This window comes from Amyelois transitella, chromosome 4 (genome assembly GCF_032362555.1).
Source record: "Amyelois transitella isolate CPQ chromosome 4, ilAmyTran1.1, whole genome shotgun sequence".
NCBI classification, from domain to species: domain Eukaryota; kingdom Metazoa; phylum Arthropoda; class Insecta; order Lepidoptera; family Pyralidae; genus Amyelois; species Amyelois transitella.
In genome coordinates, this window is record NC_083507.1 from 4395569 (window position 1) to 4467657 (window position 72089).

Below are 72089 nucleotides of genomic sequence, written 5' to 3' on the forward strand. Positions count from 1 at the left end.
CATAACTCTCTTCAAGCAAGCTCGGCGGTTTCGGGTACTCTTGAACTGGCCTTTTGTCAGGACGTCCAGAATTTTAACAAGATACGTTTGTCTAGGCCTTCCCACTCCGACCTTTCCCTCCACCCTCTCCTTGTATATCAGCTTAGTCAACCTGCTTTCATTCATCCTCTCCACAGGACCAAACCATCTTAACATACCCTTTTCTATTCCTGTAACTACATCTTCTTTCACATCACATTCCCTTGTCATATGTATACGCTGCTTCTTGACGAGTATAGAAAATTGTGTATTAAAGCGAAAAATAAATAATGAAGCACAATTATATCTATTTCATCTATTATATAAATGATATGACCTTTAGGTGTCTACCATCCTTTTCTATTACGCTTGCGCATTGAGAACCTTCAAGCATATTGATGAACGAAAAATCAGTAAGCGAAGTTCTGCGGAGAAGTTCATAATACGAGGAGTGTCTGAGATAACCGGCAGCCATGTCGGGCAATATAGGAATGGAACAGTTGATTCCAATTGTGAATAAGCTTCAAGATGCTTTTACACAATTGGGCGTACATATGCAGCTGGATTTACCCCAAATTGCTGTTGTAGGTGGTCAATCTGCTGGTAAAAGTTCTGTGTTGGAAAATTTTGTGGGCAGGTACGTATGTAGCTCCTATATATCATATTGGATTTCTTATCCCTACCCCTTTTCCTGTATTTATCTATGTAGTTTTTAACGTATTTAAGAAATACACCCGTATCGCATTTATTTACAGTAAATATTTGAAATTTTGATAAGGCAATTAATTATTTTTTGTGTTTCACAATTGTTTTCAAAACTAATCTTAACAATTCTAGGAGTCTTTTCTCATATTTTAATGAAGAAATTCATGACTAAGCAGTTTACACGTTAAGTAGTTTTTGGAATGTAGATGTGTACGTATAAAAACAGGGGAATTTACCTACTATATCATATTTAAAATTTTTTGAAGATAAAATGCCATTATTATTTTCATGGCCTACATTTGGTGCGCATGTCAAACATTATTGATTGGGACCGCCAGATTTGTGGTAGCTATCATACTATTTATATGTTTAGTTTAAAATTAGGATAAATCACAATATGTATTTTAAAGATAGCAGATTTAACAAAGAAATATCACTTCGGAAGCGCAAGGGTTAACATTCACTACGATGTCATATTGCCCATGCGTAACTATTGCTATATGTATAACCTCTTTACGAATCGTTTATCTCACTCTATCGCTCTGGTTGCCTTTTACACACAAAAGAGACAGAAAGTTTCCAAGATCTGTCAGATTTTGACATAACGACGTAACCATCCCACCACCATATTGAAAAATAAATTAGTTTATCGATGATGAATTGATGATGAGCAAGTGTCTTTAGTGTTTTTAAAGTGTTAGAAACTTAATGTATAATAGAAAAAATGGCTGGAAATTTCGGAATGCAGCAGTTAATTCCTATTGTAAACAAGTTGCAAGATGCATTTGTACAGATGGGCGTGCACATGTCTTTAGATCTTCCGCAAATTGCAGTTGTGGGTGGTCAGTCCGCTGGAAAAAGTTCGGTGTTAGAAAATTTTGTGGGCAGGTGAGGCACATATACGGTGTAAAATCCCAGTTAGGTACTAATGCTTCAAATAGTTGTTCAATGATAAGGTGAAAACTATCGGTAGACGATTCTTGGTACATACTACATGATGGATCAACCTGATATTTTGATTTTGGCAGTTCAATGATTCACCTAAACTTGATGTTTTAAGTCAAGGACCGATAAAAACAGATTTTGTTCCAAACAGAACCCATATTATTGTATTAATAAGGACACTGTAGTATAGAAGTTTGCAACCTTTGTATTTAGTTGTGAAAGTAATGCTCAAATAAAAAAAATGTATGTAGGTATAAACAAACAGACCTCTCAAAAATTGAGCTAGCCCCAAAGTAAGAGAATTGTGCACCAAAATTTTTTAAAGATTGGTGTAGTGTGAATATGTTACTTTCAAATAATAATATTATTAGCAAAGATTATATTGAAGAATAGATGGATACATCGATAAATATCTGAGACCTAGGCCAACCAGGATAAATTCTTTTTCTTTTTGCATGACCTGACTGGGGATAGGACCACAAAAATATTTGGTTGAGAGGCGAGAATCCAATCAAAGCAATAATCGATTTTAATCATCTAAATATGTTTGGAAACTCCATGTTAGTTGTATTTCCAACATCTGTATTTTTGACATGTGGTGCATTTTCACTCCCATTAGATAGCCCTGATTTATGGGTGGCAATACAAAGACTTGTATTGGCATATCAGCTTCCGACTTAGTTATCTCATGATAACATCATTTTTACTGAAGTATATTAGATTATTCAATAAACATTTATTGAAAAATTAAGGATTCCTTGTGACTATTGGCTCTCCATTCTATTTGTATAGTTTAAAAATAGAAATAACAGAAATAAGGTTGTAACTAAACTTAAACTAGATAAAATTAGACCAATGGAATAAAAGCAATGTGAATGGGATTATTGGAATGGAAAGACATAAACAAAAACAAAGTAGGTTACTTTGATTTAATCAAAGATATCTTGGCAAAAGGTCAGGCCTAGAGTTCCTTAAACAAATAGCTTGCATGAAGGAGTGATAACTATGCATAAAATAAAGGAAGTATGCCACTAGGATTTTGGCAAGTGGAAAGAATGTTAATATAATAATCTCTCTACGGCCTCTGTGGAGCAGCGGTAGTACGCTTGTCTGTGACACCGGAGGTCCCGGGTTCGAATCCTGGCCAGGGAAATGAGGAGAAAAGAACTTTTTCAGATTGGCCTGGGTCTTGGATGTTTATCTATATAAGTATTTATTATAAAATATAGTATCGTTGAGTATCTCGTAACACAAGTTTCGAACTTACTTTGAGGCTAACTCAATATGTGTAATTTGTCCCGTATATATTTATATTTATTTTATTTATTTAATCTGGCTACACCTCAAGCTAAGAGGTGTGATTTAAGTCTGAAAATAGCCTGTCTGGCAAGGTAACTTCAATGATTTGTGATATTACATTTACTTTGTTGTTATATTTATGTACATCAAGGAAAAAATACAACTAGAACCACTAATTTCTAAATAAATTTCTTCCAGTAGGCCTTATATTATTATTTATTCTGTTTTATGATGATAATGATTGCCTTATAAACAACATTCTTGATATGACTCATTACAGTTACCATCATGGTCTCTGTGTAATTTGTCTGACATCAACAGGCTTAAGTACAAGGTTTTAAGTGTTTATATTTTTGAGACTGTATTCTCTGTATATGCCTTAAGGGAAGAAGACACTAATAATATATACATATAAATATTTGGGTGCATACTGCCCAATGGCCATGGGACAATAAATGTGGTCATGAATTTAAAAGGTGACTTATTTAAACTTCTTATTATTCAAAAATTGTACATTTACATTTTTGAATAATTAAAAGCATTTATTTATTTATTTACTAATTTATGTTCACAAAAACATCAAGAATGATAAACACAAGAAACAAAATAATATATGTTCTGATTATTTTAAAAGAAATCTCTTCCAGCAGACACAAGATTACTGACATTACTGGCGTTTTTCATCACTCCTCAACCAATGGGGAATTATTTATTTAGCATGGAATCTCACATTTAATGTGTGCTTATTCTCTTAGTCGCCTCTTACGACATACACGAGAATGTGATGTTCTATTCTTATAATTATGCTCTGAACCACTAAGCAAGATAAAAGCTTATAAAAAAATTTATGCTTATGATTCCCATATTTTTTACATACATACATTATATAGTGACATCTATATAACTTGTGGGATAGACACAGCCAATAGTCTCGAAAACTGAAAACTACATTCAGCTGTTTTTTAAGTAATAATGTTCTAATAGCTTTCCCCTGCTATTCCATGTTAAACCAAAGTTCCCCTTTTTCCTGTTTTGGTAAGAATAACAATAAAGTAGCCATAAATAATATAAAATAAATAAATAGTAAGTAGTATCTTCATTTAGTCCTTTCGGGAAAGGATTTCATGTTTATCTGTCCTTTCCCCAAGGTATTGACTAAATTTGTACCAAGTTTTATGAAAATCGAATCTCTGTGAAGAGGTAACAAACAAAATAACTATTGCTTATATGTATATTAGCATATAATATAAGTTGGGATGGGATTAGGATTCATGATTATTTTTCTTATATTTACTTATCTATATAAATGTCTATGGCATTATGTAATTAAAAACAACTGTTTGTTTCTTAAGTAATGATAGAAGATGAAAAATATAATATACCAAATCAATTAGATACTGAATTCTTTTTTCCATAATATGACTGTATGTTATATTATTCTTTGGTTCAAGTACTAATGTCATATATATTTCCTTTTAGAGACTTCCTGCCTCGAGGGTCTGGAATAGTAACTCGTCGTCCTTTGATCTTGCAGCTCATAAATGGAAATACAGGTGAGTGCTTCTAAATCGCAAAGGAATATAATATTGTTTTTTTTCATCATCTACATCAGTTTTGTGATGTACTAACCTGTTGGTGTAATCTCATCATAATGTATGAGTAAATGTTGTAGTAAGCGAACACGACATAGGTACCATAATCATGCTTCAGTGTGGTCTAATTAAATATGTGTTTGTTAGGCAGTCTGAAGTCATCATCATTGTTTCTTCATCATTGATAGGTATTATTGAAAAAATTATCTTTGTTCCTTGGTTTATAAATTTGGGCTTTAAACATAGACGTAATATAAACAAATGTGTATGTATTTGAAGGCTTTAAACTTAATTTATTGATATCTCGTTACGTTACGAACTTACAATGTAAATGGACTGTTATAATATATTTTTTTTTAAATAGTACCTACATTGATGTACGTAACAAATGTACCGCACAACTCCGAATCTGTTTAAATGAACAAGAAATATTTGTATACCTTGTCGTTTTTGCATGTGTATTTGCAAAACCTGGTGTTTAACCGCTTCTTACGGAATTTTGATTACCTTTATGTTCTCTTACAATCTTCAAGGAATATCTTGTCAACTTTCTATGAGTAGTAATTATTGTACGATGTATGTCAGTCTGCAACGAAGATTATATTAGTATTGATTGTTAAATTTACAAGTTTCAGTATGTGTACAAACATCAGTCATTAACCTTCAGCTGCTCTTGAATGGTTAAATGACTAATTAGCAGCTCACCACCATTATAACAAAACTCTGTTATTTGGTGTAATTATATGATGAATAGACATAATTATATAAGTAAAACATACTACCCAATGTACATACATACATACATACAAACAATACGTGTATAATCACGTCTATATCCCTTGTGGGGTAGACAGACCCAGCAGTCTTGAAAAGACTGATATGCCACGGTCAGCTGTTTGGCTTAACGATAGAATTGAGATTCAAATAGTGACAGGTTGCTAGTCTAAAAGAAGACTTCCAAAGTTTATGAGCCTATCCCTTAGTCGTTTAGACCCAATGTATTTAGGTGAATAACGGAGCTACTTTACTATTTTGTTCCGCCAGTTAACTTCGTATGCCTTAAGCGTTCATCTTTTCTGATTCAAAAAAAGAAATTTACTTACATTATTAGGAAAATACTGACAGAAAATGAACTTTTTTAATCAGAATTCGCGGAGTTCCTGCACTGCAAGGGCAAAAAGTTCGTGGATTTCAATGAAGTGCGCGCAGAGATCGAGTCGGAAACAGACCGCATTACCGGCTCCAATAAAGGCATCTCGCCGGTTCCGATTAATTTGCGCGTTTACTCTCCAAATGGTAAGTGATTTAGTTACAATCACTAAATATTGTCATCATGTTTGAGTGACATGTGGAGTTACATTTAATTATATGAGACGAGAGAGCACCGGCAGACGAATTTCGGCAAATTGTCTCTTTATGCACCACTAAACTTCAGGAGATCGTCTGTGTTACACTTTACGTGGGTTAGACCCGGCGTCCGCTTGTGACCACAAACAGGAGAAGGAAAGTTAGCGTTAACATTTAACCTAACTCAGATTGAAGCCATTCATAAATTTAAAATTTGATGTTTCTCCATTGTTACAATGTGATGTTTTGATTCAGCAAGTTTGTCAGTCAAATGAGTAATCTCAACCCAATTACATGAGTCACATTGAATAACTTGACAAAAAGTTATGATGATTCTTTTTGTCAAGTTAAAAGGTTTAAATTTCGTCGGCTAAAAATAATAACTTGAGTTCTTAGATAAATATGGTAATAATGATCTGAATGGTATATTTATTATTCGGTCAATTCACTCATAGGTATACTTCAACAGCAAATATAAGTAGAGCAATAATCACCGGCTTATAAATTTTATTAGTATCCTAAGGTCAGGTTGTTTCTAAAATGATGATGTTGATAAAGATTACGAAATTATCTGTAGTGCGTTTATAGCACCATGACTGGATTACCGGACGTAAGATGAGAGATTGAGCCAAGGTTAGATTTGTATCATTATATATGGTGTTAAGATGCAAAATGAATACAAATTAAACATTTTCCTATAAAAAAATAAAATTTGTTTAAAGTATAAAACATTTGTATGTATGTCTGTCTGCCTATCCTTACGTCCTATAATATGCTTGCCATAATGTACATAATCCGAAATTTCTATGTACAAGCTCATTTTACATTGTATTCTCTCACCAAAAGTTGCATTGGCTATATCACCCGGTGAAATAATTTAAAGCAATCGAAGCCTTTGCCATTATGGAGTTTTTCACTCATGACAACCAAGGTGACGTGTTTTATTTCATCTTGTAGACTTTTATCGGCATCATAGTTACTTACTTGCTACAAGAATGACTATCCACCGCTCTCTCCAGTCAACTATAATGAATGATATAAGAAGTTATAATAAAAATGGACAAGTGCTAATTTTATTCCCGGACACCATTGTCTCATACTTTTACTAATTATTTGATTTTGGTGAATTAACAATAATTATTTTTAAAACCTGTTATGTTTTTGCGTTTATCTGACGACTTTGCATTATAATACTAAACTCCCTAAATAGCTATATAATTTTAATAATATTATTTACCTCAAAACTGAAAGTTTTTGTATTTCCTCCAATACGCAAACAATCGATATTGTATACAATGCGCAGTTCCTGTTCGCAAGAAACTCTATCTTAACATTCCAATATCTCGAGCGACAATCAATAGTCTATATTTAGGCGCCATTCACGAGATGTACTGACTGAATTCACCTTTGACAACGAGTCCTTTGGCCTTAATTAGATACTTTACCTATGCCTGCTCCATACGTATACATATGTAAATAATGTTTTTTAGCTGTATTTGTGTCAACTTTTGACCGCCCTGATTTGCCACATTACAGAAATGTAAAACGCATACTACCTACCTACCTAAGCTAGTACACAATCGCTCGCTTTTTTGTAAAGGTCGACGTAGGGTAAAAATTTAATAGCATTATATAACTAGTTTTATTTATAAAATTTATTTAAAAGATGTAATCGAGTTTATATTTTTTTTGTATCATTTGTATGAGATTAGATTCCATTGATATTGTAGAGTGCCACGCATGCGCACGAAACGCTTCGCATAAGAGGAAAGTCCAGTTTTATCTTATCAGACAGTGATTCACACACTGGGACACTTCCCGGTGATGCTCGCAATAAAGTTTCATGTTTAATGTTTTATTCGTTCTGTTACAGAGCATGTAAGGAGTTCAAGGCCACTTTAATGGTTCAATTATTGGCAAAAGTCATGGGTCATTTCGAATATACATACATATGATCACGTCTTTATCCCTTACCGGGTAAACTGAGCCAATAGTCTTGAAAATAATTTAAGGCCACGTTCCACTGTATTGCTTAATGGTGGAATTGTGATTCAAATAGTGATAGTTTCTAGGCCATCGCCTAAAAGAAGAATTCCATGTTTATTAACATAACCCTCAGTCGCCTTTTACGACATCCATGAAAAAGAGTTGGAGTTGTTCTATTCTTAGGTGCTGGAAACTACACGCATTTCGAAAATAAGCACAATTGTTGTGTAACAACTTCTACCGACTCTTGCTTCGCTGGAGCAAACAATTAATTTTAATTACGAATAAATAACTTACTTCTGAAAGCGTATTTCCATCGCACGGGCGATTTAAATAGCAGTAGGCTGTTCAAAGTGTTGTTTAGTCATGTGACTGTGATAATATTAAAAAGTAATATAAAAAAAACTACATATGTAGATACATTTGCGAATACCTTTTGCTATTAAAATGTAAACAACGTGTGGAATATTATTACTCACAAGTTTCGCAATTAATTTCAGCAAGATAACGAATACTTGAGATTAAAATTTTGATTCAGCTATCTTTTCAGTCCAGTATGGTATGCGCGCAATGTGTAATGTTGTACATGTTACAATCGGAGTGACACATTTCATATATTATCAATTAATTATAATAGATATAGTATATAATGGTGTTATGTTCCACTTCCGTTAATGCACTACTTATGTTTGTTTTATTTTTGCCTAATCTATCTACTATTTTGATATACAATGGATTGATGATGATGGATATCTATCATACAGGCAGTTATTGTATTAGTTTTAGCCATACGCAATAAATAACAATAGCTTTATTTGTTTTGCTTCAAGAGTAGACGAATCACGTCATTGCTCTATTTATTTTGCCATGTTATCTTTATCGTTATGTGGAATAAGTAGATTCAACGACGGAGTGTTTCTATATTATCTTTAATGATTATAAAAAATTTACATTACGAATATCTTTTCATCTTGATGAGTAAATATCTACTCATAGTTTTTCTTTGTTTAGTATTCTAAAAAATACCTATACTGTCCTAGTTTGTATGTCATACCTGTAATATGAATGGTTCCTTATGTAATCAATTATTTTGAGAACTAGATGACAACCGCGACTCCGTCGACGTAAAGCGAGAAATCCCGTTTATTTGCTTTCTAGCGCGAATTTCGGGAAATCCTCTTTAAGTGCATCGTAGACTACACGAGGAAACTTCATACCAAATTTCTAGTCTCTAGACCCAGCCATTAGGGTTGTGCGTTGCCTGTCACCCAGTCAGTCACTCAGTATCGGAAGTTTCATATTATTCACTCAGTAACATAAGGTTTATACTAAGTATTAAAATCATGATAGTGAATGAAATGAGCGGCTAAATCGTTATCTGGGAAATATCGCAGTATATACATATTACTCTTTTTTTATCAGAATGGTTGGATTTCTGCAAAGAACCTAGGATATCTATTCATCTTTTATCAATTCTCTTCAGTAGCAGCTGGAAATCACAACGTTTTCCTTTTACATGTTGATAACATACGAGTATCAATTAAATCTCGCTAGCCTTAGCCTAGCCTTGATACTTAATTGTTTACCACTTTTAATTGCTAAAACCTTTTTGTTATTTCATACAGTTCTTAACTTGACACTGATCGATCTGCCGGGGCTGACTAAGGTGCCGATAGGAGACCAGCCCGTGGACATAGAGCAGCAGATCAAAGCCATGATCTTCCAGTTCATTAGGCGAGAGTCCTGCCTCATCCTCGCCGTCACCCCGGCCAATACGGACTTGGCAAACAGTGACGCCTTAAAACTTGCCAAAGAAGTTGATCCCCAAGGTTAGTTACAGGGTTATACATACACGCATACATTGGTAGTGTGATGTGCAAAACGTGTTTTCTTTGTAATGTATGAAAGCTTATGAAGAAATTTTGTCGAAAACTTTTTTTACATGTCGTAAGATTAAACACATGTCAATCGATCAACAATCAATCGCATCTCGATTTGGAGAGGAGTTTAGATATCGTGTAATCCTAATGTTTGTGGGAAATTATTTTTCGGAAGTCAAAAGTTTAAAATATTCTTGTGTGATTTTAAAATATTATTGTTTGGTGTTCCAATAGGTCTTCGTACCATCGGCGTGATCACCAAGTTGGATCTCATGGACGAGGGGACTGACGCCCGCGATGTGCTGGAGAATAAACTTCTACCGCTGCGACGAGGCTACATCGGCGTTGTCAACCGATCGCAGAAGGATATTGACGGTAGAAAGGACATCTCTGCCGCCCTTGCGGCTGAAAGGAAATTCTTCCTGAGGTAAGGCTCATTAGAAAACAAATGAGTGTTTGTGTGAAGAGGCTTATCGATAAAGTCAAACGAGCGTAGAAGGACATCGACGGCAGGAATGACACTTCTACTGCTCTTGCCGCTGGTAAGGAAATTCTAAGGTAAGTTTAAAAGGAAATGTTCAACCGACCATAGAGGAACGTCGATAGAAGAAAAGATTTATCTGCTGCTCTTATCGCCGGAAAGAAAACTCTTGATAAGGGAAAATGACGATTAGAAAAAGAAATTAATGTTGGTGCTAGGTTTGAGATGACTTACCGCGCGGTATATTTGTTTAATGATCGGGCAGAATTTAGTTTTGCCTGAAAGGAGAGAGCATTAGGTTTGCTTTAAAAAAAACCATAATTTAAGATGTTTCACTAGTTTAGTGCTGGATCAGATTCAAAAATTTATTTTCTTTTTTCTAAATTTTGCTTCATTATGACTAATAAACCAATGATCATCTTAACTTCACAGTCACCCATCATACCGACACATCGCCGACCGTCTCGGAACCCCATACCTCCAGCGGGTGCTGAACCAACAGCTCACGAACCACATCCGAGACACGCTGCCCGGACTACGGGACAAACTGCAGAAACAACTGCTCGCGCTGGAGAAAGATGTCGACCAATACAAACACTTTCGGCCAGATGACCCGTCGATCAAGACCAAGGCTATGTTGCAGTGAGTGCTTGCTATTGTATGAGTTGCATTGTATATAGCAGTTAAAAAAAGAATAAGTACTAGATAATTATAAGCCGTGATTGGTCCTGTGTAACCCAAAGGAAGATCTTATGGGTTATGTTATTTAGTTTGATAATTAATAATTAAAATACATAATTTAATTCTTCTATACATCATTTTTGAGTAAATATTCCCAATATTTATTAAAAGAATGATATATAGAATTATGTATTTTTTTAAGACACTAAAATTTCTCTACATTATAATAAAATATTTTTCTCAGAATGATCCAACAACTGCAAACGGATTTCGAACGTACCATCGAGGGGTCTGGATCTGCCCAGATCAACACCAACGAGCTATCGGGCGGTGCCAAAATCAACCGGCTGTTCCACGAGCGGTTCCCGTTCGAGATCGTCAAGATGGAGTTCGACGAGAAGGAGCTTCGTAGAGAGATCGCGTTCGCTATCAGGAATATTCACGGTATTAGGGTACGTTTTATAAAAATTCCAACCCTTTATAAGTTAAATTGAGCATATACAATAGAGCGAAAAATTGGTACATTTGAAGTTTAAACGAGTACAAGATTTTATTTTGTCTTGCTTGATGTCTTTTTCTCCCTAAATGCAATGATATTTAGCGAGAAATAGACAGAGAATCTTGCTGATGCTCAATTAGTAGTATAAAAATACATGTATATTTTTGAGTTTATATATTTCATACATTTTAATATAAATATATAATCCTTATTGCGCATATAATACAGCGAAAATATATTTCAAGTTCATACGAGGCAAGAAGATTCTCTGTCCCCTGTCTATTTTTCACTAAATGTCTTGTGTTTCTTAGTTGGCCATCTCATTGGCATCTTTACTATCCCAAAACCAAGACATAATTGATTCGAATTGTTTGACAGGTTGGTTTGTTCACTCCGGACATGGCGTTCGAGGCTATAGTAAAGAAGCAGATCGGCCGGCTAAAGGAGCCATGCATTAAGTGTGTCGATTTAGTAGTGCAGGAGTTGTCAAATGTGGTCCGCATTTGCACTGAAAGGGTAAGTTGCGAATACAATATTATAATTTTGTCTAAATACTGTGCAAGTAAAAGATTTTATTATATTTGCCTGCAACATCATTCAACAGTTACAAAACACAAATAAACAAAGACAACACTTCCGGGTTTATCCACAAATGTTGGTAAGGCATACGAGTATGCTTTGTCTTTTTCTCTTTCTTACTTGCGCTAAACCGCAAAAGGCAGAGAGAGCAGGTAAGAATATGCCTTGTCCAACGTTCTTGAAACGCTGTTTATATTTTAAGAAGCAACGCGCGCTGGATTTCGTACCAATAGTCTTAAGTTAGGCGTATTAGCGAGCAAAGGTGTTAAACGATTATATTTGTATTACAGATGTCACGGTACCCCCGCCTTCGTGAAGAAACTGAGCGTATCATAATGTCGCACGTTCGTTCCCGCGAACAAAAGTGCAAGGACCAGTTGGTTCTACTCATTGACTGCGAACTTGCCTACATGAACACCAACCACGAGGATTTCATCGGATTCGCTAAGTAAATATACTTCCACGTTACATTTTGTGTAAAAATGCATGAGAAACGTGACGTGTAGAATTAATAATAACTGTGTTTTTATTTCATTCCGATGCACGCACTTGTGATACAAACGTAACGAAGACAACTCGAGCCACCGAGATCAACATGGCCAGTACCTATTGATATGAATTAACTGCCATGTTCCTTTAAAACTGCTGCAACGATAGGCTCATATTTTATTTCTATTACAGCGCTCAAAATCAGTCGGAGAACTCGGCGAAATCAGGACATCGGGCCCTTGGAAACCAAGTCATTAGGAAAGGATACATGTGCATACACAATTTGGGCATAATGAAAGGTAATTTATTAATTATTGACGTTGAAGAAAATGCTGCTGTGCAGTTTGTTGCCGCTTCTGCATTGACGTTTTGGAAGCGGCAGTAAACTTAGTTTTAAGTAATTTATTTGACGTTAACCAATGTTGTGAAACCTAAAGATATGACAATTTAAGTGATATGAAGTATCCCATAATAATGAATTAACTATGTTTACTGCGTTTCTAAGCTATTGTATACACTATCGATGATGGCAGTTTACTCTGAACATATCAGAGAGCTATAACTACGAATTCTTATATACAGTTTTAGCTAACTCAAGAGGTTAGAATCCAAAAATTAACGCAATCGGGATCTTTAATTGTAATCTCTCATTGTCATAGTCCTGGAGTTTCAGTTCTGTGGTAGGTCCTTAATACAATATAACTTAATGCTCAGGTGGATCCCGTGATTACTGGTTTGTGCTGACATCGGAGAGCATCTCGTGGTTCAAGGATGAGGAGGAGCGCGAGAAGAAATACATGTTGCCGCTGGACGGATTGAAGTTGCGCGACCTCGAGCAAGGATTCATGTCGCGGCGACACATGTTCGCGTTGTTCAACCCTGAGGGCAGGAATGTGTACAAGGTATAAATGCTCAATTTAAATCTCACATTGCATAGAGTGTTTGAAAGCAACCCCTATTACATCCGTTCGTAGGGCGTATATAGTTGTGCGTCGGGGAAAGATTCATGTCGCGGTGGCGCTGTTTAATGGATAAAGGTAGAAGTCACCATTTTAAGTACTTTTGCTGCGGATTGGGTGGAAATTGCGTGACCTCAAGCAAGGGTTTTACCATGAGGACAGATACAAAGTAAATACTCTAACATTGTAAGTATATTTTGCCGCTGGACGGGCTAAAGCAAGAAAACTCGAAGACCTTTTAAAGAACCTTGCAAACGATCCCTATTATCATAATAATTAAACAATTTGGCACTGTTATAAATTTGGTAATAAATTGTGCCTATCATCCAATCACTAGGAAGTTTTTTTCAACAAATTGTAAGCAATACCTCCTACATTATTATTGAACAAAATATTTTTCTTATTTATTGTAGGACTACAAGCAGCTAGAGCTGTCGTGTGAGACACAAGACGACGTTGACTCGTGGAAGGCATCGTTCCTCCGGGCCGGTGTGTACCCTGAGAAGACTTCGGAAGCGGCCAATGGGGATGAGGTTCATATAATTTTTATTAATTTTACTCTGTCTCTTTTACATCTTTTTACTGTTACTATAACCCTCCCCTTCCTAGTGTATCTAATAAATATTCCGCTTAATACTTACATTATATTGCTTTATAATAATTTTTATGAAATGCTATTGTATTAATGTTTCCGTATACTTAATATTACAGTGTATATGTCAGTTTTATAAGATCTGTTGTTTTGCCATGCTATACAGAGTGAAGGATCTGAGGTTTGTCATGTTCAGAAATACCTTGAACACACATCACACTAACCAGCCTTCTTCAAAAAGTGACAAATATTCTACCATTACCCTCTTTTATTTATTTAGTTTTTTACTCGTATTATATTACCCATATTTTATATGGCGATGTACCAGTGTTATCTTGAAATGCATCATAAATAAACAGCACAATATACACTGCCTGTGTGTGTGTTCATTTTAGAAATGTGATTGTTTGTGTCGGAACGTTAATCATAATAACGCTAGTTTCATATCATGTATTTCGTTTTTGTTTATATTAACATACTATTAGTTATTAATTTTTTTTTAAATTGTTATCTTATTTCTGTTATAGAAGGGAATATTGGAATATATCATTTGCAAATAAGAATGATATTGGAATTATCAGTTGATTTCCTATAAATTACATAGTATAAAAAATTTTGAGTTAAACTCAGAACACAGTTAATTGGTGAAAGAATGACGGAAAGGTATTATACCTACTTGAAGAAAACATAGAGTTTTTTTTTCAAAAAAATATTTTTCTTAATATTTTATTTGTTTTAGCATGTTTTTATGTTTTCATTTTAGTTATTTCTGCCTTTCCGGGGGTGGGCTGAAAATAGGAGAAGTGTAAGTGATTCGTAATTTGCGCCCTTAGTCGCTGGATTGGGCTTTATACGACGCGACGGTGATGTGCTTTATTTAAGCATGATGAGGTTCTAGACAATGCATGCTTAAATGCGAGTAGTTTATTTTGTTTTTAAGTTCATCATCTTTTTTTTGGTCTCATATTTTGTAGGTGTAATAGCACGGTTTTGTGTTTAATGATTTTGGTTTACTGTTTGAACGAGAACTTTGTACGAGACAACTAACAGTGTTATTTTGTATTTATTTTTTCTTTTATGACACAATTTTATTTTATCACTATCATGAATACCAATTGTAAAAAAATAGTAAAGCAGGAGTAATAAATCAGGTAATTTATTAATGCGTTTGCATGTTGAGATCTTGTTAAATGTAAGTGACATTAAAACAAATTGCAGTGCGATCTTGTATATTTTTATAAAAGTAAATAAATAAATAAAATTATATTAATTTATAAAACTAGGACGCGTAAGGTTTTAAGGACAGCTTTTCTAGTATTTTGAAGTAAAAATTCTCAGCTTACCCCTAAACGCTTAGTAAATTAATAATTTTATGAAAAACATTTTCTCATTAAACTACTTAAAACATTTAAAACTAACTCTTGTGTTCAGTTTAAGGGCAGTTTAGTAATATTTTAACATTTATTACTCAAGTTTTTTCTGGCAAATAGAAGTCCAGCATCATGTATGTCACTGAAAAGAATTTAATAAGTGTTTCACTTTCGTTAATTCTTTATCTTTTTATATGTTTCAAATTATTACTGTAACTGTTATTTACATAGAGAGGCAATAGTAACTCATTACCATAATTTTTTTCCAGAGTTCAGATAGCGCTGGTACCAGCAGCATGGACCCTCAGCTCGAGAGACAGGTGGAGACGATCAGAAACCTGGTGGACTCGTACATGCGCATTGTGACCAAGACCACGAGAGACCTCGTGCCCAAGACCATCATGATGCTGATCATAAACAACGCCAAAGACTTTATCAATGGGGAGCTGTTAGCGCATCTGTATGCTTCTGGTGATCAGGTAAGTGTATCAAAAAATGCAAGTATTGCTCGTCTTCAGTTCGATATTCGTATTCGTCAAATGTTGGGATATATTATCTTTTAAATCCACATTTAAAATGTAAGATAACGTGGTGTTAAAATCTTGCAACAGGCGACAGTGATTCAAGTTTATTTTTTGAAACAAAAACAGTTAGTAGAGTGGTCTTTTGCAGCCTTCACCTGTGCACGAAAGTTAAGGTATTTTAGTGCAATTAATCAACCTGCAATCTTCTAATGGTTGATTAAATGCTATGGCATTTAAATTGATTGATATAAAATTTTTCTTTGCAGTCACAAATGATGGAAGAGTCGCCGGAGGAGGCGCAGAAACGCGAGGAGATGCTGCGCATGTACCACGCTTGCAAGGAGGCGTTGCATATAATCGGCGACGTGTCTATGGCGACCGTGAGCACGCCCGTGCCGCCGCCCGTGAAGAACGACTGGCTGGAGAGCCGCCTCGACTCCAACCCGAGGCTGTCGCCGCCCTCGCCCGGCGGCCCGCGCCGAGCGGCGCCTCAGCAACAAGGTGACTGCTGGTATTGTTACTCCACCGTGTGAAGATGAACTGTGGGGATCAATGGAAACCATAAACTCAAATATTCTTTACCAATTTTGATGATATTTTGCATAGTGATAAAACTTTCAGGAGTAACGCCAGCTACTTTAAAAAAAAACTGAATGGGAACTGTGGACGATGGGGTCAAAGGACATGTTGTTTCTGCCTACCTTCCCGTTGGCTACGTTGCGTCCACACTATTAATAAAGAAAAAGATTGCATTTTTTGTATGTTTGTAATGAATAAAAAACTACCAGACAAATTTTTACGAAATTTGGCACAGATATAAAATAGACCTTCGGGACTGACATAGGATACGGGAGCGAAGCTAGTTTTATATATATGTTACGGAAACTTAGCCCAACGCAGAAGTTTGTTTAAAACTAATGTATTGTCAATTCAGGTTCGATGGGCCAACGCGGAGCCCCGCCGCCCCCGGGCGCGGGCACGGGGCGGCCCGCGCCCCCGCTGCCGTCGCGGCCGGGCGGCGCCGCGCCCCCGCCCCCCGCCGGCCGCCCGCAGCCCGGCGGCGGCCTGCCCGCGCCCCTCATACCCACGTGAGTACCACTACTATATACCAATGACCATTGGACCTGTTCCCACGTGTACTGTCAGCCCCCTTGGCACAGGGGGTTATGAATTTTATACTCTTCAAAACATAAGATCTCTGTGTCAAATGAATACCCTTTATTGCACATTACAACATAATATGTTATCCTATATTTATGCTAAGATGATGCATAAAAGGCGGCTTTATCGCATTACGTAGTCTCTTCCTACTAGTAATACTAGTACTACATACTAATACATAACTTTTATGGTCTATCTTTTTCGCACTTACGTCATATAAATCCTTCCAACCTGCTGTCAAAGAGATCAAGCAATATTTTATTAACTATAGATACAACGGACTTACATACAAACATACAGCCTAAGGCTTTGCGTTCATATATCAGTCTATGGACGTCACTGGTCACGAGTCCTGTTTTTTATTTCTGCTGAAAACACCAATATTCTTAAAGTATATAGTTCGGGTGACGTTGTTCATATTAGGGAGGGCAAAAAATTGTGAGAGAAAGCATAATTTTGCACAATAACTGCTAACTAGCCACTTTAATTTATTGAGATACTTATTAAAAATTTTGTATTTTAATGTATATCGGAAGTGTAGCTAGTACATTCAATATACAAAACATATTTTAAGATATATTGAAGAAGGAATTGCCCAATTCTAGGCTATTTAAGGACCCATTTATGTGCTTTCCATTGTCGTTTTTAATCAGAGGTTAAGACTTTCTTTCGCTGAGTAATCTTCTCGTGATCGTGAAAAATACTTCTGAGAGATGCATGTTCTTTACATAATATGACTGTATAGGAATACTTGAAACGTATTTTTTCTGAAAAAACGTTATACTTTATTTTGTTCATAATATGTGAAGCTTTGCTTATTATATCTTACAAGGCATTTGTTTTGGGTGATGTAACAGCCATAATAATGCGTAATAAATTTATTAGCTTCTAATTGTGTATTTATGAAACTATTAAGTATATATTATATGTATTTATCAAATTACTTAGAAAAAAATGCCTCCGTTTGTGCTATCATGAATCCGATATCAGGAAAGAGTTGGGTTTAAACAAGGATCACTTTTGTTGTTCCTTATTTGACAAGTATCGTGAAAATTAGGGTCACCTGTTTATCCCAAAATTTAGAGTATATTAATGTAATTTCTTTTATTGTTTGCTAGCTAGCCATCTATCTTCTCTTCTATCTTTAAAAAGGTTTCTTAAATATAAATAGTCAAACCATGCCTTCTAAATAAAAACTAAATTAAATATATAAAAAATAGCACAAACGGTGTAAGTATTGAGCTGTGTGGTTGTTTTCGCAGGCGGCGCTAAGCGTGCGGCCCGGCGCGTGCCGACTAACTAACTAACATAAGTTACGTACGAACTAAGGTACTAACACTGATCAACTTGTTAACTTAGTACACTTAACACAGTCGACGGCTATCGAACATAACACCTTCATATCGGGATTAACATTAACCGTTATCACTACAATATTGTAGTAAGTTAACAAATGCATCGGGCGGTTTATAAATAAATTATACATATGTTATATACAATATTAGACATGTAAATGATCAATACTTATGATACGTTTAAAAAAAATTGCTTCCATGAAATTAATAACTTTATAGTAATAAAATACATTACATCTATTTAGAACACAGTAATTTGTATCTCCTGCAGGCAGCCGTTCACAAAATGATCTGTGGCAAAACAACTGTTTCATAATATTAATATAGGTACTTATACATACATTTTTGATTGCTTTCATATTTACAAAAAGGTTGTGGTATCATCGAAATATTGGCTGCCCGTGGTGAGATCGCTATTCAATAGTCCAAATAGATGTCTATTAAAATTTATGAAATTTGTCTCTTAACGGGTGTGATAGTCGACATGACAGGACTGTGAACATACGCAAAAAATTCGGCAATAAAGCAAAGCTTTGTTCTTTTTGATAATGATGTCGATAGTAGTATTCAAAAAGTCCAAATGTGGACACTTATACACATTGCTGTTACTTTAGATATCATAGTTGGTTATGTTAATAAGTATTTTAAATAACAAAATTATTGTTTAAGTGCACTGCATGTATACTTGTTTTCACTTGGAGTGTGTGATCTTCATTACTTCGTTTTTATTTTGTTTGTAAACTTGTTTAACCAATGTGACTGATTTACATGACAATAAACGCAACTTTTATCTAGTAACATTGTCAATAACTTGTTTTCACATATTTGAGATATTTTAATTTGCAAAATGTTTGTATAATGGGTGTGAAATATAGAAAGTGTTTTCACAGTTGCCCTGTAAGAATATTTTTATATATATTTTTGTATTTACTTTATATCTATGTACAGATTATGGCAGTTACATTACTCATAAATGTCTTACAGAGAAGCTGTGGGATAGATTTCATTGCACATGATTTTCAAATCCATATATTATTAAGCATAATGTTCTATAGCGAATCAGTAAATGATTTCTAATGTCAACTATAATATGAATTTTATCGAAAATAAAAAAGAACAGCTTATTCATAAAGCTGTGTTTCCACATCACATTTTATATGTTGAGGTGTATAGTAATGACTGGTCAATCAAATAGAATGTCAAATCGTGACAAACGTTAAAACGTTGATATCATAGATAACCAAACATGGAAAAACAAGTAAAAAAATCAGGGTGAAAAAATTACCTCGACTTACCTATTTCTCAATTAAATTAGGGCAAGGAGAAAGAGGACGAGGAGATTTTTTTCTGTTCCACTTCGTCACTATTTTAAGCCGAAAAAGACAGTGAGGCATAAAAAAATATTAAGGGCTTTTTTACCGGTCTTACACTTGCTTAGGTCACCGTTTTTCCATGGTTGATCATACTTCCATGCTTGACATATTGAATACCACATCAGGCGCCCTGGCGGTGGGAGCGCAGTGGGAGCGGCGGCGAGCGCGATGAACCAGCTGCCCCCGCACATGCGGCAGCAAGTCAACCAGGCCGTGGGCCAGGCCGTCACCAACGCCGCCATCAACGAACTCAGCTCGGCATTCGCCCGATTCAAGTAAATCCCCGACTGCTAATTTGCACTCGCTAATATCTAACAGCCCAGCCGCGTTTTACACTAACACTACGTGTTAATTGAATTAACTGTGTTAGACTCGAAAAATGTTTGTTTTGTAACAAATTATGGATTAATTCCGTTTGCTCGAATACGATTAAAGTATTATTGATTTGGTGTCAAAAAAGTTAAACAAAAATGTTTTTTTTAATAATTTTTACAGGTGCTTATGTTGGGTGTGCTTTACGCACATGTTTTTGTGAATACATGTATGTTAATATCATATACTTACAAAATGCTTTTGTAAAAATGTTCCAATGTGCTGAACTGAAACATTTTCCCGCCAAACATTCGGAAAAGCAATGTACTGTAATCGCAAATATTTTGAAGGTTTGTAGACTCTAAATAAGTTTTTTTTACTGCTGAGTTTAACAAAGAAAATTCACCAACTATTTTTGTACTTTGTTATATTAATTTGAACAGATTTTTTACTATATTTTATAAAAACAATCTTTTCTATATTTTGTCTATAAATGTTATTAAAATTAATAACATTTCATCATTTTTCATATTAATGGAGTTCATAAACCTTTGAAACTTCCATTACAAGGATATTAAGTAACTGCATACAATGTTAAAATGTGCTTATTTTAACCGCGTATAGATTTTATAAGCGCAATAAATTTAACATTACTTGTGATACATGATGTTACCAATTTAAATATCTCTTAATAAAATTTTAATATAAGGTAACAATTATGCAATAATTTTGCTCAACACGAAACTTCAATACTATTTCGAAGTTGTGAAGATCACAGAAACCAAATGAACGTTTAACGATTGTGTTACATTCTTAATTGAATGACAAAACTACAAGGTATGTTCAGTATTACCTTCAAATGAAATTATTGTTGATATTGCTATGATGTATCAAGCTATATCCCATTTACACGGATTGCATATGTAGCTTAATTATAAATACAGTTATGTAATTAAATTTATGTTATATTATTAATTGTAAATGTTATATTCAGTGGCTTAAGATAGGTGTATATCGAATTATGTAGTTTATTTAGCACTCGGAGGGTATCACATGCAGGCCTGATTTAGTGGCCTCGGGGAATCCAAACAAGCATATCATTGTTTTATATATGCTAGATGAAGTATACCGCGGTTCATTTGTTGATGTTTGCGCACGCGCCACCTTTTGCGTAGAGCTATAGCTGCTTAGAACTGCCACGAGTTGTCACATCTGTGTGTAGGTAGCTGTTCAGTAGCCACGGCGGCGTGTCTACCGTCTCTAGTAGTGACCAAAAGTATATAAATCTTTATGCATTTACTCGAAGCATATTCCGCAGCTTGATTGTTATTGTATATTTACAAATATAAAGTGTAAAAAATTATTAAAGAGTCAAATATGACAAACACTTATGAACATTCCAATATTTCAATAAAAATGTATGTAATATTGTACTTATAAAGGTTAAGACCAAAGCATTTGTCCCTATATTGTTGCTGTTAGCAATACCTTTGGTCAATTATTAGAATGTTTTATTGATGGTAATAATTATTCGTTATTAAATATGATAATAATAACGGACATTTTAATCTCTAAAATAATCATCCATCGTCATACTCATGGCAGATTCAATTCATGTTCATTCGTTGATTGCGATTTCGATTCGCTCGTGTCCAAAGATTAGGCATTTTGAACCCTTATGAAATAAGTAATACTACTCGGAGATTAGAACGCGAGGCAGCAAATTTGAACTTACATTTTTACAGCGGATGTTTTTGACGCAAATCTTGTCACAATGTGCGCCACGCTGTATGTTCATGTAGCTATTCGCGTCAACTAGAGTTCAGATCAAGGGTGGCAGTAAACTAACCAGGACCAGCAGTAGCTTGAGAGTACTGTCGCTGGACGGCAGACGGCGACCGAGTTCCTACTCACATTGAAATGTTAGCGCTGTAGCTATCTCATTGCTCTATCGATATTAGCAGAATATTATACGAAAATATCAAATCATCTAACGTTTTACTCTCTCTTGTTAATAGCGTTAGTACCATCGAAAAGGTATAGGCAGTGATTGTTGGATTTGATATAGTTTATGAATATTGTTAATCTTATGCTGTATAAATAGAGTAATTAAATGCTATATGTGTACTAAAGAAGTTTGATTTATTCCAGTAGTTTATCGCATAATTATTGGCTTCATATTAACATTAATTTGGATTGTATACGATAAAGGACATTAATTAGGTAAGCTCAAAATATATAACTGTAGAGTAATATTTCAATAAGGATATTATGATTGTCTCATATAAATCTCTAGAGTTTATAATTTTATCATTTCGGTACCAAAATTATTATAAGTCTTTATTATTATACTTATTGAAATATTTTTATATAGTAAAGCGCTAAATTATCCATTAATACCTTGCGTAATAGTGCATGGGATTGGCATTACTGGTAACTGCTGTTTGTAATAAAATAATTGCAACGATTTAATTGCTGGGTTAAGGCTCGTAGACAATTGAAATACATATAAATAGAGCATGAAATTATTAGTACGTACACAAAAAAATAGGAGGTTATAGGCATTTATTTTTTATAATTTGTTCAACTATATTCGCGATTATTTTACTATCACTATCAGTTTATACTGCATGGCTACTTAAGAAATATCACGTAAAAATAACCGGTTTCCCACATGGGGCTTGTGTAGCTATTTGTCTATGCTTTATGTTATTTTGTTCTGTTCTTAATAAATAATCATTTTAATATTTTTATTTTACAAATAGTTTAGCATTGTTGGATTGTATATACAAGTTTCTATTTCAAGCATCATTACTGCATATTTGATTAATATTCCAATTCTGTTTAATAGCCGACCGATGCCGAACGTGCCACCGAAGCTGCCCGAACGACCACAGAATGGGCGGCCATTTTGAACGCTCCCATACCGCCGCCATTTTAAGGTTATTTGCAGTGTAAATATCTCTCCTAATACAAAGTGTATTGCTCTGTCTAGGTATGAGATGCTTAGCATTTAAGCAATAACGACTAGGAGTTTTATTTTTGACACCACTTTTACGTCGAACTATAAAAGCAACGTGTACGTTTTAAAACTTGTTCTAATCTGGCCAAGACGTGGGATATTTGTTTAATAAATAATTAAAAACCTACAAAAAGAGGCTCGTTTTTAATATGAATGCAATCACATCGCCTCATTATAATTTTAACTTTACAGGTATATTAAATATCTACTGCGTCATTTTTATGAGTTTGTATTGTGATAAGAGTATAACGAATTATCACTAAGTTAATAAATATGACAACTAGGATGCACATAGTTATGAGTTAGCCATGAAATCGTTTAATAACTTAGCTTTGAGTATATTTCATACGATAGATGTAATATTTTCATAGTTGTTTGAATATTTATGAAATTGTTATAAAATAAATGACACATAATGTCGGCGATTAGCTTATAAAGAAGCAATTTGAATTTGTTAACTCGTGTCAATCGATGTTAATTAAAACCAACGACAATATTATTTATTGTAGTGACAATAGCTAACAATTTTAAATATATTGTTAAATTTCATATTGTTGTGTAGGATCACTTTAGATTTTTGTATTTTTAACATTAATCACAATATTGTACCTCAGTGAAGAATGTTTGAGTAGCGAGTCTGTTTATTAGATGTTCGACTGATATTATACCAGGTTATTGGACTGCTTGTGATAGAGAGGGCCTATTCACAGAATGTGAATGCGCCTTCAATTAGAGATTGTAATTTTTATTCATATTACTGTGGCATTTAGTATTACGACCTGGCGTGTGAATATGAAGTTAAAATCTGAAATTATTATACAGCATAAGTAAAATTACCAAAGACCATTGATAAATCGAATGTGTTTCACATCGTTATTTTTAAATTAAAATCTTATGCACCCGTGAATTAAAAAAGAGGGTTTTGTTTATGGTTATGTCCGCTATATTGCACTAAATGATAAAGCCCTTGTATTTTTCTAAACTTACGTCAGATACAGAGTAAAATCTTTTTCTCTAGAATTAATTAGAGTTTACATAACATAATAGTATATTGCGAAGTTATTATTATGGTATATTTAAGTATAATATGGCATTTTATATAAATGGATAATGTTATAACTCACTCTTAACGCACAAACAGGTAATTATCTAAGTGAAGCTTTTCTGAAAGTAAACCAAAACTGTACGAATATATAAAGACATTATGCATTTTTTTTTGTTTCTTAATGTTCTTTATCTTTAACTTGACTACTTCTTTATTTTGAATATTTCCTAGCATTGAAGTTTAAGAATTGGGGGAAAATTATGATATCTTGTTAATAGTCAGCCAATTCGGGTCCAAATTGCAAATGTAACGGGATAAATTCATTGCTTATAATTAAATTTTAAATATAAATATGAAAAATAAAGTTACCTTACATACCTTTCTTATTCTACCTATCTTATTTTTTACCATGACATAAATATGAGTTTGTTAGCCTTATCTTCCTAGTAAAATTCAAAGATTAATTTATTTTTATACATTCCCGTTCTTCTGTTCACGCGTCAGGAATAATTAAAATTTATGTATATAGATGTAAAAACAATGTAATATGGACTTGTTTAATGTTTATACTTTGTGTACTGTTGTATGCAACTGTAATAAATGTGTATATACTTCAGTTTTTCATGAGTTTTATTATTATATACCTTTTTACTCAATACAATGATAGTGTACAACTATTTGCAGTGTCTGTATCACAAATTAACCGCTATATGACGACGAAAATGAAAAGTAAAGACGTGTTTTTTTTAATGCCCGAAGGCATTCAATAATTAATTATTGAAAATAATTAATGATTAAACGAACTTACCTAGTGAAGTTCTATCATAATTATGCGAAGTGTTTCGTCCGAAGAGATTAGCAAGATTATGGTTTGTTTACACATGTAGTTACACATGACATGTGCCGCCACAGCAGTGAATATTTGAGGTAGTCAAAAAAAAAAAAAATATATTGAACAAAATGTGGGTAGGACGCGCTATTCGCTTGGCTGCCAACTTCTTATTTCATACTCATTTAGTTCAGGTATGGAGCATGGATGTTTCACGATTCTTTGGGGATATGGGTTGGGTGGGTTGCTAATCTCTTCGGACGAAACACTTCGCATAATTATGATAGAACTTCACTAGGTAAGTTCGTTTAATCATTAATTATGCTCGTGTTTCGTCCTCAAGATTAGCAAGATTATGGTTTGTTTACACATGTAGACGTTGAGAGAAGAAGCGTGAACATCCACATATCACAGATATATCTATGATACATGTAATGAATGTTTATAAAATAAACTAAACTGCAAAATGAAGGCTTTTATTATTATTTTTTAGAGAAAACAGTAAGTGTAACAATTAAATAAAGAGTAACATTTAATGTAAGTACAACAATCAATGTGGGTACTCTTTCATAAATTTAACTATTATTTAAAGAATTTCTTACAATGCTCTTAGCAAATTGATCATTACTCATATTATCTCTGATAGAACGATTATAAAATTTTATAAACGTATTTGAGGTTCCACTCCAACCTGCGGTCTTTCTTATTAAATCTAAATTTATTCCGAGTTTCATGGCCTTAGAAGTAGCAGCATGCCTAGTGCTGTGTGCCGTGAACAAAGATACGTCAATGCCACTACTTTTAAGTGCGTCTTTTATCCACCTGCATAACGTTTGCGAGGTAACAGGTTTGTATGGTCTTTTCAGACTTATAAATAAATTTTGAATATTCCCACGTAAGTCCTTTGTTATTTCTATATAAGAACAAAGTGTTTTAGCTGGGCAAATTTCTAGTCTATCTAAAAAATATGGTATGACTAATACTGGTTGTAGTACGCCAGGGCGAGAAGTTTTAATAAAATCGGGTATTTTAACCAAAATTTCACTATTACGCATATCGATATTGTGAATATAAATTTTCGACAAAGTTTGTGCCCTATGAGCCGTGATTAGGGCAAGTATAGTTATTAATTTTTTAGAAATTTTCTCTAATGACAAAGACTCATTCGGGTACCAAGTGGATAAATGGTCTAAAACTTGTGAAGTATCCCAAGTAAGATTGTACTTGGGTTGAGGAGGACGCAATTTAAATATTCCTCTAAAGAAACGACGGATGCTATCATCGCCGCAGATATTTTCTCCAAAAATTAATTTTAGCGCTGATCTGCAGCTATTGAGCGTGCTATATTGTGCACCTAATTCATATAAATCAGTAAGGAATTTAAGGATATTCGAGATATCAGCATGGTAAATATCTAAGTTATTTTTCATGCAATATAAATACCATTTTTTAATATAGGTATTATATTGTTTAATTGAATTTGACGAAAGTGAAGCTATCATTATTTTGATGGTAGGAGCAGGAATATTTCTTCCTAGAAGCGCTGACCGGATAATAGCCCTGCAACCAGGGTAATCTGGTGATGCATGTTGCGAGGGCTGGAATGAGATAAAATTAAATTATCACCACATCTGAATATTACTGGTTCAGTTTGAAGAAGGCTCCTAAATAATGGAAACCACGGTTGTGTGGGCCAATGAGGAACAATTAAGATTCCTTTGGCCTTATCACATATAATTTTACGAAGAGTTTTAAGAATTATGGCAAATGGAGGAAATCCATAAAAAAATATATTTGACCAAGATATTGTAAAAGCGTTGACAAATACTGCGTCTGGGTCTCTATGCCAAGAAATATATTTATTGCATTTAGCATTAATTCTGCTTGCAAAAATATCAACTTCTGGGAGTCCCCAACTATCAACTATTTGAAGAAAAGCCCAATCTGCGAGTTCCCATTCTATATCAGGATGCGGTTTTCTAGATTCCGCATCAGCAATGTTATTAGCCGAGGAATTATGTATGATGCATAAACATGGATTTGTCGCATTTCACACCATTGCCATAATTCCTTTGTGATTTGCGTAAGATGAGGGAATTGAATTCCACCCATTCGATTTATATACGAAATAGCGGTTGTATTATCAATCCTTAAAAGAATTTGAACATCATAACAATATTTTGCAAAGGTCTTAAGGCCAAGGAATGCGGCTAAGATCTCTAAATAGTTAATGTGCCTATTTTGTTCATCTGCGCTCCAAGGGCCGCTGGCAGTATTTTTACCGCATGCGGCACCCCACCCTGTAGTTGAGGCATCCGTAAAAATCTCTAATTCGAAGACCTCGTCCTTGATTTTACATTTTGGGTGCCTAATAGCTCTAAGCCACCAAGTAAAATCCTTATTTAATGATTTTGGTAAGGTCATATATTTATCGTAATCTGTATCAGGTTGTAAATTTAAGAATTTGCATCTTTCAAACTCTTTTGTGTAAAGCCAGCTATACTCGACAGCAGGACAGGCAGATACCAGCAAACCTAGTAAGCTAGCGAAGTCTCTTATCTTACAACGATTTAATTTAATGAATTTTTCTAGTTCTTTTTTAATTCTATTTATTTTTTCTGAAGGTATACTAATTTCCATTTGCTTAGAGTCTAATATAAACCCCAAAAATCTACTTGATGTACTTGGTTTAAGAACACTTTTCTCTTCGTTTATTACCCAACCTAGTGAGGTTAAAAGTTTTATAGTTTTTGATACATTTTCTAAACAAGATTCATAGGTATCTCCAATTAAAAAAATATCATCTAAATAAATAATTGAAATGTACCCGCATTGTCTAAGGAGTTTAACAATGGGTTTCATAATTTTTGTAAAAACAAATGGAGCAGTGTTAAGGCCAAAAGGCAAAACGTTGAACTCGTACAGTTGATTGTTTAAGGAAAATCGAAGGTACTTTCTCGAATTTTGATGGATTTTTATAAAAAAATAGGCATCTTTTATGTCAACTGTACTCATAAAACAATCTTTCGAGATAAGTTTTACAGCTGTCCTTAAATCTTCTAATTTGAAGTGACAAGTTTTAATATATTTATTAAGTTGTTTAAGGTTTAGTATAAATCTCATTTTTCCATTTGGTTTTGGTATTAAAAATACCTTTGAAATAAATTGACCTTCGCAGGGTTCACATGTAGATATTGCTCCAATAGATAAAAGGTTATGAACGGCTTTTGCGAAATATTTTTTCTCAGTACTAGAAGGCAATGTCGTTCGTTGATACAACACTGTCTGAACTGGTGGTTCAATGAAAGGTATTTCATAACCTTTTATCCATGATAAGATGGTAGGATCGTTGGTCAAACATTTCCATTGGCAGTAGAAATGAGAAAGTCTACCGGCATATTTTACCGAATTTAGCGGTGGTTGTGTCTCGACGCTCGCTGCGATGTCCTCGACGAGCTGGCGCGCTGAAGCTTCGTCCGCCGCTCCGGCGCAGTCTCCTGGGGTCTTTGTGATGTTGATGTAGTCCCCCGACGATTCGGGGGTGCTTTCACGTTTTTTGAAGAGAAATTAGCTGCTTTTCTTGTAGGTTGCTTGACAGGAACTGGCTTAAGTTCAGCACTAGATTTATTTATAGCCTTAGCGGCTTTTAAAGTTTCGGCCAAGTCATTACCGAATAAAAACTTATCTATTTTAGTATTTTCTATTTGTTCTTTCATATCTTTCTTAAGAGTGCTCAGAATAAATCCCTTCCTTGTAACAGAATCATTGTGTTGACAGTCACACAGTAACCGACAAACATCCATTAAATTTTTTAGTATTTCCGAGTTAGAATCTTTCTTGTTAATTAATTGAGTTATGATTATACTGAGACCCGCAATAGCACCAGCTAATTGTTTTTGTTTGTATTCCATAGCTTTAGTTCTTTTTGCAACTACTATAGGTATAGCGCCCTTTATTTCAGGATTAATGGCTGGTGCATCAATAAGAGTACAATTACTCGGTATGAGGAATTTTTCGAGCAACTCCTTGCGGGTTTCCCTTGATAACCCTTGTGTTGCGATATGCTCAAGTCGAACGGCCAGGTCTTTTTGAATATCTTTACCATATGTGGTAGCTGCCGTGGGATCTTCTCCAAGAATTTCCAAAATAGAACTATCTAGTTCTATAAGATTCTCATCGAGAATCTCCGTATTAGCAGTAGGAGGACAGGTCAACGGTAACATCTCTTTTTCGGCGACGAGATTACCCCTACATGGGCTGGGTGAACGGCTGTGAAGCCGTGGGATGTCATGGACATCAACGGGAACTTGCTGGATTCCGCCTGAAAAATTAATTTTATGCCGTTAAATGCTACTGCCGTTAATTACACGTTGCATTATTGCAAGTGGGTACTTGGGTCACAACAATGTTGTAAACCCGAAATGAACGGTAAAAAAAACCGCATGTGCAATAGAAGGCATTACTATATAGTGGGTAGATATAACTCTGTTATTTGTTATACCGAAAAACCCAGTAATGCGATATCCTACAGATGAAGGATTCCCGACGCAGGTCCTTGAATAGCAGCGTGGAATTAAGAAACATTACTGTCTTGTGGGTAGATATAACTCAGATAAGTTGTTATATCGCAAACCCAGTAATGCATAGCTTCTAACAGCAGGTCAAGCAATTACTGTTGGTGTGTAGGTATAACTCTGATTTATTTGTTATACCGCAAACACAGGGGAAGCTATTTTAAGCACAATAAAGTTTAATCCTAGGTACCTTCTAGGTTTTCCGGTGACTGCGCACGGCTCCGAGCTGGTGAAGAAACCGCCAATTCTGATGACGATGAACATGATGAAGAACTTTCTTCAATTATCCGACGACGTTTACGATCATTGACTTTCTTTTCTAAATTTTTCACTTTTTTAAGTAATTTTTTCAATTCGACAGAATCACTATTGAAACGTTTTCGAGAAGACATAATTATATTAAGAAATAATTTATAAAAAGCGCGACGTGCTGTGGCGGAGCACTGAATGTGAATGAGTATGAAATAAGAAGTTGGCAGCCAAGCGAATAGCGCGTCCTACCCACATTTTGTTCAATATATATTTTTTTTTTTTTGACTACCTCAAATATTCACTGCTGTGGCGGCACATGTCATGTGTAACTACATGTGTAAACAAACCATAATCTTGCTAATCTTGAGGACGAAACACGAGCATAATTAATATTGAATGCCCATAGGGCCACGCCAACTCGAGTAGCTAAAGTTTTCTCCAATGAGCAATAATACATATAGGTTCAAAATAAATCTGTTCAGAAAGTAGCCAGTGTTGAATTAGATAGTACAGAACGTAAATAGTACTAGACGTATCCGTAGTCCCTCCCTATGGAAAACTAGAATGATCTTATTGTCTGCGTTAATAGTTCGAATATTCGAATTGAGACGGTTGTTAGCATAGTACACAGTGTCATACGTAGGTAATACCCCTCGTGCTAAGCACGTATAGGTGCTAGATTCTTCCATCTTGGTTCTTTTAGTATCTCTTTACAGAGAGCTTAATTAGGAACATTGGAAGGGGAAGGCCAAGACGAATGTTTCAGAGACGTCCTGGCGAAAGGTCACGCCATGAGTTAACATAGAGAGATATTATAAGGTAATGTGGATGAAGCCGAAAAGTAGGTATGCATGTATCTTGGTAAGTGAAAGGAATAAGTCTGCATTCCCCTCGGAGTAAGAGTTTTATGTAGCACTCGTGCAAGTATCGGCATCGCTGGTCAATAGTATGTATTCATATTAAGTAACGAAAAGAATACCGCTGTTTAATTGACTACCTTTACTTATTTGTGGAAAAATTTGATTGCCACTGCTAACATCCCGACCAGCCACTGTCGCTAATTGCCATATAGCATGATTGTGGAGAGTAACTTCATGAAATTGTTTCCTATAAACAAGCCACTTTCTCGTTGTGAAGTTTTATCAGTTAATTTAAAGGTCGACAATAGAAATCGGAATAATAAATAAATTACGTATTAAGTACATATTCAGATCTTTATGCGGTAGGTTCCTATTTATGTATAGAAATTAAATTCAACACAAAAATTTATAAGTACTTAAATATACACTTATTTTGAATTAGGTAGGTACTTAATAGAAAGTAAATTAAATGTACAATGATAAAAATATTAAAAAGACTTGAAGACTTCTAAAAGACCCCCTTTTTATATTTACCTACTCAATTTTGCTTATCTTGAATACCTACGAATAAAAACGCTTATTAATTTCTTTTAAAATTCTGTAACTGAGGGCGGATATTATCCTCTTTTTTGGTTCCCATCGATAATAATTTAAAGATAAAATAATAAAGAACATTAGCTGGATTATTCATCTGACACGCCTTCCGCACACCGCAAGACAAAAACAAAATCCATTATTACAATTTAATGAAGAGAGAAGCCATTAGGAGGACTTGATTAAATCGTCGGTGAGCAATTGTCGAGGAGGTCGGCGCCTCTGTCGCGGCTAGAGAGGGTCTAATAGCACCTACACGATTCTGATTCACATGTGATTGTTGTATCAATCATTTCCCCTATCAAATTATTCAGTCGACGGTAATTCTATCGCCTTCCTATGTACTGTAATGGCGGAGAGGGAACGGAAACATTTGGGCCGCACTTAGTCTCGGTTTGTTAACCGATGGATTGTAATTCATATGCTATTACTAACGAAATTAGAGAAAATTGTCGTTTTAACGATTCTGCTAGATATATCTAACTCGAAACGGTTTATTTGGCCGTACCGTTATATTTTAAGAATAACAAGCTAGTGGTTGAAAGCTTGTTAAGTTTTTGTCATGACTGTAGAGTATAAACTACGCTACTGTATAAGTACCTAACATATCTCTTATGTGACCGACGTATTTGCAAAAACATTACCTGATAAGATTATATAAGTAGGTACTTAGGTAGGTATTCTTAAGCGTTTGTTATAATCATACTGCAATTTAAAACTACTTTGCGAATACTGCAAAACAATTTAATAGATTTTCTGATCATTAGCTGATTATTAGTGTCGTTTACAGCCATAAATTCCACAATCACCATAAATTTTCTAATAAACGTAGGTAGGTAAGTATATAGTAGGAATAAATCACTGAACAGCATATTTCCCTTATCGGGCGCGTGTAACTAGTCGATTAGGTATGTAAATCCGAGGAATTTAACTCCGTGCTAAACGCCGCCGTTCCAACAATCGTTGCATTATGTTTTTAGAATGTTATACGGTAATTCTCATGTCAGTACTTACATATGTACTAACTTCTTTATACTGAATTCTTTATTCTTTATACTGTTCTTGTCGTCTATAAAATATTCGAATACTGTTTTTTTAGTAGTTAGTCAAACTCCTAGACGGCCTCTCTGGCGCAGCGGTAGTGCGCTTGTCTGTGACACCGAAGGTCCCGGGTTCGATTTCTGGCCTCTGATTGCCCTGGGTCTTGGATGTTTATCTAGGTATATAAATATTAATATAACATCGGAAAGAAAATTAGCTTCAATTACGTAAGACACCTACTTTCCTTTGTGTAATAAATTTAATTACACAAAATTAGGTCATTTCGTGTAATAATTTGATTTATTAAATCTCTCCCCCTCGAAACTGGAAAGTAAAAAAGCGTTATAATTTTAATAAATATCCCTAATTAGAAGCTAGTGCGAGTGACAGGTACAAGAACCTCGAATTAGCGGTGGCGGGAATTTGTTGAGTATAATGGAACAGTTGTCTAATTTAATTGGCAATCGGCGGTTTCCCACAAGTCAGAAAGTCACCCCCGCTCGTAGCGGTCGAATTTTCCCAACAATTAACATGCGTGATAGATAATTGCGGTGGCATTCAGTAAACGGTCGACGTTATCGTGCCAAGCGGTAACAGCTGTGCCTGCGTCATTGATTCATATTTTCCAACATTGGCGAAAACTTTTTATAACAATGTGCATACCACTCTGAACGGTCTAATTGAATGTGATTTCTAATAGTTAGATATAGGACAAATAACCCTAGCTTTTCGGATTATGTTATGTTATCGTTTTAAATTAAATTGGAACTGTGTTTTCGTAATGTACTTTTTGGTACTGCTAAAAATTTGTTGTGATTGAGTAGTTTGCCATATATTAATATTATCCCAAAAAATATATAGTTAAATAATAACAAATACCTACCTTATAATAATATTTATAAACAGTAGTAGGAATTTTACTAAAGGATACTATCACCCTAAGGTGAAAGAAACATTGTGAGGAAAAAACACATTTAGGCAACTGTATCTGTAACTAAGAACATTGATCCAATATGGATTAGGTTATGACTATCTGACCTCCGCAGTGTTGATTCGCACCCCGGGTTTTTTTCCAGAGAGGGGCAGATGTAACCAAGATTAACGGCAGGAAGAAGAAAACTATTATCCATTAATAAATATCAACAGAAAATATATTCTAAATAAACACGGAAAACGTTAATCGAATACTCATTTGGCTTACAGTAAGGTCGCTAGAGTTCAAGTCATGTAGGTAATTAGATATAATTCTTTTTGTAAGCCTTGGTAATTACTGGTCCTCTGGTATAATTGAAAAACTTTTCCATCGATATAGTGGGCAAACAGTCGAAAATTATACTTTCTCAAAGATTACGACAATATCAGATTCCTATCAGCTTTATTTAGCGGTTTATTATTATTTGAACTTTTAATAATGAGTGTTTGGCAGTGTGCCGTAGATTATCGTGCTACATTTCCACGTAATGAAAGTATGATTTAAAAACTTACAAAGTGATTACAATGTAAGAAGTTTTTTGTCGTGGAACAACAACATATCTGTGCAAAAAAATAAAGTATCTAAATAAAAACAGATACCTACCTTAGTACCTAGCTACAATGACCTTTAAACAATAACAATATCTAACATTAAGCAATATAGGTAAATATATTATTATTATTATATTACTTTTGGATGTACGAATAACGTATTGTGTTGTTTGTAAAGAGGATTATTGGTTGATTAATGGAGTCGAAGTTGGATATGGCTCAAGATACAAAGCAAAATAAACACGATGAAAAATATGGTCAGTGTCAAAATGTGTTTTATTATTATCTTTTATATTTTCTACTTTATTATCCGTAAGCGAGCACTGTTTAAACTTCTCAAGAAAGAAATATTTTGAATCCATAAGTTTGTAGCAGAATAGCAGAGCCCGATTAAAAACTCTAAAAAAAGTTGAGAAATAAGTACAATCGTGAAATTAGACAAAGAGACGTGGTGTGAGAACAATGGTGGCGAGGCATTTTAACTTTTTGTAAAGTGCAACACTTTCCCAGCCCTCAGCCGAGTGCCCTTCAAAACGCTACTGCGTTTAGACAAATGAACAGCGTTGCACCCTCGCTGGCACACGCCATGCTTCATGGATCAAAGATGCTGCCTACTAGATGTGAAAATTATTTCTTCTTTCGTGTTTAAAATGGCCAATTATTGTACTAAATACTTACGTGGTGCCCAAATAGGAAAAGGAGTATCTAGCCTTTTGTGAGCGAGATGTTGTTGTAAATAAATCGTAAAGAATATCGTTAAGGATATAGGTATTAAAAATTACTACTGAAGAAGGAGATCCAGTAATTTCATATTTACACTGTTACAATGGAGATAGCCCATTTAGCCCCATTAGGCCCAATATTTTTTTGGGACGGACGTACTCGTATTATCTATCTATGACTCTACTTATATTTATTTGAATTAAAGAAGTAGAAGTGTGAGTGGAACACAAATGTTTAGGTAGAAAAAGAGTATAGCATCGTTTCATACGACGAGAGTCTTAACTATTTCACTTCCAGCAACACTGAACTAACTCTCCATTCTTACAATAGGCACGCACAAAATGGCGGAACTCGTAAAACACAATAAATCAATTGGAGTGGGTGGTTGACTTTTCACTCAAATGTGTGGTTAATTGTAACCGAAAATGACTGTTGATCGAGGCACACTTAATTTGAGTGGTGCTTTAGTTGTTTGTACTTTACAGGGGGTTGCGTCGTGGGGCGCGGATGACGAGTAAGCCGGGTCGTTTGGTTACATTAAATTCGTTCTAATGCGTTAATGTTGTTTTTTCTGTAGTCATTAAAGATATTACTTATTGATAATTTGATTCGTTAGAAACATTCATGTCGTGGTGGAGTGGAAAGGCCTATAGACGTTACGCATCTTGTTCTTATCGGTTGCGTCTTGGCAAAAATAGAGAGAACCTACCCGAAATCGATTAATTTTCATGAAGAGAGTTATGAATGTGGATGAAGCGTAAGAAGTATGCATGTAGGAATCGTGGTTAGTGGAAAAATAATGTAGCGTTAGGTTTTAATTAAGCAGTAGATATAGACCTAGGCAACAGTAAAGGTCGTTTAGGATTTTACGCGCTGAGAGAGGTTTTCCGAAATTGCCGCGGGAACGGGAATTATGGTGATTTTTCATCATGCGCGGGCGGAGTCGCGGGCGACCCTTTAGTGTTATAGAAAACCGCAATCAGAGAAGTTTGCATATGAAGCGAGATAAAAAATGAGCTTATATTGAATAACTTTTTCCTTCTGGCTTTAAATTTTGAATAACTATATTGATATTGTGTTTTTTTAAATAAATGTATAAAAACAATGGGTATGTTTTTTATACGGTAGCTTTCAAATGTTATCGATGTTTATAATTATCTAATATACTGCCGTTTGATCTACTGCATTCTCGCCGGGGAGCGCATACAATCATCTTCTTTCTCTTTTTATCTCTATAACTGAGATCAAGTGAAAAAGATTAGGTATACATAGTTTTATCAACGTAGTAAATAGCTCCGCCGCCAGCATAGGTAAATCTGATTGATACCTACCTAATAATGTTCATGCAGCAACTTTTTCTGACCTCCGCTACATTTAAAAAAAATCCCAAAATAAAAATAAATAAATTTCAGTTCAAGTAACATTATTAAAGCCGAGGGCAAAACTTTCGTGGTGCTATGTCGTCTAATCGCACCCCTACTCAACGCTACACCACTAGACCAAAATTACACTTTAATTGTCCATTTACGTCATTTGACTTTGTAGAATATATAATTGAAGCGATTATTGTTAGGAACTTTGCATTTTTGTTTGCTTTGATTCGTTGCTACGTAAGTAACATCTGCGTCGTATTTATAGAATACTTACTAAATATGTAGATTTTATTCTCTATGATTCAAAGTTTCGTTGGAAGTAGCCATTTTTATATCCATCTTCAGTAATTTTATACAATATATACTATTTAGCAATATGAAGACTCACCTACTCGTATGAACCACTGCTTAAAGTACCTACCTAAATTAATTCAAATATTATAAGAATTATAAAAACTTCAGAAATTTATTATTACATTATAAGTGCGTCGTAAAAATGACTAAACATAGATATGCTGAATCCCAATGAGTTTATCTGATCTGTATATTCTCTAGTGGTCTTCAGGCCAGTACATCTCGATCATCTTACGAAGGCGCTCGTCCACTGGCTTGCCCTCAGGCGGCTGCTTGCCCAGAAGAAACAGGAACTTCTCGTGGCAATCCATCATGCCCAAGTACCGATTCTCAATGATTTTGAGTCGCATTGGGTAGCGGTGAAATTCAGCCAGGTCCAATTTTGCTGTGAAAAATATACGGGGTCGTATTATCATACTTATATCCTAAATGCGAAAGTTTGTGACTGTACTCGTATTAATGTTGGTGTATCTATGTGTGTGTTGTTGTTCTTTCACACAAAACTACTGCATGGATTTGAATGAAACTTTCCTGTCATAAAACTTTACTTAAATGTCACATAAGGCTGTGTTGTACAATTGATCTTAAGCCTATGTTGTTTTCAGTGTTCCCTTGGGTACCTATAGGTAAAGTTTTAGAAAAACTTTTCTAATCTGTTGGCTCTGTCTATGCCGCAGGGGATTCAGAAGTGACTATACGTAAGTCTGAATGTAATTATCTATCTGTATTAGTTATGTTACTATACCGATAGAAGGTGGCATTTGCAGAGTCCTGTAGGAGCCGTCGCCTTCTAGCTTCTCCAGGTAGTAGTCCCGAGTGTGGTTCGTGGGCACGGCGGCACACGGTATCTGCATTTTTAAAGTCAGGCTCTCCCATTTCAAGTTTTCAACGTACTTGCCAACAAGGTCCGACAGATCTTTCCGATCCTGTGTGAAAAAATAAAATAGTTTAATATAATATATTCTTTTATTTGACTTGATGAATGATAGTTGTATATTTATCTGATAACTCTGTCTATATTATAATGCTCTGTCATATTTAATCAGAAGTTTGAGTTTTCACAATTATCAATCAATTTGCCTGATATGAACGATGATTTTAGGATGAAGTAAGTATGTTAGTTAACTTTAATAAAGGAGGCTCTGGCTTGAATATCGTTATCGCAATCATGTCTGACGGGGCATAAGTTCTACTATTACTATTGATAGGCAACACTAGTTATCTTGTATGGTATGGACAATGGATGGCAAGTGAATAAGTATTCGTTTTAATACCTTTTCAGTGACCGATATTATCTGGATGCAGTGGGAGTCTCCAGAGCCGTTGGTTTTCTCGGTGCTGTAGTGCAGTAGGTGCCATGTTCCGATGGCTAGAGTCTCATTGAAGACTTGTCCCTGGGTAAACTCTTGACAGGTGTTGTTTTTGCCGTGGTGTTTCGAAGCTAGAGCCACGGTCGCTATAGTCAATGCTGTAATAAGTAATTTAGATTAAGTACAGACTTCAAAAAAGAAAAGGTTTCTCAAGACAGGGATTTTATTTTCTTTGTTATGTTGAAGTCCACTTGCTATCAGACTTGCTGGCCTGGAAGTCCCACCCCTACCTATAAAATTTTAATATTAATTGTACCTACTAAGTTGTTATTACTAATTTATTTCTAAAGCTATTTACACAGGTAAGTATTTTCAACTTGAAGTGATTATTATAACAGAAATGTGAAATAAAAACTTGAAAAGGTGGGATTTGAACTGTGTGGATTTATTTTGTCAATACTTATGTAACATTTATGACTAGAAGTAGATAACTGAGGGATATTAATTATGAAATACCTGTTAAAAGTTTGTAAATCGGTGACATGTCGTTGGAGGAGTCGCGAACTCTGGTAATGAACTAATGAAGTGGACGTCTGGATGATTGAGTCATAACGATGACAGTTTGCCCACAGGAAGGTGGCAAAATAATGGATGTGGCACGATATTTACGTTTATAGACATTACGCTTAGAAATAAGCGTAGATAGATAATTGTCACTGCCAGGTCATCAAATTGCTGTTCGCGAATCGAGATACAAGTTCACACCAGTTCAATGACGGGTTGGCTGAAGGACTAACTAACAGTGCACTTTTGTTTTTGTTTTACTGTAATTGCCAATAAAAACTTTTTATTTTGTTTTTCATTTAATCATCTTCCTGGCCTTTTTCCCGGTTACGTCCTCATCTCTCTAGGAAAAGGAGTCGGTGATGCGCTTATGATGACAGTCCTGGACTGCGTAAACGTAAGTCAGTACCTATTCAAAATTAAACAACTACCGTCTGACGTCCGCAACGTTAAAAGCTACTTCAATAGTTTTATTCATTAGGTTTTAGTTAAGAAATAACAAGGTTTAAGGGTAGACACTAGTGTTATTACTTATTGTTTAAGCTTTCTACAGCCAAATAAATATAGAAGTAAATGTTGGAAAACAGATCATAGGTTCTTCTTCAATCAGAAAATAAAATAAAAAAGGGGTTCTTTTTGTTTGTGCCATATCCAAGTTTAGTAGCCAAATGTGCGATGCGTTGGTGTGCGACGTTAGTTAAATTCACGGTAAACAGAATAACCAGTCTCTTCCCGTCACTGTGTCCCCAGCAAATTGTCGTTAATTCCTGCAATGCTATTACGAATATTATATCAATAGGCATGCGAGAAAGCTGTAGATAAATGAGATGAGATATGATCGGATAGATACCAGATTCGAATCAGTTGCAAGAAATCCGTCAGTTCCATGCGTCTGTAATTTATGCAACTGCTTTATCAGGTCAGATTAGAGCGCGCCATATTTCCCGACTGCCGCCCACCGGCGTGCCAGGCTCGCTCTGTACAACGGAATATGAATGAAGTAATGATCATGTACAATTTTACATTTTATTATAATCTCCTGCTCCGACACGAACATCTAAATGAAATTACAAGAAATATTTTTATAGATCATAAATCGGTTAGTGATAAAAAAAAACTGTGTTATAAATATTTTGAAAAAAGATCATACTTACAATACATGTGATACAAAAGGTTGTGGTTATATGAGAATATGTATAACTTAACTAAATACTTCTACGTAGGTACTTAAGGTACTTTTTCATTAATATCAAAAGGTATTTTTAGGGTCTTCAATTTTATACTTATGCATTTATATAACGGTGATCTACTAACGTTACTAATCTCACCTCTCTTTTATGTAAGCTTCCTTTTTTAAGAACCTGCGCGATTGGCAATTACATGTTTAGAATTAAATGTAAAGTGTTGTGGGCGTGCTGGCTGCCAGCATTATGTCGGTCAGAGTGCAGCTCGGGGTGAACCGTCATTTCAATCATTAAGATTCGGCGGCGGGCTCAAAGCAGTGATTGATGCGCCCGTTTACCGGCGCAGTGGCACGCCGGGTAAAAAACGGTTAATTAACTCGTTTGGCACCGCCGCTCATTAGAATTATTAATCAAACTGAGGTGGAGCGATAGCGAGTATGATGTATCGAGCTTTGATTACATTAACGCACTCAGCCGTCAGTAATTAAAAGTTTAAAACCACGCCGGGATGTCTGCCGCAAGAATAGAATTTCTTTACTAATGTTTCATAATGAAATGTGGAATCGTTAATGGTATTGGCAGGTGTGAATGGTGCTATAAACTTAAAATTTGGTGCTACAAACAATGTTATTGCAAATATGATTTGCAAAATTTTCTGACAGTTTAACATCTTCAATCACAACATCTTTACCTAAGTACATATATGCAGCATATATGTACTGCATACATGTGCATATATCCCCCCAGCAGCTTCGCCTGTAGAGTTAAATTCCCTTTTTGCGCGTTCCCGTGAAACAAGTGGATCATGTTCATTTTCAAGATCCATAATTGTACCTACCTTCCAAGTTTTATTAAAATTGGTTCAGTGTGTTATAAGATCTAAAAGCCAAATGCTAAAGATGTTTAACTTTTGACCTAAATTTCACTTTCATTTTTCAGGTTAAACATGTAAACCGAGCTTTCAATTCTATAGAGGCCCTAACAATACATAAGTACCTACTTATAAGCCCTATTTTATAATCTCTTAACCCTTATAATTTTTTGATAGGCGTTAATTTGTAATAAACAAATTAACAAAGTCACAAGAACGACCTCATTAATTTGAAGGATACGCTGACTTAAGATATAGTAGGGATGATGCACGAGACAAATGGCGAAGCTTAGTTTGAATCACAACAGTTTATTCAGTAAAACTAGTGGGAACTGACAGACTAAACATTATCAATCATTCTGCCTGCCCGACGGGTGTATTGCTTTAATTTGATAAAACGCAATTAGCTACCAAAAGAAATCTAATCTGAAGAGGCGGCTTTAACTTTTTGGCAGCCATCTTTTTTGTTTAGAATGCGTTCCGCTTGGTACCCGAGTGAGAGGGTACAATTATTACATACCTTATAACTAAGGTATAAAGTTAATTCGTAGATCATAGGTTAGTACCTATATGAGGTACCTATATGACCTTCATATAATCACTTAGTGGAAGCGGGAAATATAGATCCGATTTTCTATAAGGAGTAATTTTTTATAATAGAAAAGTGTGTCCCACATTGGTTTTTGCAAATCGACGCTGTTTAATTTTTTTATCAAAATCTTTAGGGAATTTTTTAAACAACAAAAGTTTTTCTACTTACTAAGTAGATATATTTATAACCTATATACATACATACATACATACATACATATAATCACGTCTATATCCCTTGCGGGGTAGACAGAGCCAACAGTCCTGAGCGGACTGATGGCTGAGGCCACGTTCAGCTATTTGGCTTTAAGATAGAATTGAGATTCGAATAGTGACAAGTTGCTAGCCCATCGCCTAAAAAAAGAATCTCAAGTTTGTAAGCCTATCCCTTAGTCGCCTTTTACGACATCCATGGGAAAGAGATGGAGTGGTCCTATTCTTTTTTGTATTGGTGCCGGGAACCACACGGCCTAACCTATATATGTATATTTATAAAGCTTAAAGCTTATATTAAAGAAAGAAAGTATATTTATATTTATAAAACTATAATTATAAAGGTTGTTTTCAGATGTGGTTTGTTTTAAATTATTTCAATAGATAATGTCTTTCTTCAGAGAGCTGAGAATGTAACCGGGCTAAAGCTAGGAGGAAGAAAAAAATCTATAGAACAAGAGTATCTAACTAATTATAAACTTGTTGATTTAGTACCTACATGAAGACACATGAGTTGTCTCATAAAAAGATAAGAAGTTAATATGCTTTATAATGATTTGCCTATAGTTTGTATCGTTTTCGAATTAATATGGCAATTGAAAGGATGTTTTCGGCGAGTCATTCCAGTGGCAGTGGCAGTATCAAGTGGAACGCCGCGGGGTCTAATGTCTAATTCACCGCGCTACCAACAGGTGGCAGCAGCGCTTCCTTTCAAATCTGACAGACGCCATTGCTTTTACGTCAGAAAGCCGCGAATAAAATTAATGATGTTCGCGCCTTAATGACGTTTCACGATGCCGCTCCATTGTGTCCGTAATACAACAATTATTGAGATCATTTATTAAGTTTATTGATCTTTTAACTTAATCTTTTATTTCGTAATTTAGCTTCGTGCGAGCGCGCGAACTCCGAAAAAAATATCTCATATGCGGAGGCATTTTTTGGACTATTTTTGTCATTATACGGCGTGATGTGAGCGGGACTTTGAATGCAGAGGCAATTACTGCCCCGCATGTGGTTTGATTATGTACGAGGATGGTTCCATTCCATCTAGCGGTAGGGTATAAAATTCCGGTAAAAACATTACTTAAACCTTAGCCGATGGTAGTTTTTAAGCTTCCGTTGCTAAATTGACGTTCATATTAAGAACTTATTGTTATAACTTATGTGCTGGTCACTGCTTTACTTTTTTTTATGAAACTAAAAGTAGGTAGAGGACGAAGATGAAGAGTCGAATGGTTATTATTGACTTCGGCAATGTAGCTGGTTAAGAGAATTTTGTTTATGTGTTGTGTGTGTGTTAACTATAACACAGCTAAGTTTAATTTTGTCACTTTCAAATTTGCCGCCTCTATGTCCAGTTATTCAGTATAGAGAGCGTCATTAGCAATGTCGTTATTTGCGGGTAGATAGTTTGTTCGTAGACTTAACTAATTAGCAGTTAGTTAACGGTTAGGCTCCTTTGACGCCGGAAACGCTGAAGTTTTAGTGTGTTAGTCTGTAATTAAACCATCAAAGTACTTAGCTTTTCTTTGAATATCAAGTAGTCTACTTAAGTTCGTGAAAGATTGTTGTTTCCTGAAAAGAAAGAATTACATAGTGGCGGTGATTTCATGGCTCATAGATTTATTTGTGAAATAACTGCTTGTATAAAATACCCATGATGTCTTAGTATCTGGGTATCTAGGGGTGTGTAAATACTCTTAATTATCTTAATATACCTAATCATAAAATTTTGCGTGCTGACTTCTTTCCGTATGAATTTAAATATTTAAATATAGTTATAAAAATATACTTAAATAATTAACTAAATATATTTGTTAATTAATAGGTATGTAATGTTCGCCCGCGTAAAGCAAAATGCCGAAATTAACGTTCTCTTAGTGCGCCCCTTGGCCACGTAGGTAACCTACATGCAAAATTTCATATTTCTAGACCCAGCGGTTTGGGCTGCATTGTCTGTCAGTCAGTCACTGAGTAAGAGACTAACCATACATGCGTGTGCTGCAGCAATACAACAAGGCAGCAACTCAGCGTCAATATTGCTTGATGTACAAGCAATGCACTGATTTTCAGTTGTGACCTTTGCAACAGAAATTGTGAGTAACGTACAACACGGTTATGAAAATAAAAGGTATGAGCGTTATACAGAATACATGGATATAATTGGGTATAGATACGTGAGATATAAAATGATAAATACATGTAGGTATAATCTCATTAAAATAGTGAAGAGATGAGATCAAGAAATGGAGGAACATTTATAGGAATATTTCAGAGACAGTGGAATTGGATTAATTTGCATTTCAGGAAGATGTTTACGAAATTTGATAATAATAAATTACATCGCGGTAACGCACTTAAGCCGCATACAACTGTGTTTAAAAGTTTTGAAGCAGTGCTCGAAGAAATTTTCCACTGACCATAACTTTTGACAAAACAAAGTTTTGACAACGCTCCCGATCCGCGTCGAAACCGCATCAAAATCTGTAGAGAAATTACGAAGTTTTAACGCATTGATAGACAGACATAATAACCAAAAATGCTTTTTTTTGATATCTGTGTTTCTTCTTTAATCACCCTTGTTTTTGGAAAAATATTTAATGTACCGACACAAAATTTTTACTGTCTTATTATGTGTATTGATGATTGATATGTATCATTGAGTAACTTAATGGCTTGTTCAATTTGCGGAATTTGTCCTATGTAATAATGGAATATTCAGTATTTCAGGTTGCAATGCAACAGCCCTGGAACGACAAATTAAACTGCTTCAAAACACGATCTGGAACCTTCGCAATCAGCCGTAATCGTGTCGAAATTATTGTAATAACTAAAAAGAATCGATACTACAGTGTAGTAACTACACCGATGGTCATTGGTGCAGCGCTCACCAATGCGCTTGCGCACGATCGTAGTTAACCGATCCACGAACGATAAGCTAATTACACATCTACGGCGGATGTCTGTTATTTCATAGTCTCTATTCTTCAGACGTTAAACTTTTCAAAATTGATTGATTGACCAATGTGATGAAATGTACAACCGTTCGTTTGATTGGAGCGATGGCAACTTGTAATTAAGTTAATTTCTCTAATTATTCGCCGAATGGACCACCGACGTTTATCTTTTTGAACGTATTGTCTATGATTTTTCTTTATTGCTTGTGTTTCCATATAATAAACATTATTTTCGCTTTGTGTTGCTTAATATTAATAACAGTTTGACCTTTTTAAATTAAGGTAATTATTAAAAGGTCCCATCCTGGGTAATCCCATACAACAAACGCATTTCCGCAAACCCGATTCGCACTTGTCCGGTTTCCATTATACAGTGAAAGATAGCGTCGATCACATTTTTAAGCGATAAGATACTTCTAGCCTACTTTGTTGATTCACCAATAATTTACCTATAAAATAAAATATTCTTAGAAATTCTCATGTCTTAAGTTTCTTTTACATCAGAACATTCACTCGATATCGATAAAGGTTGCCGTTTTTCACTATTCTCCCTGAAAAGGAATTATCATCACCAACTTTCTTATTCATTTGTTGATTACATTTCACTAATTTTGTATTTCAGTTTTTCTGTTAATAATTTTAGTTTCTGTTCATTGACTTATTTTTAGTTAAATTATTATCTTAAATGATCAATAGGCCAAACCGCGCTGGGTTTATGGACTCGTAATTTGGCATGTAGTTTCCTTATAATGTCCGAAGATTTACCGAAATTAGGATTTTTCTTTTAGCGATGGGCTAGCAAGCTCTTACTATTTGAATCTCAATTCTATCATTAAGCTATACAGCTAAACGTGGCCTTTCAGTCTTTTCGTTGCCTCTGCCTGTCTCTTAAGGGATAAAGACGTAATTATATGTATGTATGAAAGTATGAATATTGATGATTTCAGAACGGTGTTGATTTATTCATATAAATAATTTATTCTTTTTTGATTTGGATAAATCTCACAAAAATACAATAAATTTGTGAGTGTGCATAAAATCATATTCTTAAAGTAATATCTATCCTATGTACGCATGTATTCAACAAATAAGAACTGCTCATTGGTCACGTACTACCATCATAGCTCGATCCTGCACATTTTATCTACGTGTTTCATCTGCACGTGTCGTAGCATATTGAAAATACATAGATCAAGCTCACTCTCTTTGTCAATTTTCACCTTACATACTCTTGCTATGGAATTTATATATCTCGAAGTTGATAGAAAGATCGATATTAATCTTTGTGCCAAGTTTTGTCAAAATACTCTCAATCGATAAGATAGTATGAAAGGTCTATGCCTACCTCTCCGGGAAAGAGATGTGATGTTTGTGTAGGTGTGATGAGTGTGAGAAAAATTGCTTTACATTATGCACGTTTTCACATTATGTTGTTATCTTTGCACTTTCATTGTTTTATGTCGTTTCGTATTTTAGGAATCAAACGTACGTTGTTATTTCACATTACATTGTACTGTAGATAATATGTACTTAAATGCATTCGTGTCAATTGTTATTAAGTTCCTATGTGTGTAGCAATTACTACATGCGCTTGTAATTGAGTACTTAATGTAAATATATACTAAGCTTCCTGGGAAGGCTATGTCTGCAATTGAAATCTTAATTCGAGAAAAAATCTTTTTCACGCTCTGGTTTTATGGAGTACTGACTGTGGGGAAAATATATATACCTATTCAATTCCATTATATAGCAGTCATAACTGAAGGTCGCGTCATCAGCCTAGTTACGATTCTACACTGTAGGACGTGATTGATATGAGGTGATATCTGGAAATAAAGATAAGTCTGTGCTCCAGAAAGTTAACCTGCTTCTCGAATCTATTTTAGGGTCTACCTTTTGACCTTTTGCGATACGGAATGCAAACGTACTGTGTTAAATTTTGTCAAAATATCACTATCAGGTAATGAATCCCGAACTCCGACATTGAGATATCCATAAAATATTGGTCGCACATGTTTTTACTGACATGCATAAAAGTATCACGTATTTAAATAAAATATAATTCTTACATTATTTGCCATCACTTTAAATAACTGGGTAATCAAGTGGTCGGGGACCAAATGGTGATCGTTTGCAACAAGGGCCATTCCAACCGCGTTTTATGCCATTTCCGAATAACAATGCGTAATTGTTTGTGGTTGCACTCACCCTTAAATTCTTAGCGAACGTGCGGAGGCCACGTTGGCTCTATATTGCAAATAATTCCACAAACAAGGTATAATGTGCAGGCAATTTGTATAATTATTGTATTTGCCGTTAACTGACTGACATGAGTTTCGACTTCTTCCGTAGCCTGTGGGGCTGTGGTGGTCGCAAGGTCGCCACGCCGATGATAGCAGAGCATCGACTTTCTTTAGAATTTTTTTGCAGTTTTTAGTTTATTATTATGAAATAGATGAAATGCAGGCGGGGCGAATCCCGGGCCCCGAAATACTTCTGTGGAGGGTGCAACCGGGAACGCAGAGATGATAGAGAGAGATAAAATGCAAATAAATGTACGTCTGAATAATAACGAAAAAATTTACAAATTATGTAAAATTTAAATTTATATTGATTATTATCTTGAAAAACTTAAGTGATCAATAAAGAGAAAGAGCGAATCTTTTATCAATTTAAAAAAATATATAATACTTTATATATTGTTATGGATATGATAAAAGTTAAGTATATTTGAAATCCATAAACTCTGTGATACTAATCGTTAGACGTCTATTAGGTAAGTTATGAAGTGTCGGAGGTGAGGTGCGCGTGGGCAGCGACACGATCAGCACATTTGTTCCGATGACGACCGGCGGCGCGACGCAAGACTTTATTATGCCTAATTCATTTATTGTGTTTTTAGGACATTGTCTGAATCAACCGGTATTTTGGAATTTCGACGGGCACAGACACTGACTCACTTTATAAAGTACATTGCAGCTGGGCGGTTTTGATAGGGATTTTAATTTATTAATTTAAACAAGGCCGTGTGGTTTTTAGCAGGTTAGAAACAATCATAATCGTTATCACAAGACGGTTTCGTGTCAGGCGGCATCAGTCCTATTTTTTTTATTTTTGCTTATCTTTTTTTGCAACTTGCACTCTTGCTTTGCATGTTTGAGAGAATCCCAAGCTTTAAAATAACAATATATGATTTCAACTCTATACTTAAATCAAATAGGTATTGTTATTTTAAAGCTTGGGATTAAAGATTTACTCGTAGGTATAGAGAGCTTCTGATTGCAGGAACACTCTATAAAGACAAAAAGCGAAAGAGCTGAAAAACTATTCAAAAACTACATACCTACTCGTACTCTAGGGATAGGTAGCATTTTTATCATTATCTTACGCAGAAGAGATTGCGTTGCTTTTTGTAGATGGCGATAAATTCGTCGCTTTTCGCAGTTGGTGTTATATTCGAGCGGGCGAAGCAGCGGGCAAAATCTAGTTCCCTATAAATGGACCCTTTAATCTGAAAAAACATTGTCGTTTCCAAAAGAAACATAAACATAACATAACATATGGTCACGTCTATATCCCTTGAGGGGTAGACAGAGCCAACAGTCTTGAAAAGACTGAATGGCCACGTTCAGCTATTTGGCTTAATGATAGAATTGAGATTCAAATAGTGACAGGTTGCTAGCCCATCGCCTTAAGAAGAATCCCAAGTTTGTAAGCCTATCCCTTAGTCGCCTTTTACGACATCCATGGGAAAGAGATGGAGTGGTCCTATTCTTTTTTGTATTGGTGCCGGAAACCACACGGCACGGCAAAAGAAACATTTACAGTTTTTAATAGTTTAAAGGCTTAAAAGTGATCTACATTTTTACTCTTCATTAGGGTTGGTAAGATAAGTAGGTTCTATAAATTTCATGTTGTACCTCATCAAAAATTTATTACAGCAGTATTTTTGGATTTACCAGTATAGGGTATATTCAATTATCTACTTATTGGTTAATCCAAAAAACCTGCTGTAATTATATAGGTACCAACGAAAATAGTAATATAATGAGCCTGAATTTCCTTCAATTAACTAGATTCAACACCTACAATTCCATTAACAGTATAACATACTTCTAATGATACAAAATTAAATCTAAAAACGAGGAGGGTTTGGATTTAAAAAAAACGTGTTGTCTTTGTCCTGCTCACCCACGGGAAATAATTGGCGTATGAAAAAATACAGGAAGTCATTAGTGGCAAAACGAAACGAGCGGCATCTATTTCACGAGAACCGTGGACTTCTGGAGGCCTCTCACACCGAACTGTAATTTGTAGCAAAATATCAAGGCATTATAAATAGTAACTTAATTTCAGCAAAAATTATTCATTAAAAGTGCGTTTATAAGTAGATATCACTTTGTTGTAATCCTATTTACCTACTTAAATGAAAAAATTGCCAGATTAAAATCTTTCTTGATTTATATTTTTGTAGTCTACTGTTACGCTACGGTCTGATCGCAGCAGACAGTGACCACCGGCGTTCACTAATAAGCCATGCGTCCTCGCAATTTGACATTTCAGACATTTTAATTCATATTTAATTTACCTTATGAATAGCGCTTTTACCCGGTTTGTGCACCATTTTGTGCTCGTTAATATAATACTAATGTTGCTCGTTATTTGTGGGCAGCGAGTGGGAAGAATGGTGACGTTCTATCATGAAGTGAAGCTAAGCCTTAGTCAATAACTAAATAAAGTGGCAAAAAGTAATTTTAAATTTAGGCTTACTGGACACAATTTAGAAAATAAACAAAGTTTTACATGCCTTAGCCGTCTTTATACACTACCTATCACGCATATGTTTAAAATTTTCTTTAAGCTGGATAGCATAAAATAATAGGATTAATATTCCTTGATAGTGACAGCAAGACTATCGCTTAAAATGATCAATTTTCTACACTACCAGACAAAGCGAAAAAGTATAAAAAACATTTTGCTCTTAAAAGCATCACAATATTGATGTACCTGTGTGATAATTAATGTATTTTTAATTATTAATGATAAGCGTGACGCCTTTAAGAGATGTTTTAATTGATTTTTTTTATTAATTACAATTTGATTTTTTTATTTTCTTGACTAATTGTAGAATATTAAGTGTTTGTGCAACAAAATTGTATACAGGAATAGTTGAGTCCATGTCATAAAGCGAGTATTCACTATTCAGATACGACACCCATAAAACCTTTATGATTAGTCAAACCGCTGGTGAGGACGATTCATTATGGGCCATTATGCGTCGTGTTTATCGACTTACTCTATACAAGCCAATAAAATAACGAACGACCAAGATAAGAACTCGACAGTCCTCTAATCTCCGGAACAAGGGACACTAATTCGATTGTGGTTTTGGTCGAGCCTTTTTTGGGGTTTACGGCACAAATTGAAGTGTTAAAAAAACTACAAATTGGCTTTTTCGAGGCCCATTCATTAACTCGACGCTCAATGGCGTTGCTTGTGTCGTTTTCGCTCAATTAGTTAAATGGAAATTTGAACCGATTTGATCGCACACAGCGCCTCTCGTCCTCCGCCGAACGATCCTGCCGAAGGCATGTGAATACTAACTATTGTGGGATGTTACCGGAAATGAATGAAATTTATTAATTGCAAGTAAACTCTTCTGAGATCTTTATACGTATTGTTTCAAAGATTTTGTAAAACACTTACCTACTTACTTACAGACATGAAATTAAAACTTAATAATTTTTATGTGAATAAAAGAAACAAAACGCATAAGTAAGTTAAACGGTCAGAGTTTGTGCATACAATAAGTGAAACACGTAGTCAACCTGAGGATTGGATTTTTTGTGTTTTGGAAGGTTGTGGAAAAAACTTATTGACGATTTGTGATTATATTGATTCGAAGCTAAATTTGTGTTAAATTGTGTTAAAAGCAATACAATATCCAATATAACCAAAATAGCATAACATCTAAAACGATAATAATAAAATTAAAATATATGGAAAACAGGCAATAGACGTTAATAAAACTTAATGGATACAAACACATTAATGACGTTTAGACCGATAGGTGAATGGTCACCTATCGGTCTAAAGTATGGACTTATTTTGTATTCATTCATAATTTAATTCGGTGTGAATCTGGTAAAATGTATACTTTTTCTTTAAAATAATAGGTTTTTAGCTTCGTACAGTATAATGTGTATCTAATACTATGATAAAGTCTCCATACTACAAATGGCACTAAATATTACTAAATTAAGCAAAACAAAAAAAATTTGCTCTATTATAATTTAAATATATTAGGTATGTGTAAAGAAAAATATAATTATATTACAGACTTTATTTTAGTCAATTTATATATGTAAAGTGTGCTCATTAAGCATCAATCTACGGTTTCAACAGCTGTAGCACTTTCTACGACATGAAAATGAGCATGTCAAATGGCGCGACGGCCAAGTAGGTCGAAATATTAAACTTGCTTGACAAGCGTAAGTAAGTATACTTATGTTTAGTTGGAAAATGACGAAAACAAATTATTGGTTATTAAGTTCATAAAATAAATAAAATAATTAATCTTATCTGCTCTAGGTATCTCTCAAGACTGAATGTGATTCGTCAATCGCAACTAGAGTCCCCCTGATCTACATACTTATTTAGTTGATTTTTGAAACACACCCCTCCCTTCTCCCCCAACACCAAAATTTAATATACTTACTGAACCATTGTATATTTCAGAGATTTCAGTGTCATTAATCTAAATTCAATACATATATTGTAATCATTTAAACGAGTACATAAGCAGGTGCAAATCTACTAACACTTTATCGACCCGTAAATAAAAATGCCAGAACGATGTGACTTTAACACATTTAGCGTATCGTCCGTATAGTTAAAAGCTGTATAATAGCGTTATCTCAGGCCCGGCACTAAATTGGGATGTCTCTGCGAGGCGTGGCGGGTTCTTATCAGTTTTGTCGTGTTCATCTTGAGTTGTGTTAGGCTTTACTTCGGGATATTTACGTCGGCCGACGCCGGGGTGGCGAGCCTACGCTCTACACGCGACAATGTCGGAAACTTATTGCCCACGTCCTGCTCGGAATGCTATATTATACTCACATATTTCAGACAAAAGCATATTTATGAATGAACTTTCGGTATGCTCTGCAAATAAATTTTACTTTGGGTAGGTACTTATCGAATTAATTCAAAAAGTAGTAATGATAAATTTAGGCATTATAATGATTGTAATTAGGTTTGCAAACAAATATAATGGGTAAGTGTATCTGAAAATATTGTTGTTACATTGCATTTATGTATATATATTATTTCTAAGTATGATTTTGCTAGTTGTTTATAGGTCCTATATGTTGATATGTTAAATTGTGTCTTCATTTTTAATAATAATTCAAATAGGATTTACATCTTTTATCACGTCTCTGCCCATTGAAGTACCTTCTTTATGATTAGTAGGTACCTTTATTCTTAACACAACACTACACATGCAGGTGACCATGTCCCACTAAGCGACAACCCTTGCCGGACGCGCCGGTTTGATGAAGCGCCTTTTTGATACTTTTACTTGTTCTTTTTTCATCTTATTGTCCATCCATTGATAAACGGACAGGTATACGTACTCAGACAGGCGCCAACATTCCTCGCTTCGACCTCACACTTGCTTGCTGCCTTATAAAAACGGGCACACTTTTTTATATTAGCACTTTTTGGATTTATATGCCTCCCTTTGTCCGCCGTTGTTTGTTTTGGTTATTAGCGCGCCTGTAGGAAGTGGACGCGATAAACTTATTGGCCCTAAGCGTTTTATTGTACCAATTTTGGGTATCCTTTTTAGTTTCGATTTCGGTTTATGAAGTTCAAGTTCAAATTGTTCATAAGTAGGTATCTTCTGAAAATACGGTAGTGTTTGAAAAATATTGCATTATTTCGATAAAGGCAAGTTATAGACGATGGCCCGTTAGGGAGTCATAAAATTCTGCTATAAAAGTAAAAGCCACGCGTCATGTCAAAATCAATCCAAATTTCCCATCTCATTAAAATAAAACATTAAATGTTCTTGCCAGGTGTTAATTATAAAATATATGGCATAAGAGTAACGGGTCGCAGGTTCGGAGCCCCGGGCGATAAATTAGCAGAAACAATCCGGAACTAGTCTCATTAGCATTTTATGAATGAGCTAAAAGCATGACACGAGCTTTTGAAAGTAGATGTCGTGTTGATCGATAATACAAGCACAGAACAAAAATAAAACAGAATTGACACATATTTAATATCTAAATAATGAAAATCCCATTCAAGTCGTAACAGTGGTTTTTGAGAAAATGCGAAATGCAGGCAGACGGAATACAGAACCTCCTTATTTGAAGTCTGTTAAAAGTACAAATAAGTAATGCTAATACTAAATTTATATTAGTTTAGATAATTATTTTAAGGAACGGTTTTTTATGTCCTTACCTGCCAAAACCCGAATAGATAGAGATAAAGTGCTCATATAATTAGAATTTTCATAACTATTATAATAAAGTTTTACAGTAAAATTTATATTATGAGGTCTCTTCTGTATCTTTTATTGGGTGAGACTGGTTTGATGGTGATTAAATTTGATTGTTGCCGATAATTTTGTCACGGGCTAGTTAGTTATTGCTAATCATGCGTAAATAAAAATAATTATGTCGCGATTTTATTAGAACTTCATATCTTTATCAGCGTGTCAATCAACAAAGGTCTTCGTAACGCTTATCTACACGTTACACTGTTATTTTTAACAAATAAATGTAAGTAAGTATATGTCCATTAAATACTTAGGTACCTAGGTGTAATGTCTTGATTTTTCTATCAAAGCTTTCTTGTTGTATTTACTTAGGTACTACATTTGCAAATGATTTATTTATTTTATAACTATTAATACTTTTAATTGCAACTGTTTAAATTTCTGTACAATAAATGTATGTAGGTATAACAAACAGATATTATGAAAATGATGAAAGTTTTACATTTGGCCCGCCATTCATAAAAGTTGTATTGGCTTAATGTTCCTCAATTAATGACAATGAGAAGGATCAATTCATTCATATCCGTGCCCTTAGGTTCTTGGCGAACCTCATCTTTCGGGAAGTCAATCGATTGAGGTAAATTATGCCCAATTAGCTTGGTGTCTCCGCCTCATAGTTTTGGCGTTTTGGTGGAACTAATGAATAGGCAGGCGCCGGCACTTTGGGTCTTCGCAGTCACCTAATGACTGGTTGCAGACCATAGTGCAATTTTGATTTATTCCATCACGAGACTATTTCCGGTATTAAGTGACCATTTAGCGTTCATTCATGATTTTTTTGTTTTGTAAAACTAATGTGATGATTTTAAATGGATTAGCGCTCTTTAATGGTGTTATTTAAAAAAAGAGGTTTTTTTCTTGTCACCATTAAGCATATTTTGAGCTGTTGCTCTCGATTTCGTACCCGTCAAATACCAACAAATTTGTTCCCATAAAAATTTGCGGAAGTTGAGCGTTGCATGTTTTATGAACAGTCAGAAACTGTGCAAAAAGGCTCGCCGCGTCCCTACGCGAGCGTGTTGGTCCCAAAATTAATGTATTGGAGTGAAAGTTGGGTGTGAAAATATACAAAAAGAATGTGGAGGGAAAGGTCGGAGTGGGAAGGCTTAGACAAACGTGTCTTGATCAAATTAAGGAGGTCAGGTCAAGAGTACCCGAAACCGCCGAGCTTGCATGAAGAGAGTACCTAATGAATAAAGCGAAAGAAGTGTGCAGGGATCGTAGCAAGTGGAAAGCTACTACTTCTCTACCTACCCCTCCAGAAGACATAATTTACAAATGCTTTGCTTGAATTACATCTTGCTAGTATCTTCATAATACCGTATTTCCTTAAAAATTCTTAGGTGTAAATATTATCTACGTGCTTATCTTTTTAATATACATCATTACAGATTATTGTAGTGTAATTGCAGATATTATAGCTTGTATCTGTCCGTAATTACTACAGGCACACTGTGAATATCAAGCAATCTCTGTTTGTAACTATTTCGCTTGATTGCACGACCAATATTACAACTCATTATTAGTTATTATGGATTAAATCGACCATAGGAGATTGTGTACTTTTGTTCTTGCATTTAATATTTGTTTTATAAAAGCTTATGGTTTTTCCATTTTTCTTTTACACAACATCTTTTAATCTATTGTAAGAGATGATCAAAATTCTGGTGCGGGTAAAAGTTATCGTTTTATCATTTATAATCAAAGCAGACAATTCTATATAGATATGATGTTGGAAACCTCTTAAACATAATAATGCTTCCCTGGACAATAACCTACTTATAAAAATTTGAACAAGCTTTTAAATTATTAAAATTACAGATGGGAAAATAACTCTGTCGGGTACTGCTTACATAGCTTTAATTAAGAATAAGAATACTCAGTTTGAAACCTAGAATAACAAGATATTTTTATTCTTCCAATACTGCTACTATAAACAAAATAGTTGTTATAATATTATTGGACAACATTTTGGAACAAAACAACCAATAAAGTTGTCTAAGAACAATGTGTTCTCAGCCAATCCAACAACTCCCAATCCCGAATAAATATTGAGTTTTCCTCGAAGCTGCCGTTAAATCGGCAGGGTTGATACTGTTTGTATTGGACCACTCGCCTTTTGACATTGCCCCGTAGTATTTGTGATTATACTGCATATTTTGATACGTCTAATGGATTGACAAATGTTTGAGATGATAAGGGAGTTGTGTAGATTAATTTAGTTAACGTTTTAAAATTATTTTGTTTTTCAGTAAAGTATTTATCAACATTTCTGTTGAAATACTTTTGTATAGTATTAAGTTTTAGTAATAACCTGACGTACCCATCATTGTAAGCAAATGACGCACCCCGGGTTCGTCTCTTAAAACAACATGAAGACGCAACCGGGACTAGTGCTAGGAAGATGATTATGACTAAGCTAAGGCATTGTTTGCTCTTTTGTGGGTTTACTAATATTATATGTTTGTTATTTTAGGGTCTAACAAAAACTGCCGGAAATTATTTCGATGTAGATACGTTTATGTTAAATTTAAGTAACACTTTATATTTCTAAAACAGAAATAAGAAAACTTCTTAGTATAACACATTAACAAGTGTCTCATAAGTTAAATGTCGTCATTTGAATCTGTTGACGTCAACAGGGTATTTATTCTTTAATTTTGTGACCTATTTACATACAATCTAAGGTATATTTTCATTCGATGCTTTCGTCTGTACGTCATGTGTACAGGAACAGGTACTTGTTGAGAGGCGCCAAACTGATTAGTGGCCCACGATCCTCTGAAATTAATTTGTCGTATAACCTTAATAAAGCTTTAATGAGCCAATTAGCATACGAGACGCTTGGATGTCATGAACCCGATATAATATCGATAAAGCGATCAGAGGCCATGCTCTCTAAATAATCGGATTAAAAGTATAATACTTATGAGTAAGATTTAATCACATTATTATGTCTTGGCGTTTTATTTATCTACCGAACACCAAAGTAAAGTTAAATATTTTGAATTTTATTTTCAGTTTCTAGCTTCTAACGAACTTCAAACTACAAAATGACATATAATTCTTCCATATGACAGAATATCCTTATAGCACATCAAGATCAAAACTATGGACCTTACCAGATGCAAGTGTGAAGAAAGACTAAAAGGCTAGCCAATCAGAGGAGGACTACGTGTTTAGAAGGCTTTGGGATCATTCTTAATATATGATTAAAAATTTGCTTCATTAAATTTAGGGTAGTGTGTACCCTAGATTTAATGAAGCAATACAAATAGTAACGTCTACATCCCGGGGTAGACAGAGCCAACAGTCTTGAAAAGACTGATAGGCCACATTCAGCTGTTTGGCTGAATGATAGAATTGAGATTCAAATAGTGACAGGTTGCCAGCCCATCGCCTAAACGAAGAATCCCAAGTTTAAACTTTACTTTTACGACATCAATGGGAATGAGAGAGTGATCCTTTTTTTTATTGGTGCCGGAAACCACACGGCACAGAAGAAAACAAGGTCACTTATGTTTAATTCGAATTATTTCAAATATATAATAATCACATCTATATCTCTTGCCGGGGAGACAGAGCCAACAGTCTTGAAAACGACTGAAAGGCCACTTTCAGTCTTTTCAGCTGTATAGGATTGAAATTCAAATAGAGGTTGCTAGCCTTTCGCTTACAAGAAGAATCTCAAATTTATTAGATATTCCCTTAATCGTCCATTACGACATTTATGTGAAAGATATGGAGTGGTTCTCTTCTAAACTTCCGAGAACCACACGGCATATACTACACGTTAGAGTTAATAATATTAAATTAAGTAAGTATATAACTATCGAATAAAACCACTTGGCACTTAGTGTGAAAACATTCCGACACGTCATCGAAATTTCGAATTCTCACCGAATCAGACATTAATAGTCCGAATGGTTATAATGTTATTCAAACGATTTGTTTTCCGTGTAAGCACGTCACGTACGAGCCAAATGATCGGTCGGAGATTCGAAAAATATACCGAGATAGCTCCTATTAACTTACGATCGGATCATTCGATACAAATCGTATGAAATCGATTCGTATCGAGGATAAATACTACAATCAAGGAGCGGTTGCAGCTGTTAGATGCGCGCTTGGCGTCATCCACTAAAATAATATGACACAGCCATTTTGGGTTCTCCTGCGTGCCCAAAAAGGAGAAACTATCGATATAATTTACTTATAGTAGATATTGTAACGACGGCAAGGAAGATATATTTTCTTTTCTTTTAATAAATGGAAAATATTAATAAGAATATATTTTTCATACGTCATAACATAATTGGTGGATGCTTCTTGGTGTGTATAAATTCCATTTTATCTTTTTATGTAAAAACCTCTAGCAAATTTTGACTTGTGCTCACCTTCAACCTATGTACATAAAATAATAGAACGTTTATATCACAGAAAATGCATATGTATTATAGTACTATGTAATATTATTATACAAGGTTTACCCACATATAAATTTTACAGTGCATTTCGATGACATAAAAATAAACACATAATCATGTTTCAATTTCTTTAGCAATATGATATCTCGAACAAATAAGAAAACGTTAGTCGGTCTTTGCCTGTATCATTTGCACACGAAGCGGATACATTAAGAATATAAAGTCCAATTAATTCACATGCTTTACTTAAGGCCAGGTTTTTTAACATATAGTACATTATAGTACATCTTGTCTTGACGATAAACGCTACCCGCTGTAGTTGCCGACTGTACTTGGCTCAACAGGCAGACATCGTAAGTGGTTACCCATGCTTTCAGAACCTATAATTTGACAATATTTTGTGTCATTTGTTCTTTATTATTACTTATGCCATTACACGTCTGTGGATATAACGTTAATACGGCGTCGCAGCCGCGGGGCCGATTAAGGGCGATGTAACCACAGGTTCCCCTAATTCAATATTAAAAGCATCCTACGACGTGATCGGCAACTAATAATAGTCTAATTTGTCGAAATGTCCCTGAGAAAAAGACGGAATGTCAACCTTTCTTTTGAGTTTTTTTCTAATCACAAATGAAATGGGCTATTTTGACATTTTCGAAACAGAATTACAGTGTTTACGATCACGATTCGTATTTAATATCGGATAATGTTTGTAACTGACTCATTAATGGGATATTATAGTCTGTTTTTGATGTACCATTAACAAATAGGTACTTAATGCAATTTCATAGACATAAATGAGAATAATGTAGCGAGACAAATTCGATCGCTAAAATTGGCGGCCATTACTTTTAAATTAAGTTTCGATTTGGAACAGAAATAATATTATGATGGGGGGAAATATTACAGTTTTATATAAGTTTGAGTAGTGTCTATTTGTAAATCGGAGTGTCGTTTATGTGCAGATGGAGCCTCATAATGCAGGAGCAGGGCTCCGGCAGGGCCCGCCGAGCTCCCAGCCCATGCATACTAACGCACTGCATAATAAGTAGCTTGATTTCATGTTTATCTCTTATATAGGTACCTACTTATTTCATCTCCTTCTCTTTAAGTTAAATCCTCTTCATCAAATTTTTAATCTGTTTCACAAAATCTAGCGCCCAAATGATTGGACATTAGTTTACGTAAGATATATAAGTATATTATATCAAGTAATTTTTATTTATCTGCTTATAGAGGCATTATGAGAAATTATGAGGAATTAAAATATGTTTGTCGCATGTTACCCACATAACTACAGGAAACCGTCACGTAATATGCTTGCGCAATAGTAACTCCCAACAATGGAACATAAATGAGATTAATGTTTATTAAACGCGAATGTGTACAGTTTCTAATGTAAAAATAATATTGTCATTAAAACAAAGTAGTTTTTGTGTTTTTTATATTTCATAGTGCGATTAAGTCAAAAATATTTCAAAAAAATTAGGCAAAACAACTAAGTAGGTAATCTTTTTACTTATTTCTGTCTCAGCGCACAACCGAATCATTATTTTAATTTAAGTTATATAATTTTTATGTTTTTCCGTAAATGCCTGCAAATATATACGACCCTTCTATCAAAATAACTAAGAGCTCATAAAAAATTTACTAAAATTAATAGTAATGGGTTTCAAACATCTACATATCGCTGTTTAAATCCATTAAAGATTTTGTAAACAAATGCAATTAATTTTTACGGCTTAATTATTTATGTGCACACTGCGAGCATTTCCGGCCTTATTGAATGAATCGCGTTCCTAAGATCTTGGGATTGTAATAATTTCAAAGTCTTTTATCACAAAAATATAAGTGAATGACTGTAAAACATTATTTGTAAAAAAAAATAGTGGATTGCTGTTGCAAAGAGATGTGAAATCACGCATCTGTAATTGAACAGAATTTGAAGTGCCTTTCGCAAATATACGAAAGGCACTTCAAATTCAGTTAATAACGGTGTTATGTTTGACCATATATTTTATAGTTTGAGATCTATTAGACCTTTGTTTTAGCAGTTTTAATATAACCGAAATGTAAGGTTAATGTAATACATATTCCTTTCCTTTTGTAACTTTTAGTGGATTTTTTAAATTCTTATAAATAATGAATGGCAAGCAATTTACCGCTAAACGCAGCACGGAGAGCTTGGGCGGTCGCGGGCCCAGCGTTGCGTAAAAAGCACTAAGCCGCGAGCGGCCCGGCTTAATGCAGATAATGAGACCATCATCGTTTACAGAAGTAAGTTTAATTAACGTAAAAAAGCGCGTTTACTCTAACCGCCGCCTTATCGTGCCCATCTTGCCACTTATAATGACTTTTGTTCATTATTTTGCTGCGCGCTCTACGCGCCCAAGCCTTTTCCGGTCGCGCTATTTCTAAATATCAATTTTGAGGTTATGTGACTGTTTGATTTTATTGTGATTTAAGACTTTAATTAATTTATTACTGCTCGTAAATAACTTGCAAATTATATTGCATTTGAAAGTTGAAATATATATCACAGTAAGTAGGTTTTGTCATAATTAAACGTCGTTGTGTGAAAATACTTCAGTACTGACTTACTTATGTGTATTATTATTACAGGCTAAAATAGGAAAGCGGACCCTAGACCCCAATACACAGTGGCAGAGAGTTGAACTGCAAACACGTCAAGATTAAAGAGCGAGAAAATTATTATTAAAATATTGTATATTTTTCAGTTGTCTCCTGAGATTAAATATACAGGCAGATAATAAATCATATTTTCTGTTCTTTGAATGATCAATGTATTACGCAATGTCACAAAGAATCGTACTTATCTAACCTGAGAATCTAACACAGATGTAAGTGGGCCAAATTAAAGCATTTATCCGCGCCTGCGCAGTCGTAGAGATATGCGCTATTATACTTGTACGCATAGTGCGTAACATACGATTACTCAAGATTCAGATTATACTGTCGATTTTTATTATTTAACATCGTTTTTTGAGATTTTTTGTTCAAAAAGTAGATACATTGTCTACTTCTATACTAGCTTTTTCCCGCACTTCGTTCGCCGTAAAAGTGCACTGAAAAAGCTGACCACGATCAGCTGTAGCTATAGCTTAATGACGGAATTGAGATTCAAATAGCAGTTTCGCATCACGATATTCTAATTTACACAACTGGGTATCTTTATTTTAGTAAGTAGTTACATAAATTTGTATTTTGTTTGAAGCAGAATTGCTCATTCTATTGCATTAGCAAAATTCTGTCAGAAGACACCGACTAGGACCAAGTAGTTGTATGCATTAAAGTGGAATATAAATTACAAAATTATTTTTTAATAATGATAATGTAACAATACTATTTGGGTAGTAATATCGTTTATATTTTGCTTACATTGGTCAAGATAATGTTTTTATGAGATTCTCTAATTGAGTAAAAAAAAATAAAAAGAAAACAATCCACGTATATATCCATCTCTATAAACCATCTCACAAAATCTATCACAGTTTGGTTGTTCGTGTAGGACTCTTACACTCACGACAAGGAAACAAACTTGGGTAAAGTCGATTTTTTTATGGTATATTGATTTAATTATTTTTTTATTACATCCACCCCGTTGAAATTTGTAATTCTCAAGGACTCGTTTCATAATATTGATATTTTTTAAATTAAATACTAAAACTAAACTAGTCTAATCAAGTACACTAAACTAGTGTACTTGATTAGACTACCTACATAAGGAACTGCGTACGAATTTCAAATCTCTATCACAGCTGTTTAGGCTGTGCTTCGATATGTCAGTCAGTCAATCGGTTAGTTACATCTTTAATACTGGTATTTCTATATACCAGAAAGATTTGTACGTTTTAATACTTATTCAAAATCATATCGTTACAGTCTCGCAGCCATGAAAACTCTCAATAGAAGCATTAACACGCAGCTACTCGTTGCGTGCTTGTGTATATGATTTACACAGGCTATTTAACACAGTAGTATCAGATACGCCGTACCAGCATGCTTGCATGCGGAAATTGCAAACAATTGGACTACTGATTTTGCACTATATTATATTTTTCACTTAAAATAAATGTAAATGATAATATATTTTAGGTTAACTAATATCAGTAAGTTTATACTCGTAACTTATGAATTATGTACACAAGCCAATGCCTTCCTTTATTTTTTCCTGTGGTGGGCCTATTGGAAGAAATTTCTCTACAAATGAGCAGTGCCGCTATACTAAATTTCCCTTTAGTTTGAGTTCTATTCTTATTTTTTCCTTGATGTACATAAATATATTGATGTATATAAATAAATAAAATAATAAATAAATATGCATCTATAACAAATAAATTACACAGATTGAGTTAGTCTCGAAGCGTTCGAGACTTGTGTTACGAGATACTAGCTCAACGATGCTATGAAAATACATAATAAAAATCCTAGCAGTTATAAATTCTATTGACAGATCTTACATACATTTAAAATTTCATCGAAATCAGATCAACGGTTTGAAAGTTATCGCGTTAGAAACTAACATACAAAAATTTAATTCACTCGGTTGACCTCACTCGCTTCATTCGCTCGATAGCTGGTCTTTCCGTATTTTTTTTAGAAAATCTAAAATTTGTTAAATGAAGTTTTTAATATCGAATAAATATGACACCTAATGTGATGTGGCGTGTATGTATACATACTGTAAAGTAAGGACGTTAATTAAGTTCTCGCCTAACAACTGTTTATGTTCTCATGAAGTTCTCATAATTGCGATTAAATACGTCGGTACAACGTATTTACAGCATTAATCACTTATTAAGTCTTAATAATGGGCCAGCATAAACATTAAATTAAAAGAATCTACAAAGAAACGTTCTAGGAATTCCTATTGTGGTCTGTAATATAGCATTTGAATTTCTATTTCACGCTCACATGCATTCACAATTGTACTAGTTTCTTTGCTACAACAAGTAAAGTCGTTTATTGAAAAATCGCCAATGTGTGCATGCCCTTACTTAAACAGTCGTTCAAAATGTGTTGCCAGGCTAATGCTTTTTTTAATTTTACTAATGGTTACTATTACATCATTATTTAAAAAGTAGCTTATAACAAAATTTTCATTTTATTCCTGCTGGCTATAGTCCTAATTGCGTCCTCAACGCTCTAGAGAGGACCCCGAGGTATGCATTTGACCATGGATCCTGGATTGGGCGAGTCAGGTGAACTCAGGTATTCACACAAAGCGACTTCCATTTGACCTTCGCAACCTTTGCAGGGAAACCTCATCCATAGTGGATCGATTATGGTTACACTTCCAGATGCCTGACTGTGCATCCATTACTGTGCATGCCTAATATCAAATTTTTTATTCCGAGGAATTTAAAAATATATATATTTCTCCAACTTTTGAAAAAAACATTTTCGATTATATCCGTTCTTTTTTTTATTTTCTTAAAGAAAGACTACGAAAAATCCTATTGCAAACGTCTGATTCAGATAGTAATTTAACATGAATCACGGGCAAACGTCGAACAAATCTTGAACCCGATTTGAAGATACAAGGCTACCAAACTGTTATTTGCTAAAGCCATTTTTGGCCTACTGGTAACACTATGTTAGTGCGCGCGCAGCAAAAACGCCGTGGGCTGCGTGTGTCCGCGCTCAGGTCCGCGCGGTAATTTCACGCTGTCTGCCGCGCGCGCCGTTGAAAAACTATAACCGCACCACTTTTATGGCGACCACTCGCAATTTATATTACAACTATGATAATCTGAAATGATAATAAATTTAAAACTAGACCGTTTATCGACCATACCGCGGGCTTTTTGTTATTTGTTATCAGTTTTCGCGGAACTGTTGTTTTAAATGTAATTATTAACTGTAGGTACTCTCCGGTGTTTTCCGGTGCGGTCTGCGTTTGATGTAGGTAGCCCAAAAACACAATGAGGACGTGATTGTTTTGATTATTTTAAAAGTGACAAGAGACGTATTATGGAAATTTTAGCTAACTAGCAATATTAAAAACATAGTCAACAAGTAAACCATATAGTTTTGCCATGTCCGTTTGTCTGTTTATATGTCCGCACTATTTCTCAAATATATACGTACCTAATAACAATAAAAAACGGGGCAAAAATTAACAGTATGCTAGAAATTTTATGACGATTAAGACTTTATGTAGATGTTTCATCTGTTTTGATTTCCTTTTTCATCATAGCTACCGCAATCCCAGCCGCGTTTTAGTTTCATAATGGCTGCTCTTTAATATACATAATTATGTAGCGTTATCCATTGAAACTGTAATATGTACTTGTAAGTACATCAAACAGTACACGCTTCAACTGGTTTTTAATTTATGCCGCATGTTCGACGTATAACACATTCTTGGTCGTTCTTAAGATAAAATCAATAGGCAAGAAAATGTTTTTTTTCTTTTACAATTATATTTAATAATTTCATTTGTAGGTAATTAAGGATCTATTTAAAAATATATAGAAAACATTGGTTGACTTGGTAGAATCCCAAATGGGATTGATCCGCATTTGTACATTTGTCATTAATTAACCGACTTCAAAAAAAGAGGAGGTTCTCAAATCGAACGTGAAACGAATTGTGCTAATGTTATTTGAAAGATACGATGGGTATGTAAAAATTTAATTAATTCTAGCGTTGGCTATGACATAATTTCTGTCACGCAGTTCACAAATGCCCAGACTAGTTATGTTGTACCACTTTTTTACACAGATAACGTCAGCATACATATAAAAAAAAATAAAATAAAATAAAATAAAATAAAAATGAACCTTACCTCGCGCTCTCAATATAAATAAAATAAAATAAAATATAAGATGCGCTTTTGTGGTATTTAAAATATCACACTTAGTTTAAGAAGAAAAATGCACATTTGTGAATAAGAAAGCGTATAATAATTTTATTCGTTATATCAAAATTTTTGTGCCGTGTGATTCTCGGCAATTTAGTATAGGACCACTCCATCTTTTTTCTCTGGATGTTGTAATAGGCGGCTATGGAATAGGCCAATAAACTTGTGATACTTCTTTTAGGCGATGGGCTAGAAACCTGCCACTATTAAAATCCTAATTCCATCTTTAAGCTATACAGTCGAACTTGGCCCTTCGGTCTTTGTGAGAATGTTGGCTCTGTCTTAGATTATATGTATGAATGTATCAAAATTTTATCATATGTGAACCAAACTATTACTAAATAAGTCCAGTCTATTGCTCCAATTAACTCCAATGTGAAAAATATTTTTTTTAATTCTGGTACCTGCCTCCAGTTATACTTCGCCGGCAACAAATCGCAAAAGTCATCTTTATTAATGTGCAAGAAATGCCAACGAAAAGATGATATTGTGCAGGGATGATGTAAATTGGTCAAATACGAAGAGAGAACTTCGTACAACGCCGCATGCAATCCTAGATGACCAAATAGGATAAGCAGTATTCTGTAATACACCTGTGTTACATTACACCACGTAACAATTATATTAATAAATAGTGTTTAAATTAGTGATTATATATTGCATTTTTTATGAATTTTTATTTGCAAATATAAATTTATTCATATATCGTTGCTAATTAACTTGCGATTGTAAGCAAAAAAAGTATCACAAACCAAAAATCCCGTTATGCTATAAAAGTCGTCATTTTTTTATAAAAACAATGAACTCACTAAACTGTAGGTATTAACAATCGTTAAATTACTTACCTCGCGCTCTCAATATTTAAATACGGTTTTAAATTCTCATTAGTAAGGTTTTTGTGTCAGAGAATATATTTTTAACATAAACACTCATTATTGTTTGAGAATATGTTCCAACAATAAAAGAACACTATTAACATAACATCACCAACTTAACATTCCGTAATTATAATTAATTAAACAAAGCACACTCGTATGAAATATCTGACAGCTAGCACACCGACCGTACTCTAATTGAGATAATTACTCATTATCAGGAAACGCGTCGCACATTAATTTAGCGAACGTTTTTACCCGCTGCGACTTTACAAATAAGTGCACTTGTAATTGTTCATCTCTTTGTTCTAGCTCAACTGAGAATATACTTGCCTTTCTTCTATATAGGTAGAGCGCGTACAGTTTAAGAAAAGCCTGAGCTGTAGCTTGATAAATCTACTGAAATCCTAGAGATCTTAATTAGAACTTATAACCATTCTAAGACTGAAATTAATTGTGGCTGTAAATTTCAACAATGATTTTAGAGTATTCTTGAGAACCTTTTTTACAAATTGTGAAATTAGATACTACTTAGTCCTTACATACATAGAGCTAACAGTCACGCAAAGAGATGTAATTAAAAATTTAATGAAATAGTAACAGGTCGGTACCTCATCGCTTAAAAGAATCCCAAATTCTTAAGTGACAAAATTCGTTCAATCGCACTTGATAAAATGTCAACAAGGGACACGTTACACTTTGTGTATCCGTAGTGTTCGTATCGAGTTTCAAATACTATAAATATATCTGCACTCTTTTATTTGATTATCTATCTCCCTATACAGTAGCAATATAGGTGATGCAATCGTGAGATGTCATATTATTTTGAACGTTGTGTAAAGACAGTCTCGAGTTATAGATACTGGAAAAACACTTCGATTACATGAACAGGTTCACTCTGGTAGAATTGCTGGAACGAGTGGAATGGCGAGTGTTTCGACACAGATACATTGGGGACACTGACCTGACAACAATCATTGGGGACAACACATACACACAAACTTTTGGGGAGTATAAAATATTGGTCTTTTATAAAAAAATAAATTAAATTAATTATACTTCGTGTGGTTCGCGGCATCAGTAAAAAAAGTAGGACTACTCATTCCCTTTTCCATGGACACCCCGCAAGGAATAAATGTAGACGTGACTAAATGTATGTATCTATGTATATGTAAATTAATTTATTGATAAAACTCTTATTTAATTGTACTCTAATTATTAAGTTTTGGTTGTTGGCTTCAACTTCCGAGATAAAGACGTGATTTATAAGTATTATTATATAGGTATATAATACCATCATAAATAAAACTACGTTATTCTACTTTAGAATTCGACATTAAAATTTGAACATTAAATTCTAACAATGTGCAGTTGTTTTAGTAACTAAAATCGCGTGTTTAATCAGATTTCTTTGTTACTTTGATACTGCAGCCTCATAAACTTTTGATGCGTAAGCGGAAAATTAATCCATTGGGTAACGCAAGTAAAAGTCTATTATACAAAACGCCCTCCATTATAAAAGCAATTAAAATAAAGTCTACTTTATTTTATTGCGATAAATACACATTGCTGACTTACTTGTGTAAATTTGAGTTTTGTACTGATCGCTTGAGTGGTCTAATTGTTTTATTATTCTAATATTTCGCTTTTGCAAAAAATAAATAAGATTTTAGCATTACTTTTCTTTCATTACTATAACATGTAACTAATTAAATTAATGAATAATGTCGTATATAATAATGAAAGCAGTTTACAGGTTTCTCTGCCGTAAACTATGTAGATATGTATATACAAATCATGTAGTGTTAGGATGTTTGAATAAGAATTTTTCAATTTAATATTTGCTAGTATTCCTTTTTCAGCTTAGGTATATACTTACTTATATTCTTTATGTACCTACTTATAAAGCTATAAAGACCCGGAAGCCATTTCTGAAGTTTTTGCTTAGCCAATGAAATATGGCCTTATGGTTAAGCCTGTATAATTTCCTTATGGCTCATCAATACGTCGCTAACAGATTTATTGCGGCCGTTTGGCTGCGTAACGCATATTCATACAGTGGAGATGCACCGGCAAACCGACCGCATCCGTCATGCATGGTGCCACTTATAATTATTATTATAGAAGCAATCCTATGTGCTCATACTTACATAATTAATTGAAAGACAACCGTTTTTTAAAATAGCCGTGGATCTTTTTGTTTTTACTAGTATTAAGAGTGATTTTAAACCATAGGCAAGGCATGATGAGAAAAGAAGATTGGCCTGGGTCGGATGTTTATCTATATAAGTATTTATTATAAAATATAGTATCGTTGATTTAGTACTTCAGCATCTTGTAACACAAGTCTCGAACTTACTTCGAGGCTAACTCAATCTGTGTAATTTGTCCCGTATATATTTATTTTATTTATTTATTTTATGGTTGAAAATTTAGAATTGAGTGGGGATGAACTTCATTCACGGTTTAAAATTCGAATTTTGTCACAAGGCCAGAATGCAGAACTAGAGACAAAGTGGAGTAAATATAAATAAACACATTTTACTCTAAGACCTTCCTCGGAAGTCTCAACTCAGAAGAATTTGTGGCTGCCGAATTCGAGAGTATTTTGGAACGTTCAAGTGTAAAAACTTTTGAAGTAGATAACTAGGAACACAGGTAAACACTGATACAAGAAAAATGAACATTTCATGGGAAGAAGTGCATAGAAGGTAATATTACCAAAAAATAGAATACATATTATTATTAGTATTTTCTCTATTGTAGGCACAAAATAAAATTACAGTTGTGAACTGAGAAGGTTCTAGTTTTCGCTTTAGCTGCGAGTACAAATCTCTTTATGGTAATGTAGTGTTTGATTATCTGTGAAGGTGGCTTTGCAATCTGTAACTGATGCATAATGCAGGGCCAACCTTCCTCGACAATGAGGCGTGCTGCCGACTGGTTATGAATCCCGAGCCAGTGGGACTTCGGGCGGAATGTAAAACATTTTTCCTTTTGACCATGTTCCACTGTCACCACAGTTGAAAATTATTTTAATGAAATGTTTGGCGCAAGATTATTGTGGTAAAACATCAAGTTATTTGGAAAAAGTAAGCACCTTAACACTTTAGCTTTTAAAAAAGCAAACAACTATTAGTCAATAAGTATATATACATATATATAACATAAACATATATAATATTAAACAATATGTTAATAACTCAACACGATAAGCGTTAATGATATGTAAGTATAAATATTATCGGAGGGTAACGGAAATTTCAAATATCATCAGTGTATGACAATACAATTTATACATTAACGACTTTTATGTTAGTCTTTCATCTAGTCGTTTTTATCATACAAAAAGTTTACAAATACGTAGGTATGCACAATAATGTATGCATTAAAATTCGTGATGTACCGCGCATTTGATTATAAAACTTATTTTTGGGGTTAGTTCTTTCATTTTTATTTAAAAGTTAAATCGCTTCAATCAATTTATATTGAAGAGAAGAGTTAGCTCTCTCATTTTTACATCAGAATTTTCTCATCAATTAATTATATGCATGTCAAAAGTTTCTATATGGGTTTCCAAATCAGTATCAAACTCTTTATTTAAACAAAATTTACCTCGTTTGAGTAAGAAAACACCATAATTATTTTATTGTACAATTAAAGATAATAATATGCAAGCAAGTTTGTTGTTTTAATTGTTTAGAGCAACCGTGGCCAGTGTGGTGTGACGACTGGTAATTGCTGTTGCAGAAGTTAAGCAGTTTTTGCTAGCCATTAGCCCTGTTTGAGAATGGCATTCAGGCACGAATTGCACGACAACTCATTATAACATTAACGTATCCTATTGTTCATAATTGCATAGTTTAATCGTATGTGGAGGAGCGGGCCGAGGTCAAGATGTTTTGCGTAGCGTTTATTTCTTATTAAATTTTACTTCTGCTGTTTGATGATGAAAATTACCAAGAGTAAATTATTTAACATAAAACCGTATGAAAAACGTTTTCGTAGAAAAAGAGCGTGGGTTAAAGAGTGGAAAGGAGTCAGATTCGTTAACAAAAGATACCTATGGAGGAAAAGCAAGACAGGGTTTGGATGCCACATAGTGGCATGACTCTATTTTATGTCTCGTTGCTGAGTTCACACATTACTTTGATGCTCACTGCTGCTTTTACGGTGAGGGTTAACAACGAAAAAATATCTGCATAATTCACATCCAGTTCAGGCACTTGAACGTATGACTTGTTCGTAAAAGTTTATAAAAATGAAAACTTCTCAGAAGAAAAATCTTTACAATAAAACAATAAGTATACTAATTTACAATACCCAAGGTATGTAAGTACTTATTTATTAGTAGAGTAAGCTATATGATTTTTTTTTACAAATACCTACCTAAGTAATCAAAACAAGTTTTTGAACATTTTATAAATAAGTTATAGTAGTAATAAAGTTTGAAGTAAGTAAGTTAAAATTATAAATTTCCCGGTCGGCGAAGAACCTGTTTTAAAATTATTTTTAATAGTCATTTCACATTTTCAATGGCGCTGTGCTGCTCATATGATAATCGCTTAAAAACGTAGAAAGAAAACATCTAATTTAATTATAAGTACTAAATAATATTATCTAGTAATTTAATGTTGAACATTTATAATTTATGTTTTTGTTTTATATAAAATTATTTATTTCAAATTAGGGCATCACTAAGTGTGCCATTAAAAATGTGAAATGGCGATGTGCAGATTGCAATATCAGACGCCTTGTAAGAACAAGGCGTCTGATATTGCAATCTACCGCCCTCAATGAGAAATTAAAAATTTGTTAATAAATTTAAGCAAAATCTAAAAGCATTTTTAATAAATTCCCAACTTGACAATAACTCTATTTTTGACATTCACAAATCTATTAATATTTAAACAAAGCCGTTTAAATATTTAAGTAGAGCTATCTGATACTTTTTAATTTGAGTTTCGTCTGAAAACCAGCGGCGCGACCATGTTTCCTATGTCAAAAATCTGAATGGAACCTTTTTGGAAGCATACCTATATGTTAGAATACCTAACATTTTTAAGTTATTTTATTTGTATTTTATGCTCCAATGAATAATTTTGACCTTTTTTCCAAGATATTTTTGTGACATTGTTAATATTACATTATATATCTATAGACTGCAATAAATTATAAAGCTGTTGTACGATATTTCTGGCAGATTTTGATGACATACAAAACCTTAGAGAAACGCGGGCTTTCGTCTTGAAAAAGCACGCGTTGCCCAGGAATTAAAAAGTAACATTAACAACTTTGTTAAAATAAATTTGTTTAATGTTTTAATTTGTTTTTCTTTATGTGGATTCTATAAAATTTTAACAGGCTAAAGAAAATTAAAAAAATTATCGATCCATGATCAAGGTCACTTTGGGCCTCTCTCCGAAGAGTGTGGACGCAACCGGGACTAACGCCAGGAGGAAGAAATATGCAAGTGTTTAAATAACTTTAATTCTTAGATTTATTTTTAAAATTATATTTCAATTAGTGTGTGATTCGGCATTCGGGTCATGGTCTGAACTGCAACACATTGGAAAAAAGATCCTTAGGTATATAAAAAGACTTAAGACGATTATCTTTCAAAAGAAAGATAATTGTCGATCTATACAAAGTTAAGAGACAGGAAATGTATACTTATGCCTTGAAAATTTTTAAATACATTGGTCACACAACGTAATGGCTGACCTAGCGAAGATCTCAACAGTACAGTTACTTTAATTCTATATACTCTGAAATAAAATATATCTTAATAACTACTAGGAGTACATTCTATAATAATGTTAATATAAGCTTATTTCATGAATATCTTATTCTCTTGAAGTTTCCCAGCTCGACACGCTAGTCTCAATTTGGCGGGCGTGAACCAATTACTAGAGTATAGTGTCGCCAACTTTCAGTAAAACGCTGTCATAAAGTGCGATATCCCGCTGCGAGAACGCTTTATTTTGCCATAAAAGCGTTTTATCCACGTATAAAAGCTTAAATCCGCGCGGAGCTTTCCCCGGCGACGAGTCGGCAAAAAGAGCATTAGTGTAGCGCTAGCAACATGGCAGCGGCACGCCCCGCCGTGGGGTTGGCCGCCGGGGACGCCCGCGCCGCGATTGGCCGGCGCCGCCTCCTGCCCACCGACTGCACCGCGCTGCTCAGTCGCTCTCCACACCTCGACGCGAGCGCGGTGTGTCCAACACACACTTAATACTACCACGAACCTATTACGCCGGGCGCGAACTTGTAATTGTGATCTTTCAAACTGTTTAAGACTTGGAGTCCACATAACTCTTTGTGAACATTATTTTTGACCGAGTTGCTAGTGATTACCTACAGTGCGAAAACTTTGGACTAAGAAATCAATTCTAATTGGAAAAAAAATCAAAAATAAATAAATAGAAGTGTCAAACTGTGATACGAAACAAGTACGGCCGCGTGGCGATGCACGTCAGGAGAAGACTGGAGGAAGTGGTCTGTTGATCTCGGTGGTGTCATTCGAGTGATGTGCCGAGTGCGGTGACCATCCGTGGTCGGGCGTCCGGAGGCGCGAGCGAGCTGGGGGCGAGCGAGGTACTGAGCGTGGGGCGGGGGTGGCGCCCCGCGCTGGATGCGGTAGGCTCGGCGGCGGGCGGCGGCGGCGGCGCGCCGGCCGGCGGCGCCGTGGCGATGACGGTGCAGCGCGACGAGCGCGATGCGCGCGCGCCGCGAACCCGCTTCATGATCACCGACATCTTGCACGATGCGGCGCCCAGGGATCTCAGCGCACACAGAGATTCCGACTCGGATAGGTCGGCGACCGATTCGCCAGGTGAGACTCGCCCGGTAGTTTAAACCCCTGATTAGAAATACCAAACCCTTCTTCTTCTTTCTTGAATTTAAAAGCGAAAGAAGCTCGGCAAAATTGTTCCCAGATAAAAAATATCTTACACGTAACACAAGCTAGAGGTTGTGGGAAAGAATATCAAAATGTTCCCTGCCCACATAGGTAGGTATAGCCTACTAAGTATTTCTTAAATAAAGTTTAGTATAAGTACTTACCTGTTACAACTTAGAACAAGGTTATTAGCACCTAAGAACAGTAGATACTCCTACATAGTATCTGCTAGGCAATAGATAATAATAGGGGATAATATTCTTAACATGTTACTAAACTCGTAAACATAATTGCGTGTTTAGTTACACCTTTGAATATTTTACCTTCACCCTTCAAGTTACTCGAATAGGTGGTACACGTAATTACAATAACATAATTATTTTTATATAAGTGCTTG

General features: G+C 34.6%; 4 protein-coding genes across 6 annotated transcripts in view; 2 read left to right on the forward strand and 2 right to left on the reverse strand.

Annotated features, from left to right (window-relative positions):
* Window positions 1-1330: 1330 nt before the first annotated feature.
* Window positions 1331-24830, forward strand: LOC106129379 (dynamin). Of its 3 annotated transcripts, none has more exons than XM_013327918.2 (17): window positions 1331-1611; window positions 4447-4520; window positions 5706-5855; window positions 9518-9721; window positions 10007-10199; window positions 10686-10895; window positions 11179-11386; window positions 11812-11949; window positions 12303-12460; window positions 12694-12800; window positions 13216-13403; window positions 13874-13993; window positions 15692-15901; window positions 16213-16447; window positions 16881-17034; window positions 19961-20110; window positions 22999-24830. In XM_013327918.2, the coding sequence occupies exons 1-17, from the start codon at window positions 1448-1450 to the stop codon at window positions 23060-23062; spliced, it is 2727 nt and encodes a 908-aa protein (XP_013183372.1). In that variant the 5' UTR covers window positions 1331-1447; the 3' UTR covers window positions 23063-24830. The 3 variants fall into 3 exon arrangements, 2 of the variants coding, with proteins under 2 accessions (XP_013183372.1, XP_013183373.1); XR_001228465.2 differs by lacking the exon at window positions 19961-20110 and adding an exon at window positions 18370-18436 and having other exon boundaries at window positions 1332-1611; XM_013327919.2 differs by lacking the exon at window positions 19961-20110.
* Window positions 24831-28397: 3567 nt separating this feature from the next.
* Window positions 28398-29429, reverse strand: LOC132904365 (uncharacterized). Its single transcript, XM_060954563.1, has one exon. The coding sequence runs from the start codon at window positions 29264-29266 to the stop codon at window positions 28454-28456; it is 813 nt and encodes a 270-aa protein (XP_060810546.1). The 5' UTR covers window positions 29267-29429; the 3' UTR covers window positions 28398-28453.
* A 7044-nt stretch (window positions 29430-36473) lies between these two features.
* LOC106129363 (uncharacterized) lies at window positions 36474-38214 on the reverse strand. Its single transcript, XM_013327895.2, has 4 exons — window positions 38165-38214; window positions 37613-37806; window positions 37084-37264; window positions 36474-36723 (listed from the first exon to the last, which is right to left on the reverse strand). Exons 1-4 carry the CDS (start codon window positions 38190-38192, stop codon window positions 36536-36538), a joined length of 591 nt encoding a protein of 196 aa, XP_013183349.1. The 5' UTR covers window positions 38193-38214; the 3' UTR covers window positions 36474-36535.
* Window positions 38215-71484: 33270 nt separating this feature from the next.
* Window positions 71485-72089, forward strand: part of LOC106129366 (homeobox protein B-H1) — a 22258-nt gene continuing 21653 nt past the window's right edge. The window contains exon 1 of the mRNA XM_013327900.2: window positions 71485-71626. Within this exon, the coding sequence (XP_013183354.1) occupies window positions 71485-71626 (142 nt within the window). The remainder of the gene's footprint in view (window positions 71627-72089) is intronic.

Bases quoted from the DNA above. Each gene is read 5' to 3' on its own strand.
- LOC106129379 (XM_013327918.2), top strand. From the start codon at position 1,448: ATGGCTGGAAATTTCGGAATGCAGCAGTTAATTCCTATTGTAAACAAG. The intron at 9,722-10,006 runs GTTAGTTACAGG...GTGTTCCAATAG, and splicing joins CAAAGAAGTTGATCCCCAAG to GTCTTCGTACCATCGGCGTG. The intron at 11,950-12,302 runs GTAAGTTGCGAA...TTTGTATTACAG, and splicing joins TCCGCATTTGCACTGAAAGG to ATGTCACGGTACCCCCGCCT.
- LOC132904365 (XM_060954563.1), bottom strand. From the start codon at position 29,266: ATGTTACCGTTGACCTGTCCTCCTACTGCTAATACGGAGATTCTCGAT.
- LOC106129363 (XM_013327895.2), bottom strand. From the start codon at position 38,192: ATGTCACCGATTTACAAACTTTTAACAG. The intron at 37,807-38,164 runs GTATTTCATAAT...TACTTATTACAG, and splicing joins GATTTACAAACTTTTAACAG to CATTGACTATAGCGACCGTG. The intron at 37,265-37,612 runs GTATTAAAACGA...TTTTTCACACAG, and splicing joins TAATATCGGTCACTGAAAAG to GATCGGAAAGATCTGTCGGA.